The 60,948-nt window shown below is 42.0% G+C and overlaps 1 protein-coding gene across 1 annotated transcript; it reads left to right on the forward strand.

Annotated features, from left to right (window-relative positions):
- Positions 1 to 32,151: 32,151 nt before the first annotated feature.
- GPR26 (G protein-coupled receptor 26) lies at positions 32,152 to 53,270 on the forward strand. Its single transcript, XM_049811220.1, has 3 exons — positions 32,152 to 33,239; positions 38,818 to 38,931; positions 46,418 to 53,270. Exons 1-3 carry the CDS (start codon positions 32,572 to 32,574, stop codon positions 46,647 to 46,649), a joined length of 1,014 nt encoding a protein of 337 aa, XP_049667177.1. The 5' UTR covers positions 32,152 to 32,571; the 3' UTR covers positions 46,650 to 53,270.
- Positions 53,271 to 60,948: the final 7,678 nt, after the last annotated feature.

Here is a 60,948-nt window from a genome sequence, read left to right on the forward strand (position 1 = left end):
AAAGGCTGTTGGGCCGAAGCTATAAGGAATGGTATATCCAGCAGTATTGCTGTTTTCATGAGTCTGTTGATGACAACGTTTTGCTCTAATGAGAAACAAAAATGACTTGATTGCAGCCACCGTGTCTACCAGCACATGTACCCCAGGGCTGTGCGACTTGTCACAGGCGTATGGAGAAAATCTGGGGGAAAGTGTTAGTAACACCTTCTGGAAGAGCCCATGGGAGCCCCCTCTGAAACATCCCGCTGGTAGTAGGTATCTCCTGGACTCCCACACACATGTCAAAAGCCACATGGGATGGCCTGGAGGACCTCCAGCTTCCTGGGACCCCAGTCGGTATTTAGCACTTCACAGGGATATTAATAAGGGAGGCATTTTAGCCCAGAACTACACATGAAATAAAGATACTTGGTAAAAATATCTTACAGCAGCAATGAAAAAATACATATGATAAAAATCCATTCCAAATCCAAATCATTCTCCCAAACTGAAGACCAACCACAGACAAAACTAATAACGAGAAGTGATTTATAAGGAACTGAAAACATCAGGAGAACAGGGGAATAAAATATATTTTGAATAGAACAATATAATGTTATTGGCAACACAATGGCATACAAGCCTCTGGAGGTGTCATGCTGTCTTCTTTGATTAAAAGCTTGCACAGAAACATGAGTATTAATTTAGAAAGACTGTTTATATCTTCTGTCTCTCTAGAATATTATTAATTGGAGTATGCAAAATTAGGTCTTCAGAGCTCTTGCAAAATATTGTAAGCAGCAAGTCTTTATGCGGAAGGATAAAGCAAGGATTTCAGAGGGTTTGGGAGAAGTAATTAAGTTTTATTACTTGCAAGTGCATTCATTTACAGGAATAACTTCCCCACAGAAGTGGACATAGTTCTCTTTCTTTGTTTTTCTTACAAATATTTCCTGAGGGGACGTTAGCAAGATACTCCAATTAATCCTAAGGAAGAAACTCTCTCATAACTGTAAGCGACCTGAAAATCTGAACCGGCTGTCTTGGATCCTTAGGCTATATGTCTTTAGCATCAATAGTGAGACAAGCAACTTCAGAGAGGGTGTCACCCCATCTGAAGGCAGGGGATAGTTGAAAAAATGTCATCTACAATAATTTCCTTCCTTCAGCTGGCTATGGAGGTAACTTCTGCTTTTAAGTGACTGCAAGAAGGACAGACGCATACCTCTCCGACCATCTTTCCTTTAGTTACAGCATGGGATCCATGATGAGTTTTATTTCTAGATCACTGGTGCTATGGGGATGGAGAGACTCTTTTACATCTATCCCTCCTTTTAAAGGTCTGACATCAACATCCACCATTGCTTCTCTACCTTTTAAAATTTTAATCCAAAACCATCCTGCACATATATCTTGATACTTTTAAGAGATACAAATGTGGGGCTCAAGGACAGAAAGGAAAAAAACCAACCCAAAACATTGCATGGTTTATACTGTGGAGCTGATGAACTTCTACTCTTTGTTTCTGACCAGGCATCAAAACCTGGCCTGCAAGTTGTTAAAGGAGGGAGAGCTTGTTCGTCAGGGTCATTAGGCAAATTAGTGGAGCTAATAAGTGTATCGCCTCTGCCATGTAGCAGGTGAACACAGTTGGCATCTGGTTAGATCTATGGCTACCCAAATTATGTGATTTCCCCCAAACAACTACGAAAGCAGGGAGCAAGGGAGCGTGATTGCCAGTGATAGACCAGGCCTAGAGAAGAGGAAAGAGGGAACTCGGGGAGCTGCAGTTTCTAACTCAATTTACCTGGTGTTTACACCGGAGAGAAAATAACCCCAGGCAGACAAGAATTTCCACCGTTCAGAGGAACTTAATTGGCAATAAAACCAGATTTCACATAGCAAAACTACAAGACTTGATGAAAAAGAGGGATCTCTTCCCCCCCCCCCCCCCCCCCCCCCCACTTTCTTTTTCCTGTTTGGATAAGCAGTAACAATATTTTAGTGCTATTTTTAAAAAAAGTCTGTTTATTTCTTAAATCAATGGCCTCATATTTAAACTTGCAGAGAGGGACATTTGGATATCATCTAATATTTTGATTTTTAATATCAAACTTTCAATCCTTCTTCTCGAGAAGAGAGTCACTTTTTCAGTACAAGAGAATAGAGAGATCTTCTTTGATCCTGATGTCCAGCATCCACAACGTCAGCCACGAGAGCTGATACAGGGACTGCAATCCTTCTTCCTCCTCCGTCTTCATAAGTGCTACTTCAGGTCTTAACAAGAGCCACTTAAATGTTAATATGATTAAAATACCAGTCTAGAAATCAAAGAAGCATGCCACTGAAATCAGGATGCTTTAAAAAGAAATTGGGGTCACCTTGTGGTCTAAGCACAATTAAATTATGCCCTAATTTTCACAGGACTCTCTTAACAGAGGCTTAAACTGTCAAGCTCTACAAGTCACTCGAAGTGATAGTATTTTTCCTATTATCAGTGTGAATAAGGGTTAAAGATTGAGACCCCAAATGTGTAGCTGATCCTGAGCAGAGAAGCAATGGATGGAAGCATGATGTATGCTCAACTTCTAGCTAAAGTCATTACACTGAAAGTAAAGTAGCTCAGGGAGTGCCCATTGCCCAAATCCAATTTTCATACCAATGTGTTGCTGAGAGTACAAATTACTGAAAATTTGCCAATCCAAAGCTAATATTCAGAAAAGCCTTTCCAGTAAAAGTAAAAACTGCCTTTCAGTTAGCAGTGCTGCTCTTCCAATAAAGCATATGTGAAATAAAACCCACATAATTGCAATAAATAAAACAAAACACAAAGAAAACATAGTTGTAGGAATACTGGTAAGAGGAATTGTATTCTAAAGCTGAGCGCATGGAAACAAACCCTTTTCGAATGCTTACTCCCCAGCTGCATAAGAAGCAAAATAAATCTTCATGCATGGTCAAGGACCGACGGATTTCTTGGTGGGAAGAAAGCCAACTGGTTGAGTTTTACCAGTGGAAAGGTGGGAACGCTGTGGCACCATAAATCCGAGCAAAGCCTAAAGTTTGTCTGGTGAAGTTAGTTTCCCTCACCTAATAATTTCACTTCCCAGCATATGTGACATGTTTACCTGCTTCCTTTTCTGCCAGATTCACTCCCACATTTCTTCCTATCTATTCCCATATGAGTTGATTTGACCGCTCAGTTTTCAGGCATCTCACACGTCCCGCGTGGAAAGGCTGTGCTGGTGGTTTGCCCTTCCACTCCGCGTGTGCGTCTGCCTCACCAGCCTTTGGTGGAGATCTCTCCTGAGGTCGTAAACTTATTGCCTTTGATATTAATTAGGGATTAGCGTTCTAAATGTGGTATCCCAATGCATAACTATGTCTAACCTCCCTCGGATGTGCGTGTGTGAATCCCCCCCAGGAGAAAGAAGTTTGCTGGCACCATCTGGAAGCTGAGCGTGTCCCTCAGCCCCAACCAGACTTTTTGCTGCAATCAATAAATAATGCTATGAAAACAGCGTTTAGTGTCTTTTTGCATTAATCCTTATAAGTGAGGTCAACTGTAATCAGGTGGCTAGCACAATGAATTCCAGTAACAAAAGAGCAAGACGTCAGTGAATAAGAAAAAACAGGTTAGATAAAATTTGGATAAGCTACATGTTTTCCAATCATCAGGTCTTGATGATTTACCTGCTGGAGATGTTACTTAAAGAAGAAACCAAATATTGCTAAGGGGAAGACTGATGATGCACCGGGGCAGATTGGTCAGAAGAGCAATGGGTGCTGCAGGGCAGAGACATGAACTGTGTAGTCCCTTGAGATACTTTCTAGAGCTATAACTTTATGTTGTATGATGAATCATTGTTTGAGGATATTTTAGGCTATATTTGAGATTTCATTTGTAGATCAAGAGTGGAGGGATTGATCTAGGAATAGGGCTTGACCAGGAACATGGTTAGAAAATGGGCATTATCCAATGCTTGAAAAAAGGCAAATATCTTGAAAGACAAATTCATTAAAATTCTGATTAAACCCAGTGGGTGCATATGCAAAAAAATGGCTTTGATGTGATTTAAACCTATGAATGTGAGTGAATGTTTCTACTTTTGCATATGCTTATTTCTTTGGCTAATTCAGGTGGGAATTCCAGAAAAGAGGATTTGGTTCCATGCAGATGCTCCAGTACTGACACAGCCTGGCATTACCCAGCATGGAATTTGACTGGGTTGTTGTTAGGCATGCTATCTGTTCAAAAGGAGAGTTTGTTTGGAAAACTGTATTTGGAAACCAAGGAGTTCAATGTAAAAGGAAGTCTTGTTTCTGCCGGTGCAGGTTGATTGCTGAGAGTGAATTTGGTGCTTTATGAAACAGGAAAAATAATTTCTGCTTCAAGAAATATGCATGTTAACTCTATACTACTTTGAATATTTTACTTTTCTGGCTGGCACATTTGATCCAAATAACTACAAACTTCTCTTTAATATGGTGGTTGATAATCTGGTTATTGGTAATTTGCAGCTAATGGAGGAAGACTGAAGAAGATTGTTTCAGAGGAAGACTGTTTCAATACGTGAATTAAATAGTAGCCTGGAATTTATAATCCCCAAATAGTCTCAGTTTAAGTGCTTTTGTTTCCCAGCAGACAGAAAGTGTTGACGAATGGCCAGCCATGTGTACTGGCCCTGGGCTTGGGGTGGGGGGCACTGGATGTTTTTCGTCCCGTGTTATCAGGAAAAATAAAATCTCTGCAGGCCACTGCAGTGCACATGTGCTGCCACCAGATTTACACAGATGTGATTGTCTGCAATTCGGTAAACATTTCTTTTGATGATGCCCCAGAAAGAGAATCTAGTTCACTCCCTCCAGGCTATGCAGAGCTAACTGGGATGGAAAAGAGTAAGCAAATAAGTGGAAAACAGCCAGCAGAGGCGAAAGAGCGGATGGCATCCCCAGCCTGCTAGGAAAGCAGAATGCAATGCAGGAGAGGTTTTCCTGAAACTGCCGGAGCAGAGGGCAGCCAGTTGAGCTTGTTAAATGCACATTTTCTGATGAATAAATATTGTGCCTGTCCTTTGAAGAGGTAGTTTTTCCAAGGGAGTGCTCTCTTCCCCAAACAGAGCCTGGCAAAGAGGAACTGAAATATCGTTCAACCCCTGCTGCTTGGACAGGGTGTAGCAGGGCTATGCAGCATTTGCTTACTTCCCCACGCTAATTTGAAAAGACGTGATTTCAGTGTCTATATGGCCGGGTATTCCTCTGCAGTGTGCACTCAAGCATTCCACCTTTCTGTTACAGTTTGAGTCACTTTACGATACCTCTATCATTAGCAATACCTGAGCAGAGCAAACAGAGTACATCCTTTCAGGGGAACTGGTTTTGCACTTAACCTATTGGTTTGTTTATTTGTGAACACTCTGGTTGAAGGAACTTATTAAATAATAATGCTGGGATACAAGCCTGAAACAGCTGGCATAGCCTATTTTTAAAAATCTGACAGCACTGCCATAGATTCAACTTCAACATTGTAATGGATTTAAAAAACATCTGTGCTTTTATATGGGTTGTATTCCCAGTTTGGTGGGTTTCAGTTTCTTCATAATTTTGCTTACGGTCTTGCTCAGCATGGTAGACCTGACTCATTTGATAGCTGCGCAAAGAAATTAAAATAACGCTGGATTTCTAAACAGGCAGACAGCGTGGGAGGAGAGCAAGGCAGGGCACGTGTATGCCAGGGCTGGTGAAGGACTTTCTGAGCGATTTTCTTTCCTGTGCATTGGCAGATCTGCACATGGCAGCAGCCGCGGGTGTCTGGAAGAAAGAAGTGCTGCAAACCCATGCCCGGCGTTCGTGTGCCAGGGCCACGGTTGGGGAAGGTGCAAGGGGCTTTAACCGATCCTGTGTCCGGGGGGGGGAAGCCAGGTTGTGTGCAAGAGGAGAAGCGTTCAAGACAAGAGATCTGTCCCTTCCCCAGCTAAGGGACTTGGGCAGCTTCACCCTGCACCAACTCGCTGCTGCTGGGTGCCGCAGTGATTTCCAGGGGGGTTGGCATTGCCTTGGTAACTCGGCAAGAGGCTTCTCCTTGCAAAAAAAATGACCATGTTTTTTTTTTGTTTTTTTTTTTTTTTTTTTTTTTTTTTTTTTGCTGGCACAATTTCAAATTATGGGAACGATTTGGGTGCCCACACTAAGTTCTTGTGCTATTTCAGTCCTTCTAGGTTGTCTGTGCTGGCCCCTGAGCTGCCCCCCCCCCCCCCCCCCCCCCCCCGCCCAGTCCCAAAGAAGGTCTCAGACACACCGAGGTGTGAGAACAGCATGAGATACCTATGTTTAAGGTCACCGAATATTCTCTGGCAGCCTCATTTGCATGCAAGAACCACTGGAATTCAGTAAAAGTATGAGAGAAAAATAAGCTGAGCACCATGGAGCCTTTCCTAGGATAGGCATGAAAGTCAATAGCTTTCACCAGTCTGGGGTACGGGCCAATTTACTGAGATGTCCCCTGCAATTAGCAGGCTTTTCTCCTCGCTCTGAAGCTCTGGCAGGCAGCTGAGATGAGAGCTCCTCTGGTCTGGGTGATTTCCTGATGCTTACGGCTTTTTTCCTGCACCGTCTTTGTAAGAGAGCTCAGCCCTCTGAGTACTTCTCCTTAATAATCTTAGTGATATTAATTTCCCCAATTTAAAGAGAGATAAGGGGCTGGGAGAATCAAGGCAAGAAGATGCTCTTAAAGCTCTTTGCTTTCTCAGCCAGCTTTCTCTAAACCGCAGCTTTTGCTGCCTCTTTCAAGGGCTGCCTTAGAATACCTGTGCTCAGATAAACGCCTCGTACCTTTCTATCCCAAAGTGGTCTCTCTGCATGAAATGCAACCGTTGATTGCCCGCGGCATTTTCCCAGTGGCACTGCCCGCTTCTCCGTCGGAGCTGCGGGAGCAGAACCTGCACACCTCGCTGCCGCGGCATTTCTCGCTGCACCTGCAATGGGACCGACCTTAAATCACAAGCGTCTTTCAAGTGTAAAAAAACCCCCAAAATCTATCATCGCTCTCTTTGCTTAGGTTGGGATTTTTAACGGAGCTTCAGACACCCCACATCTGCTGCATTTGAGTGGGATTTGTGTGTCTGATTCCCTTCAGCTCCTTTGACAGTCCTCTCCTCCGTTCCTCTTGCAGCCAGCTCTCAGCAGCTGTAAGCCTTTCATTTCACTCAGCAATTACCTCCCTATTAGCAAGATTTCCCATAAGATCTCATCCTGCATCAAGCTCCTGACAAAAACCCCCTGTATTATAATACTTCATAACTTTGTATATACTTTATAACACTTACTGCCAAGATAAAATGATTCACAGCATCTTTGGGCAATCTCACCATTCTGCAGCACATATAATAAAGTTATTACAGAAGTCTTTAAAATAGGAGTGTGTCTGTGCAAAATACGCTTGCAAATAAGCAGAACTTCCGAACAAAATAAGCCTTGTGCATAAATTTCTAGCCTTGCAGATTTAAAGCAACGTCGCTTAGAGCTTACTAATATACCTCTCCAAAATCTCTCCCGCATCGCCTCAGCTGGCTGGCTGCAGGGTGAGTTTGCCAGAGCTCTCTCCACAGAGGATGACCAAGTTTTGAGTGCTTTGCTGCGGGGTGGAGAAGGCAGAGCTGAAAAATCCAGTGAGAAGCAACAGTAATGAAACCTGCTGTTATCGAACCGATCCGCACGGAGCAGTGAGACCTGCTGCCGCCGGCTCCTACCCACGGCCCCGCTTGCTGGTGTGCAGTCCTGAGTTCTGCAGAGTGCTCCCAAAGAGAAAAAATTCAGGCAGGGAAGAGCCAAGCCATCCTCTCTCATGCTTTATTACATCCTCCCTTTGACACTATGCATATTTAGCACTACTGCATTTTATGTGAGAGATTATTCAGGTAGTAGCTAGGCCTGGGTTTGAAAAGCAGATCCCTTCCCTGCTGTTTCATTGCCTGTACATAGGGGTTGTTTTCTCCCTGATGAGCGTTGCTTTAGTATTACCTGTGGGTCTTTTCATCACAGACAACAAAAGGAATGGCACGGTTTGCTGAGCTGGATCAGCAGTGAAACCCACCAGCTCACGCTCTGCTCTCCAACTCTACTTCTACAATCAGCGTGTTGGGTCTTTGCTCCCGAGCTCCTCATCAAAGAAAAAGACAACCCTTCCCTCTCCCTTCCAGTATTCAGACCTCATAGGTCTTTATTGACTTTTCTTTATTGACTGTCACCTGGCCCAAAGGCTTAGAGGATGGTCGCCTCTCTCGGCTGGAGCTGGGCAAGCCGCTTGCCTGCATTACCTGCACCGGCCCTGCAGGTCACCCCGGGGTGCCGGTGTTACAGGGATGGTACACAGTGAGGCAGGAATAGTGAGGATAGTGCCAACAGAGAAGCCCTGGTTGGGATTTTGTTGTCATTAAAGCACCCAGCTCAGGCTGTGGATCCACCTGACGCATTGAGTGAAAACCAACCATTCTCGCGTAGTTACCATAGGAGAGGAATTACCCGCTGAAATCACGTCGCAGTAAGAGTGGCTTTCATGGCTGTTGCTGGGATATTATCTGGATTTCCTAATCAAACAAGCCTGACATAGTTGATCTTGCTCACTGAAGTCTGTGGCTCACCACAAAGATGAGCAGCAAATCATGGCTTCGTTCTCCATTGTTTCCGTACGTATTCTTGAAGGACTGAGGACAACAAGCTAGGGCTTTGTAAGCCGCCTCTGTGGTCTGAGGCCAAAAAGGTCTTTTCCATCCCTGGTGTGCATTGGAGCAGCCTCACAGAACGGTTTTCCTTCAATTTTGTGCTTTCTCTGTGTCACTGAGGCTGTAGCACAAGAATAGGGAGCTAATAAAGAGCAAGCGGGATGAGTTTGGAAGGGGACAAATGCCTACGCTTGGCTAAAGCCAACAGCACCCATCCAAAATTTCTGTGGGCATCTCATTTCAGCTGGTGGTATCTCACTGTACTGACATGTGTCTCCCCTTGGTTTCCCGTCCAAAATGCAGAGCTTGCATCTCTGTGGCAGGGCTGGAGGCTGGATTTACCCCGGGGAGGGTGCTGGGGATGGGGCTTGCCCTTGCCCAGCACCAGACGGGGTCTCATCCAGCACCGCTTCCCACACATCACCGGGAGAAGGTTCCCGGTTTGCAGAGGTGGCAGAAGAACCTTTAGCAAATCTTCAAAAGTTGGTGACAGCAAAATGGACTGTTAGCTAAGAGGTTTTCTCACAGCTATTCCTGCCCTGTCCTCCATTAGCAATTAACACTCCTCCCTCCCAGAGAAGGGTTAACAATTCCTTCGTATGGGTTGACATTTTCCAATCTTCATAAGTCACTCCCTGTAGGCGGAATGCCACGAACAGTTAGATTTCCTTCCTAAAGTGACTTGTCACCGAAAGAGCAACTAGGGCAAAGGGAGTCAAGAGCTTTACCACCTACAATTACCACGTCTTGCCTCCTGTTTCTGTATCTAAAGCTGTCTGGATCAATCTAGATCTCTCTGACTTGCTCTCTCCCTAGGTTTCCCAAGATAGCCATCCCTATGGCACCGCAAGTGTTTTCTCAGCCACAGGTAGCAACTAATAACTAAAAAAGGTATTTCTATCCAGTACGTCTTACGTTTATACTACATACACAGGACGTATTTTGCTGGTATCGAGTCGTCTTATTTGATGACACATAATACGTGCTCTTTGCTGTGCTAAACTGTTGCTTTTGAGTATTACAGAAGAGCCTGAAATGCTGAGTGCAGCGCAGTGTTTTTCTAACACTTTCGCACTTCTTGGAAATAACCTGCAGGCAGTTACAAAGATGCTGACCTCAAGGCTGTTCCATACGCATACTTTAAAGTGACTTCATCAGAGTTTTTTTGTGTTCGACGCTGCAGTAACTGAGGTCAAAAATAGGCCTTTGCTATTCTGAGAGTGGAAGGATGCTCTTGCATCCTTCCACGTGGGAAAGAAGAGCACGAGGAGGAGCTGACACGCAGCAACTCTCCTTTCCCATCAGCAGCAAGCCCGGTGCCTCCACGGAGCAGCAGGTTCAGCAACCCAATGTCTTTACAAGGCTTGCCGCACAAGCTAGGTATCACCTGAAAATCCCAGCACATCTCCAGGAGCCTGAAGAAGAGCCGAACGGCACTGATTTCTGCAGTTTGGGCAAGCTAACATCTACCTTCGGGGGCATTCCCGCCTGGGCATCAAGTGGGTTCGGCTCCACTTCGCTTTTTGCAGCAATATCTCCCCGAGTCTGTGATTAATCGGTGACGTCCGTGCCTGGTGGCTGGTGCACTTTTCCAGGGAGAACGGTTTTAGAATTCTGCTGCACTCGTATTCTGAGACAATTCTGGGTTTACTGGGTAATGCTGCATTCCTGGAGTCTTTGAGAAGTATCACATTTGTGGGTCATTTAATCTGCATATTTGTATTTGTAGTAATATTATATTAGGTTGGCTGTTATCGTCATTCCAGATATACACTGTATTTTTATGTCTGTACCCAATTGCTACATCCCATCTAATGTTATACCAGGAAATTTACCCTCCTTACCTTTAAGCTTTCAATTTATTCCTCAGCACATTTTAGGGGACTGTAGAAAAAAAAAAAAAAAAAAAAAAAGAAAAAGAAAAAAAAGGTAGTTTTCAAGTGTAGCAGACCACAGGAAGCAAATTCAATCTTTCACTGATTTTTATATTTTATAACCAGGGAGCGAGAGGTTACTGCTATTTAGAACATGATGCTGAGGTTGTTCAGATTTCTTGGTATAGACATTCATCCAGTTAAATTTCTTTAATGTGCTAAATGACCTTTTAAAAGTGCTCTCTGATGTCATGTAGAATATCAGCAACACATTTTAGAACAGCAACAATGCAATAAATCACAAAACCAAACATGCTTGAAATATTTATTCTAATAGTACTTCAGATCAGCTACAACAGCTGTTTTTAAACAAAAAGAAGAGATAACAAGCTTCAGTCCCTCCAGCCCATCTCAAGTGTTAGAAGGAATAAGGGACTAGCTGAAATTGATCTGTAATTTCACTTATTTGCCTAAAATTTTCATGTACTTAGCTGAAGTGACCTAGATATTAGTCCTAAATTCTTCTACAATTTGCATCTAGAGCTGAAAAATACCTGGGGAGTATACACAGAACACCAAACCCTACGGGTGTTTAAGATGAGTTTCACTGGATGGAAAAGCTTTAACATAATAGTCTTTCAGAATATGGAAGCCAAGCTAGACGTAGCAGACAGGAAATAGATAGGCAAAATAAAGAAAAAAAAATAAATTACACCAGGCAGTGCCCCAGGGTGCTGGTTGAGTGTTTTTGCATTCCTTTTAATTTTTTTTTTTTTTTCCTTTTTAAGTAAAAAGCTTTTTTTTTTTCCTAAATCCAAACAGGACAGTATTCTTTATAGGAGCTCGTTTCAGGGGGAAGGAAAAAGCTGAGAAGAATGGAAAATCTTCAGTGACAGAAGAGACATAAAAACACGCAAGGACTGTGAAATCTGATCATGCCTCACAGCTCCACAAAATCAGCTTCGCTTGCAGCTACTCACGCCATTGCGGATTCCTGCTGTGGTTTTTACAGCACGTAACGGTGGAGCAAGTACACCCAATTTGTGACTCTGCTTAGTGGTGAGCTCTGTGACAAATACGATATTGCCAGGATTTGCTAGTTCTGCTTTACAAGTTGAACGCTCAAACATGAATAAAAATATGTATGGGGATGAGGGATGTGCAAAGGTGTTACGGGAGACCCAAGCGATGGAAAGGGAGGAAGGGGTATGAAAGGACTGAGAAGCTCCTGAGGGATGGGGAAACCGGGAGGCTGGTGTTCGTGTGAGTGCAAAGACATCCACCAGCTGTTGGAAAACATTGTTTCCAAATCTGGGAAAATTCCAAATATTGAGCATCATGTTTAAACTAAGCGTACAGATCAAGGGCTCAAAGCAATCAGTGGGATGTTCTCCATAGGCTCGAGAGGCAGCTGGACCAGGCTCGTCATCCTAATAAGTTCACGGTGCTGTACAGTAAGGTGCATCATGCCTTACAGTGCCCTGAAAGTGTCTTTTTTAATTCCATCCACTATTTTATTGCAGTGAAAAACGACTGTGATACTTCAGATACAATTGTACATTTCAACAGATATTTAGTGGATGGGACAGATTCTAGTACTATGTAATGGAGTATCCACAGAAGGGGGAAGCACGCACAAATATTATTCCTCAGTATCTACAAAAGCCTAGAATATTTTAAGCTCACATACTCTTCTGTACTGATTAATCCTTCAATACAAATCGGTGGGTAATGCTGACAATTAGTTACTTCAACTCTGTTTTATTTCCTTCAATTTAGACAGTTAAATATAGATACAAAGTTAGATAATTACACTCCAGTTGGGAGATGTACTATAAACAAATGAAATATAGTGTCTAAATTGATTAGTAAATCTGCATAAAGCTTTCTTTAAATGCAAAATATTTTTTTCATTACTGTGTAATTATTCATTAAACGCCATCTGTTAAGAGTCAAGTTAATAAAATGTGAAAAAGTGTAGGATAAAAACCAAAGTACACTCATTTTGAAATAATTTTCTTGAAAGAGTTCTCTGGAAATAAATATATTTTTTCTGAGCCAGTGAAACTTGTCACACAAAACTGAGGGGGAGAGAGGATAAGGTTTGCTGAGGGTTTCGTTGTGAAAACAAAACCATTTCCATTTCCAAATACCATTTTCATGTTGGCTTTTGAGAATCAAACATAACATTTTACCCAAACTCTCCTAGAGCACAGTGATATTTAAGCTTTTAGCAAGTTTATGGGACAGCAAAGCTCACCACTTCTTTACTGTATGAAAAATTTCCCAGACTTTCACTGTTAATTATTTCTCATTCTAATTTTAAGCGTGAACTTAATTGGATTCAATATGTTTGACTGCTTTTTCCATATGGAGTAGGACCACAGTGAGGTTTGACAGACCCCAGAGATGATGCCATTAGAAATCCTCTCATTAATTGAAGAGGTAGAAAAATGCAGCGTTGCGTTGCTCACACAGAAGAATTAATATTTGTACATTTGAACACTCTTCCACTAGCAGAATTCTTTACGTAAGGGGCACGTGTGCTCACCGTTTGCCATGGGGCAAGCTGCAGCTGGGGGGACCGAGAGCTTCTTGCTCTGGTTATTCAGCAGAAACGTCACAGAACTGGGAATGATTTGGATCCCCTGCTCCTTCTCGAGACTCCACAGTCACCTCCCCACTACTGATCTGGCATCCCTGTCAACCGGTGCCACTTTCTTCAGGAAAGCCAGGAGTTTGGGACACGATTAATCCAGCTGCATTTTTCAGCCCGCCTGCCAGTTAAACAGCAAGGATTGCCATGCATAAACATTTTTTCAGAAAACTGATATTATTCCCTACTGCCAGTTAGGTTTAGCATAAGCATTTTTTTCCCAGCTCTTTTTCCACTCTGTGGAAAACCTGATGTTTTTCTTCCTAAGCCCAGCTGAAAAGTCAGCAAGCTGAGTGATTTGTAGAATGGAAAGTTAAAAAAAGCATGGTTATGGCAAAACATTTGGTTTAAACTTTTTAAATGGAAGCAAAACGTTTGGATGTGCCCAAGCCAAAGCATTTAATTTGGATTCATTAAACTAAATCAAAACTCTGCACTGCAGTCTGCTTTGACACAAGATGCCCACAACATCTGAATCTTGTTTCCCCAGACTCATGATGGTTCACAGACACCAGGCTGATTTTACTGTGGTTACTCCCCTTCAGGTCCAGGAAATGAATCATATTAAAACTCAGTTTTGTAATGTTGCTCTCCCAGGCAAGCTACGGCAGCCGCAAGGAAAGCGTGAGTCGCAGGAAGGTGAGTTGCTTTGCATTGCTGATAAGAAAAGAACTAGTGGTTTTTAAACCGGTCTGTTCACTAAGCCAATATGATACTGGAGATGCTACTGAGGACTTCTACCCCATTTTGAACCATTTGCCATGCCTTCCTAAGCCTGTTTTATTCTACAGAACTGGAAAACTTTCCTTGCATGTCTGTATTGCACAAACCACTTGGGTGTGTATCAGCCCTTATCCAAAATGCTCTTTGAAATACCACTCCCATTGAATTCTAATGGCAGTCTATGCCTACACAGTTTATTAAATATTGAATGATTACCTCGGCAACAGAGTATCTTGAGGCTGATAAATTTCAGATAAGAAGCTGAATAAAATACGTATTTATAATTAAGCTAACTAAAGTAACTCTAAAGCTTGTAACGTATCTTATCTAGTACAGTCGTCTTATTGCACTTTAAAACATGACTAGAACAAGGGCCACACAAATATAAAACTTTTTCTGTTAAATAAATAATTGCTGTTTAGGAAGCTTGTTCATGTTTATGAACAGATTAAGAATTAGAGTACTACAGAAATCCATGATTCTATATAATTCAGGCTGTTGGAGCAATAAAAGAACTAGAAGCACGAGAACACAACTACTGCCTTTCTGAAACGTAAACCATATTTCACAGAAGATAGGGACAATGTGCTTTTCTTTGGGCGTTTCTTCAGAATAAGAGGTCAAACTCTTAAAAGGGGTCTCAGCCTAGCCTTCATAATTGGATGGGTCCTTACTTTCATATCCCTGAATGCATTTATTCAGCTAAGATGTAAAGCATCTTATCGAGTTCCACTTTTGCTCTCTTTTTGAGGGACATGGTTGATCGCTGGTTGGTTGCCCAGCTCCAGAGGCATGAATTTCCAGACTGAAAACAAAGATCGCCCCAGCTGAACAACCACGTAGTGATGATTGTTTATTTGGGTAGCAAAGTTATGCCAGAAAGAAACCATCATGTCCTACTACGTGAGCTCATTGGGACTTCTGCAATGAGGCTAGCCTTGGCTTATTGTAGCCTAATGTGGTTTAAAATAGGCAGGAAAGGTTAAGATTAATCTCAGGTGGTCAGGGTGCTTTAATTACGCTTTGTACAGGGTAGAGCATTATAATGGGACACAGTTTATTTTGGGCAGGTACGACATACGCTGTGGATTACAAGGACCCGAGAGATGTGAGCTGAGACATGTACTCCTAATTTTCCTTGGAAAAGGAAAAGATGGAGGGATCTTCACAGACACCTGTTGAAGATTTTCAATTATCAACGAGTAAAGTAAAAATTGATTGAAGAAAACCCTTTAGGCTGGCAGACACTTTGCTGAGAAAGATGTGTTGGAAGTTGGTGAAGGCTTTAAATCAGGCACTTACCGGGACTGGCTCTCGCTCATCTTTCCTTTCAATGCCATTGAGAGACACTAGTGGTGAAGGAGTCCAATGCAGAGAAGTATCTCCACAGATCTGGAAAGCATGACGACCTGTTCGTGTTTTGGGCTTTTACAACTCAGTGGAGACCCAGCTCTACACGTGAGCAGATCTTTTGTGTGGCTTCTACCTCATTTCCCTTTAAAGCAGATTAGTTTTATCTGCTATAGTTAGCTAGTTCCTGGTCAATCACATCATAGACTACTCAATAACAAAACATCTTTGCGGTTCCATGCAGAACTGATTACTCCATGTGCTGGTTTATCTACTTTAGGATGGCTGGGATCATATATATCTTGGTGCCCTGTGATACTTATACCAATAAAGGTTATGGGACACTCATCCTTGAGATCAGTGGTACTCTATTGGACTCTCAGCTCTACCCAGACCTCCTATACTTGGTCTTTTGCAAGAAACATAAATACAGTGATTGTGGTGATCAGACAGACCATATACTATATACTGTCAGTGTATAAAAGACAACATCACAGAATGACGTAAATCTGAAATGCAAACATCTTTTTTGTGGTTAGCATCAATCATAGCTTTTCAGCCTTTTTTTCATGAATGATTGACTGGTTGTGAACTATTTTATTTGGTACAAATGTACCTAATGGCTATGGTTATAGTTTCATGACTTGATGCATGAATGTCTGTCAGTAGCCTTTCCCAAGTAATACAGGAACCAGTTATTTTTACCTATTTGGGCAGCTTTTCCCTGTTTGTTGAAAAGCTTAACAAGGGTTAATTAAAAGCCCTCAGAGTCTTTCCACTAGTCTTTCCATAATTCTTTCTACTAACTTCAGCAAGCTTAGGATCAGCCTTAAATACTGTATGCCATAGTCTAAAGCGAATAATGAAAAGAGGATAGAAGTGGCATTAATGAGAAATAATGCTAACTGTGGAAGAAAGAATGACCTAAAATATTGAAACCCCAATAGACTTGTGTCTTGACACCTTCTATCCATGCTGCAAATACCAGCAAGACACATAAGTAATAGTCTTTTCTATCTAATCTTGCCAGAATTGCTCAAGAAATCTTTTGGGGGGATTAACTGTTCCTGAACAGTTTCTTCAGTGTATTAGCTGAGAATGTCTTTTTTCTTGTCATGTCTTTCTCACCTATGAGATTTTTCTTTGGAAAAACCCCAACCTTAATTGTAGTTTTTCAGATCCTATTAGAAAACACCACTTCTGCTTGTCCCTTTTCTCTTGCTGTATTGAGGAAACAAGTAATGCTGCCACACTCATCTGGAAACTAAATGCTCGGGGCTAACAGACTCAGCAAACTTGGAAGGAGTAGCTTTAGAGAAAATGGAACGAGGATACTGTTCTTGTTGAAAAAACCCCAGCCAAACGCTTTCAACATACATCCAGTAAATCACAGAAGGAGAACTTAATAAAGAGGGCTATCTTTTAAAGCGTCTTCCTCTGGTAGAGACAGCAGCAGATAAATAGGGTAATTTCTGCAGCTGCAGAGCCTGGTTGCAGTCAGGAGAGATCCCAAGTGATCCAAGTATGTAGCTAGAAAATATTTTGCTAGCATGGCTGGAAGTCTGAGCAAATCATTGCTTTTGTAAGGTACGTCACAATTCCCAGCTCCCGCTTTTCAAAGCCCATACCCACCTATATCTACAAGTGCTCACATAAACCCAGTCCTTCTTAGAATTCGTGCTCCTTTAATACACATATAGACAAAATCCTTCTCTTAATTTGTCTTGGAGCTAATATGATACATCTGATCCAGGAGTTACTGAAACGATATATTGTATGTTATTCTGAAAATCAGATTATCAGAAAATGCCTCCTTGGCTTTCTATATGCAAAGTATAGCATCTTGCAATGGGGCAATAAAAAAACCTGAGGAGATGAGACGTGGCACTTTGTTACCAGAATCTCTTAGAAGATTTAAAGTTCAGTTTGGATAATGTATTGCCTCTTAGAATTTTTATTGCAGGTCCTGCGCTTTTTTCACCCACGTGAAGATACAGCTTTCTATGGTGAAAGTCATCTAACATAGCGCTTAATAAAGTTGCACAGCAAGTAATCCTATCCTTCGGTGGATAAAGGTAATATCCTGGAATATTTGTGGATATTATCCGAATCTCTGTCTGTAACTCTGTATATTTATCTATCTACACTATTTTACTAAGAAAGATTACAGAAGCAAGGGTTATTATCATGCTCAGGGAAGAAATAGCTATATTTCCATTAAGAAAGAGAGAAGTATAAGAAGAATGAACAAGATTAAAAATCCAGTTTTCCTGTTATCGGCTCAGGAATGGAGGACAGAGGCTATTTTTCTGCCTTCCTCATTGTGGGCTCTCTGTAGATAACCTGAGAGCAAGCTGAGGCTGTCATGATCCTCCAGTCCTTTCGGGGATGGTAGCAGGACAGGGCTGCACCGACCGCAGCCCCTACACCTATATGATCTGACCGAGAAAGGGGTAGTAAATGCTGAACTGCTCCAGCCAGGGGCACCATCCACACCAGAGCACCTTCAGGGGGATGGTTTACACCCTGCGGCATCCCCTTTGCCACCACAGATTAGACCATTTTATTTAATGCTGGAAAACCACAGAAACCCTTTGCTCAAATTTGTTGTGGGTTAAACCCTTATGGGATCTCACCAAGGCAAAACGACTTCTGAAGAACGTACACCTAAAAATCAGAGCATTACTCTGAGATACTGTCGTTGCGTGTTTGTGTTTGCAGCGCTATAAACTTGTGCCATCACTTTCATTACAGGCCCGTATTTTCAGTGATGCATGTCTTGTCAGAAAAAATTATTTTAAAGCTGCGATTTAGTAGTGCAGCCCTCATCCTGTGAGCCTTATAAAGAAAAAAATTCCCAAACCATACTTTAAAATGAAAATATTGATTTTGGCTGATTCGTGACTCAGTGGATAAATACCAGCTTTTATCCTGCATTGGGAACCCTGGGAATACACGGCTTGGATGTCCCTGCTGCTAAGAGAGATGGGCTGCCTCTAGAATTACACTTTCAGTTTATTAGACCAAGCAAGCTGTTTGTTGGTAATGCCCCCCAGTTTGCTTCAACATTGCTTTATCATCTCCTCCCGTTGCAATAGCCCATCAAGTCTTTTTAAGGCAGTTTTTACTTGCCCCTAAGACAGGCAAATTCTGAGATTTCCTTCTGGAAATCATGCCAGGGACCACTTACAATTCATGACTGGCAATTTTCCAGCCTTTTGGAATCAAAGATTCAGATTTTCTGCCCTTTCAATCACCTTGCCATCTCCGAGTAATGGATAGGGAAATCACGCAGCTGCGGACAGAGATTGGTACCACGCTCTCCAACTGATTTATCTTAGATGCAACCAAGGAGGCAGGCTGAGTGCCTGGAACGTGGCAGCAGACTGCAAACTGTGACAACATCTAGGATGGCTTCAGGCACGTTCTTTGCTCTCAGACTGCCCCACCAGTTCCACTCAGAGCATCGACGAGGTGCCCTTAGCCATGGCAAGACCTCCCAGGCCAAAGGCAACTGTTCAGCAGTTATAAACGACCTGGGGATGGAGAAAAATGATCTGAAATATCACCCTCGCAAGAAAGACATGCATGAGAAGGCTACCCTGCGGCTTTTTCTTTAAGTAGCTGTAGGCAAAGAGAAATAATAGCATTCATTGTATGGATTCCAATACAGAGGTTTGCATACATGACACACACACAAACACACTCATTTTTCATCTCATAATTCTTAAATTATTAAACAGAATTTAAACCAGTAGCTTAATCCCCTATCTGCTAAGTAGACAGGTGTTACTAAACGTGATCTTCTGGCCTGACAGGGGGATTAAGAGAACTAAAATGCATGTTGTATATAAAAAAAACAGGCCTTCCTGAAGCTCATGCTGTATCCTGCTCCTGGGATGGGTCCTTGTCTCTTTTGGCAGCCCAAAAGTCTGCTGTGGCAGGCAGCTGTTGACCTCCACCAAGCTAAGAGGACGTGTTAGGGTTGTGAACAGAAGAAAAGGACACGGCTGGAACAATAATATTTCAGGGATTTTGGAGTGTTATGATGGTCTCCTTGAAACCATAAATGAGGTCTTTAGCTGGTTTGATAGTAGGTCCTTCAGTGCCAGGAGCCAGAGGACAGGCTTACTCATATGTCCTAAAGCACGTGTTTCTCTTTCACCTCGTTCCACACCGGTTCCGCTTCTGGCCAAAGCTGCCTCAAAATCCAGCCAGCGTGTGGATGCTCCGGAACTCTCTTGACTGACTCCTTCCAAGGTGTTTCCAAACATCACCGTGCATTGATCACCGCTGCCGAGTTCCTCCAGAGCATGAGCACGGCCAGCAAGGCGGCTGTTCCTCCAGGCCTTTCCGAAAAAATACCTTGCCGAGAAAGTGCCAGCAAGACTCCGTGCAGACGTCCTCTTGCCTCAGAGACTTAGCGCGCAGTTTGGTAGCTAGGTCTGGAATGGTGTTTTGAAAGGTGTTTTATCTGAAGGAGGTCACTGACACTTGAATCTCCGCCCTGCCAACGTATGTTAGAGGTTTTCCTGAGGAGCAGACATGCAGTTTATACTAATTGGATTGAATTTTTTATTCTCTCTGTGTGCTCTCTGATATAACTCATTGTTAGGCTCTTTCCTTCCTTTAAGATAACACTGAAGAAAAGACAGACTGTCAGATATTAAAAAGGTCTACTGAGAAAAAAATAAGGAAAGTAACAGAGTTTCAAGTTTTGGTTGCTTCCCTCCACTAACTTGCAAGAAAGTTTAGAAGAAAATAAATTCAAAATCCACCGTGACCTTACATAGCTGGTATCAAAAAGTGGGAGAAACCTACATAGAGAGGGAAGACATGATAGCTGGAAATCCAAAATGGCAACACTGCTTGCAAACGAGGAAATATCGCAGAGGATATATATTAAGACAACCTCAATTTTTCTGCATTTAGAGCCATTTTTGAAGACAGTGTTTCAGTTTAAAGAAAATATACCTGGAAGAGAAAAGAAGTTTCGGCATCATCTATCTGTAAGGCTGCAGGGACACTGCCTGTGTCTCCAGGCGTGAAGATGCTCCTTCTGGCTGCAGAGCTTCCTCGCATCCCGGGGTCCCGAGGTAGAGGATGAACAACTCCTCGGAGCTAATTGAATTATACTGACTTAAAATGAAAAGAGAATAAACCTTTTGCTAGCAATAATTATATATTTTTTTCTTTTATATAAGAGGAAACATCAGCATTTTTACAGGAAAGTAAATACACATTTGGACCTTTCTGTCCAAATCCTTAGGGGGCTCAGCTTTCCCACTAATAACGAAAGTGGGGACTTTCTGTGATAATGTATTCCACCTAAAACTTGTGATGAAGAGTGGAAGATCCTCAACACTCTGAAAAGAAATCAGTCAGCAACTCCTTTAATTTTTCTTCTTTTATAGCTACCAGATCAATGAGATACTCATGAATGCAGAGGAAATACTTACATGAATACTGCCAAAGCATTATCATTTCCAGAGCTTGCCAAGAAAATGCAGGTGTGCCTCGAGCCCCAAGTAATAACAACCCAGGGCTCCTGGGTCTGGATGACAGGTATTTATGACAAAAGGAAGTAATCTTTCTGCGTGGGAGATAATTGCAGGCGATGTTTATTATGCCTAGGGTTGATAAAAATCAAATAGTGATTAAGGACATAGACAAAGCTTCATCACTTTCTTCTTTTCTGCCTTATAATTAGATTTTGTAGCTAGACTCTCAACTACCAGGTGAAATCTAATATGAGAAAAGTCAAAGATGTTCTAGAATATTACGATATAAAGGACATAATAGATGACTTCAGGGTCTCTGTCCTCACTTGCTCCTTCCACAAATCTTAAATCTTCTTGTGTGGTTGCTTTTCTCTTTTCTCATGGTTGCTCTGAACCTTTACCAGAAGAGTGTTTTAAAAAGACGAATGGATTAGCTAGTAGACATGGAAATGATCTATATGAATGTGGTTTAAATTAACTTTTTCCACTGTAGGAAGGAACTTACTTAAGACCAGTCATAAGAAGTCCTTGGTAAAACTGAAGTTGTCCCCATTTGTTTACAGCTAGTAATTGCGCAGTACTACTGTGAACTGGGTAGTTTTCCAAAACTGTTCCATCGGGCGATTGCTGACGTGGGACACCAGTTTGGCTCTGTCTCTCTGTATGAGCTTTACTGAAGATTTCTTTCATTATCAGTAATGCACATGGAGTACGCTGACTGATAAAAACACAGGAGAAAGGAGACAATACTTACTATTTCATTGTTTGGGTTTAGTTTAAACATTTACTGCACTGAAAAAAATTGAAGGAGATGACAAGGCAGAGTTATAGTTGACTGGAAGGCTATGACTTTTTTAGAGGAGTTTTATCCACGTGCTCTATGGTAGTGGATAGGTAAGGTTTGTTGTTAACATATTGAACACAGGCTGCGGTGGCAGCTAAGTATCTTGGAAAAATACGAGACTCTGCATCAAAACCAGACCTCAGTACTCTTTTGGTTGAGCTACTTACTGAATGGAAGACGAATCCTGGTGGATTTTTCCCGTGTTTATAGGAGAAGAGCGGTAATATGGTGTTTTGGCCGTGCATGCTCTGTTGCAGAACTGATTCTTTTTTAAGGTGAGACTTGCACTAGTAAAAGGTCCAGGTAGGTGGGTAGAACACCCTGTGTTTTGGTGGGAGCTTTCAAAATGGTGGTTGTTTTGAAATCAGTCACTTACTGAGCTCTCTTTTGGAAATTTAACTCCTGTTTCATCTTGTCTGATAATGTTAATCCAAACAAAAGTTAACTAGTTTTTGTATTTGCCTTGTTGCTTTGCTCCTGTTCCTCCTTTCTGTAAGCCTACTTCACTTCAAGACTAGCAGGAAAACAAGATCTTATTGAATATATGAACGCTTTGCCACTGATGCTGCCAACAGAGGATTCAGAACATTTTTCGTTTTCGTGGCTGAGACCTAACCTATAAAGGCACTGTGGATGGCTCAGTCCTCTGGCTTTGGGTCATGATGAGAACTGGATCAAAAGGAAAAAGGGTTTAAATCTCTTCATCAAGCAATTCATTTTTTCCTGAGGAACAGAGTACCCCTTCCAAAAAATGCTAATACATTAAAAGCTTCCTTCATCATTAGGCAATTTTGAAGAGGTCCTTTAAAGTCTAAGATATTAATCAATAACAGTATCTTTTATTGACTATGCACATAAATGATATCTAAGGTAAATGAAATTAAGATGAAATTAAAGAAATCAGTTTGATACAGTTACCCTGTTTCTTAGTAGACACTAATCTCCAGGCAATTTAAACTAATGCTCGATCCATGGCTTTCCGATTCGTGCATCCACACACATTGCAGCGTTTGCCCAACAGAAATGCAAAAGGGTTTTGCTCCATTCTTCAGCGATATTCCTGTCCAACTTGGTATGCTATCAGCACGTTTATTGCCTTGCATTTTCATTTTGCTTAAAATCGTTTACAGTCCTGCAGAGCATTCTGACTTGTTGGCTCCGGTGTCTCTGTGAGCTCTTGTAGGTCAGAGACACCTCCTGCTGCTCCAGGCAGGCTGCAGCACCTGCATATATCAGCTACAGCAACTCACTCACCCACCAGTTAGTTTTGCATCTGTATTTTTCCAGAACATGCTCTGCTCTAGGCCCAAGGAGAGCCATTGCACATGATTTGCAAGAAAATGAATGTCGTGTTTGCTCCCAGCTGTAGAAAGCAACCGGTGGAACTACGAACGGGATATCTCAGAGATAAAGTCCTATTTGGTATCAATAGAGGAATGCAGAATCAGCTCTTCCAGTTTATCATGATCTTCAAAATTTGATACAAGCAGGCAAGGATTTTTTTCAAACAGAAGCCGGTGATCCATCTTTCTTGATTACAAAGAAAGTGCCAGTACAGCTGCATTTGTGGTAATTTCACATGACAATCTGTCTAAGAACCTGCTGCTTGTAGTCGATGGTCAAATGATTGTTCTGAATTAACACAGAAACCAAGTATGGCTAGTATTCACTTCCTTTTTGCCCTCCATTTTGCTTGTAAAATGTTGACAAAGATTTATAGGTTCTAACTGAAAACCTTTACATTAATAACATTTTAAAACAAAAAGGCTGAACTGATAGCAAGGGCATGCCATACCTCATTAACAGTGCTTCCCAAACCACGGGCCTGGAAATAATATATCTATTTAAAAAGGCTGCCTGGGCTTATCGAAGGGATTGCATAATTCCTTCATTACCATGGTAAGCCAGTTAAAGCAATAATTAAAATTAGACTTTCAAAGTCCTTGAAGTTAGTGGACCTGTAGAAAAGCTTCCAGTGAAAAGAAGCCTTATAAAACCTTATCAATATATCACAAATCCAAAGGAATCACAAACCCAGAAGAGCGGTTACAGGGAAATAACTTAAGCCTTTAATAGACTGCTTCGCAATGAATCTTTTAGTCTCTTAAAGACCTACGAATTGAATGTTACCTTCCCTGAGCTGGAACGGCATTAATAAGCTTTCCAGTATATTTAAAATAGTTAAGCAATCAGGTGGAGAATTTGGAGGTGGTACACAATTAGTTGAGCTCTGAAGTCCACAAATCCAGCACAGTAAGGGGGGCAAAGCAAAAGCAAGCTGTGTAAAAAATACATATGATCATGTAAATTAAAAATTTTTTTGAACCCAAACTCTTCCGCCCAGCCTGAGGCAAAGATCCAAATATCCTTCGTTAATAAAGCAGAGGTATCTGGTCAGATCATCCCCATACGTATAATAACCTCCTCCCCTGCAGACCTTATTAGAAAGGGCAGAAATGGTACTCTGCTCAATAGAAAAACAAGATGCAAAAATCATTTATTTCAATCAACAGATACCACTTTTAATAATGGACATGTCACCCAAAGAAGTGAATAGGTAAGAATATCCAAGTAAAATTGCTATACTAGAAGCATTTTTAAAAAATAATATACCTAACTAATTGCTAAATGGAAGTTTATGAGAGTGTTTGCTTATGCATGACTTTTTATATAGAAATAGGCACCGATATCTACGTATCGTTTTAAAAGCCTTCTGTTGCAAGCCTCTATTTTCGTCTTTGCTGAGCGAGAAGAAGCCGGCCCAGTTTAAGGCAAGAGGAAATTCAAATCCTGCACATCTAAAAAGAGCAAGTGTGACAAAAGTGACTTCTGCTCTGACATGTTGAAGAACTACAGGGTAAAGAGAACAAATTCTGCCTAGAAGAGTGTGGATGTGACGGATATCACTTGGTTATCAGAACACGGGACCAATATAAAATGTAGTAACTAGCAAATTCAGTCCTGCCTTTCCTCCACAAAAATTGGGAATGAATTTGTTTTACCTGTCTTCAGACACCCTAGAATATTTTGGGTCTTTTAATTAGTGACTGTCTTTCTTCTTCCCCTGCATTTTCAAATATCCAACGCTTTTCCCATGACAGTTTAAACCCCAGAGTGACTGTCACATCTTAGGTGGCTTTATGAGCAGTGTACCAGAGGTCACTCCTGAGTTTAATTACTTTCCCTGAATGAGTGCCTTTCCAGTTTCATTGCCTTCTCATGTGGACATGGGTCTCTAAATCTTTCCAGGCACATTTGAAATCACCTGCGCAAGCTTCCCAGGGCAAAGCTTTCCTCCCACGTATACGTAGCCATAGCTAAAATGAAGCGCCTTTGGCTTTGTCGGAGACCTCTAGCACTCCTACTGCAAATTAACCACACAGCAAGATGACAAAGTTAACGAACAAAGACAGAGAAAGGCATGGCTTGTGCCTTAAACTGTCCTGATGAGAAAACCATCCCTGTTAGCCATAAACCCGTGCTGGACCTCTGTCAGCGATGAGCCTGAAATGCAGCCCTACCCGAGCTCACGTTGCTACCATCAACTCACAAGGCAGCTCCGATTTTCTGAGGGACCCTGCCACATCCTTAGAGCAAACCTGAAAAAGAAAAGGTCATCGCCATCAGCTGGGACAGCTGAGCTCTTGTCGAGACAGTCTCAAGGTTTGATAAAGTCCTCGTTGTGTCTCCTTGTGGGAGAAACACTCGTGGGTACTCACGGAGCCCCTTTAACGGGCACAGCAGTTTGCTCTCATGACAACATTGACAGGAAAACATAAGAGTAACTCAGAGCAATAATAACAGTCTTTTAAATTCAGGTGATCGTTGATTGGCATGTTTGCATCTGAATAACACCAGAATAGCTATGCAGCTTGCAAATAATGACGGCATCATCTAAGCAGACTTCAAATGCATGAATTCCTTTTTCCCAATTTTCCAAAGGCAATTCTCATTAAGCTGGTGCAAGTAGCATACTAGATAAGGTCTCAACAGTTCCTGGAGGCTGGAAATCAGCCTTTCTAGAAATACCTTCCAGGTTTGGAGTTAGAAAGTGTGTTGGAGCGTGCTGAATAATTCTAACCTCTGCAGATGTGTATGCAAGAAGTTGAACGGGGAAAGAGCTGGTGGAAAAATTTACTTCCCCTCTCTGAAAGTAGTGATATTATTCTAAAGGCTGCAATATTATGGAAATCAAATTAATCATTTAATTCTAATTTAAATAGGGGGTTTTTTGCTTGTTTGATTTGAGTTTTTCAACACCTCTCAAAAACTATGTTAATTTTCAGATTAGTTATTCTTTTATTCATTTGCATGTAAGAAAGAGGTGAGGACAGGTTGAGAACGAAAAAAATCAGAAAACAAAATGAAAAGTCTCTTACATCTTCTAAAAAATTAAAATGTAACTAATTATTCTTTGCTAATAAATATTTTTTTTTTTTTGGTGAGAAATAGTAGCGCACTTAAAATCTATCTACCCACCTTTCATTTGAGCCCTCCTTGTTGTCTTTACAGGTAAACCAAATAAAGCAGGTACATCCACACACTCTCTCCTTTAAATGAATACCATTCTAATATAGCTCAACATGAAGTGTAACTCAATATCTGCATCACTGATATGCAGCGATTCCAAAATATAAATTGTGACCCAAATCCCATGCTAGAATATGTCATTTAACATCCTGCATTTGCAGGAAAACCACAGACCAACCAAGTTACTCTCCTACTTGCACCAAGTGACTGAGCTTGCTCATCCACTAATTGGTCCCCAGGAATAAAGCTCTCACCTGGTTCGGAAGCAGCCCAGGGAAAGGGAGAGCTGTGCCTTCCACCTACACACACGTCCACCCACAAAAGTCCCCGACTCGAAGGTTCTCATGGCTTGCCGCTGCTGGCTTGATTTGATTTCCTTAGCTACCCTAAGAGCCCTTAAAAAAATCCATCCGGCAGGCAGAAGTGCCAGGAGCATCAGCCACGTGCCTCAGGACCTGATGTTTCTTTAATTGCATGAAGCAAACTAACAGCGACAGCCTGAGCATGAACAATTCTCCAGGAGGGCTCTGGTGAGCAGCGTTGCTGTAGCTGTGGTGGCACTTGCATGGGTTGCAGGGAGAGGCAGCGGAGGGGTTCTCTCCCCAGTTCCCCAAAGCAGCGGCCCATGAGAAACCATCTGGCTGGCCAGTAACCTCCAGTTAGTCCCAGCATACCATGCAGCATTCTCCAGGCGCAACACATGGCAGCTGCTGGAGAGCAAGGAACCAAGCAAGAAGCCACGGCGTGATGCTAGTAATTTGGGGCTAGGAAGAGTGGGGGCTGAAATAAAATAAATTTTGGTCAGTGAAGGTGACAGAGAAGATGTAGCAGCTACCTCTGCACCATGACACCCTGCCAGCCAGGGCCCGAGAGGGACAGAGCCGCGGCTTCTCTCTCCACCAAGCGACCTTGCCAAGGTTTTGCACGGTAGCGGGCTGACGACAGACCGAAGTCAACTCTCCCGAGTGCTTAAAGAGCTTCCTTGTGCCTTTTCTTCTCAAGCTTCTGTCTTGGCACGGTGACCAAAGGCTTGGATCACTTGCCATGCAGTGAATCAAAAGTTATGATTTTGCAGCTGCAGAGGAGAAAGTGTTCTCTGCTGCTTCTCACATTGTTAATGGAGCAATGAACTACCAGGGCCAGCTGCCCCGTTAAGTCTGTCTATCATCCTGACACAGCATGTAGACATTACGCAAGTCATTACTCACGTTATCTGTACTATACGTACATGGTGAAATTCCAATGGTTGGAGTCAGTGAGACTTTACCACCCATCCAGCAGAATGATGATTTTATGAGCCATTATCTTACTCGCATAAAAGAGGATAACACTTTGGTTTTTTCCAATGTGACACTTGACCTTCAAATAATCAGACTAAAGGTACCGTTGTTACTCAAATTTAGTTTAATTGTCAATAAAGTGAAATAACCCAGTTCTACAGTTTATGAATGTATTACAAACTCTCCAAACAGCCATGAAGCAAAAAGTAAAGGCTGATGGAGGCAAGAAGAATACCCACGGGCTGTCTGCAGGCACACTGGCTTTCTGGGGAAAATTGGTTGTCTTTGAACTGGTTAAGACACAGATAAAGGAGAAACAATCTCTTCCATGTGTCAATACTGCTGTTATTAAAGTCCTGTAAAGTTTGTACACTGCTGATCAAAGGAGGAAGCGGAGACAACAGGAGAAGGAAAGTGCAGTGAAAGCATGAAACTGAAATTCCCCAGTTTTGATAGAGGAAAATTGGAAAGTGGCAAACTTCAGTACAAAGGAAATGCATCAGATCTCAAATGCATTTTCAGGTTAGATTTTCAAGTAGTTTTCTCAGTGGTGTAAAGTCTTAAACATTAGTTTCCCGTGAAATGAGTGTCTTGGATGTTTTATTTAGGTCATCAGAATAGCCTCCTCTCTAGGATATTTAGGACATAACTTTGAAGATATCATTTATCCAAAGTAGCTATTTCATTGTCTCAGTGGGACAACATGCCAAGAAAGTTTTTCCCTTCATGAACACCCCAGCAAAGACAAATCTTCCATCCACGTGTCAAAGAATTTTTGAAACTGAAAGGTCAACCTGAAATATTGAAGATTTAATGAGCTTCATGCATTTGCCCATTGCCAAATATAGACAAAAATGTAATAAAAATTACTGCGTGGAAAGTAATAAATTAATGTCTTATCTAGAGGAGTTTCATATTGTTGCAATATCCCTCCGGTTTGGTACAATATTAGTACAAATCATATCTCCATGAGGGTAAACTGGTATGTATGTGGTATGTAGGCCACAAATCCATTAGCTGTAGGCTGTCGTAAAAGAATGGCAAGAGATTTGTGTGATCCTTCTAAACCTGGTCATTTGTGGATAAAAGTCATCATTTGATTAAGATAAGGCCTTTAAACTCAGGATCAGGGCCTCACTGTGTACAAACACCTTGCCCTTGTCCCTGTGAGTTTATGAGATAAAGCAAAGATGGGAGATTTTTGGTGAACCGATGTCCCCGTGGTCACATAGGACTCAGGTCTCTTGGTTACCAACCTGTTGCTCTATCTGCTGCTTCACAGAGTCACCTCTGCAGTTAACATATAGAAAGTACAATAGATGTGCTTGATACTGGAGCAAATGCCAAAGCACTACTGATCTTCTGAACGCAGACCTACTACTGTCAGAGTTCACTGGTGAGAACTGATATTTATTAGTAGTGCTTATTGCTAATTCATAATGCAGTCTGTCATTGAAATATTACGACCCAAACTTGCAGTCCCTGCCATTAGGGACTCGCAGGCAACACAGTCGTTTCCTCTACAGCGATAAAATATGCACAGCATATTCTTTCCTCCTGATTTGCACAAAATGAAGCTATTTGATGGGTCCATCATGCTCTTTTAGGTATGCATAATAAATAAATCCAGAAGCATTCAGTAAATATCCTCAGCTGCAGGCATTACCAACGGGGGAATCAGTTATGTAAATTACTTGGGCCTTTAGACTTTCATACTGAGACTCAAATCAGTCATCAAGAGAAAACTTCAGCTTTCTCCTGAAATCTAGAAAGCTTTTCACTTGATTGTAGATTTAAGCCCTTTTTAGCTGCTACAATTTTCCCGTGAACGTTGGGAGTTTAGTCTTACCGATAACAATGTTTTCTTTACCCGAGAAACTTGTACAACACAAAATAGCTTGACAGGAGAACAGAACAGAAAAAGGCAAAGCAGCCAGTAAGCTGTGAAGCACAGGACTAGGAACGCTTCATACATTTAGGCCAACAATTACGGAAATACATGCCAAACTTGGTGCTTTAATTTAGCTTTCCCACACCGATATGAATGGTCGTAGCACCCTACCAAACTCTGGGGGAAAAGGGCTGGGTGGAGGGAGGGGAGATTGCAGGTCTTGGAGGAAGGAGCTTGGACACCACAGAGGAGACAGCAGGTCTCTTGACCATCCTGCAGCTATCCACTCCTGTGTGCTTCTCCACTCCCAGTAAAGAGATCCAGTAGAACCAGTCCCTAGTCCTGCTGGACTCTCCTGCCCTTCAAGGCATTTCCACCATTACCCTTTGTCCACTGTTTCCTCCATAACATCAGCTCCACGTTGGCCCCCTCCCCACAGGTCCACTGCGGCGTCTATCCCATGCCGTCCCCAAATCTGACCTTTTGTATTCCATCACTGAACAAACTCTTTCTACTTCCCATTATCTCACACTGATCCATCACTTTGGGAGAATCCTCCTTTCCTGACTGTAATCCCAAATCCTTTATCTCCAGATGCAAATTCCCTCCTGCCCTGTCCACCCAGGCTCAACAGCGATGCCAGACCCCCCATCACACCAGGGACTTACTCACAAGCAAAGCTTTTCTTACTCACAAGCAGAACTTTTGAATCCAGGAGGCACGACAGCTCCCTAGAGGGGAAAACAACACACTGCTTCAGGAAACCAGCCTGAGAAACCCATAGCCTTATAGCTGGCAAGGCAAGATAAATGACTAAATTTAAAGCACCTGTGCTGCTGGCCCTTGAGTGATTTGTGCAGCTGGGGGCCTTCCAGCGTTTCTTTGAGCCAGGGAGGAGGCTGAGCATGGGAAGGAGTTGTCAGGTATCACCTCGGCACGAAGTGAGTGTGAGATTCCCCTCTGCCACCATCACAGAGTACCTGCTTCCCTTATGTCACCAGCTTTTCCCTTCCTTTTTCCCTGTCCTTCCTAGTCTCACAGCAAGTCTTGCCCTGGTTTTCTTCTCAGTGCCTCCCAACTCACGTGGCTTTTTCCTTCGGGCCCTCTGGCTGTCTTGGCTTGTTGAGCTTTTAAGCTGGTGTCGTGCTGGGTACCATAACGTGGACTCCCTGCTCAGGCTGTTGATGCTCGGACACCTTTCTGAGCCAGGGCTGTTGCTTCCTACCCCAGAAGGAAACTTGCTGAGGTTCTGGTCCCACACAGCAGCAGCAAGATCTGCACCTTCTTTCTCATCTCCCCTGCCTACTTCTCCTCAGAGGGTAAAGAACCTTCTTATTTAAAGGAGGAGTCACCTTTAGGCTTTTCTCACGTAGCTTTGGATCCCTGCCTCAGGAAAAGACCAGACACTGAAGTCCTGCTCCTCATCCACCCAGAAGGAGGACAAGTACCTGTATTCTGGAGCCAGGGAGCTCGCAGGAATCACGGACAGACCTGAGCTCTGCACCCCGAGCTGCTCCTCCGCTGCTGCGCACCCAGCTAAACCACCCTGGAGAATCCCAGCTGTCTTTGACGACCGTCTTCTGTCTCTATTAGCCCTTGAAAGCCTGATTTAAGGAAACAAAACAAAATTGGAAGAGGAAGGGCCTTCCTACAGCATGTAAAGCTCTGACACCGTGCAGCCTGACAGCTCTGCTACCGAGCGGATGAGCCGGAGTGTCTGCGACGAGTAACTGCTGTCAACCCAGCACGCACGGCTCTGGCAAGGGCTGCGAGCGGAGGAAAAAATCCGCCTGAGCATCTAGCTCTCGCACACGTGCAGAGGCACTTACTAAGCCACAATAACTGTGCTGCAGGGTATCCTTCGCCTCCTTATTGTGCAGGGATTAAGGCTTGGCTGCCTTGATGAGAAAGCTGTCCGGCTTGCTCGCAAACTCTCAGCCTTCCCAGTTAAAACTGTTTTAAAGAGACAGGAAAGGTAATCAGAAAACAGTTCCCACTCCGCCTTTTAAAACAAACTTAATTTTAACACCTAATTATTTGCAATACAGACTCGCTCCTCTTTCCTTTCTAAGCCGCTTCCCGGTGTTGATCTCACAGGGTGCTCACCCTCACAGGGAGGGAGGCTTTGATTAGGAAGAAGCAAAGGCTGTTGAAAGGGACAAAGCCTGACCGAATAGCGAGATCGGCAGCACGTTGCTGTCTCTGCCGCTCACCTGCTCCATGACCTTGGGCATGTGACGGTGGCATTTGGGGTTTTGGTTTCCCTGCTTTTAAAGGAGGAGGGGAGGCAATCGTTTTCCTCCTACGCGTCGTGCTTGGAGACACAGGACTGCAAAGTGCTAAACGAGAGCAGTAAAACCATGCCGGTAGCCTAATGACAGCTCCAGAGAAGTGGCAGAATACATCCATTTTCCCCCACCTTTCTGAGCGCAGCTAATGAAGAGAAAAGAAAACCCCTGCCCTGGCTGAGAGCGGGCAGGAGCTGTGGAAGTGATGCACCGAACTGTAGGAAACACAGTGGAGCGCAGGAATTTGGTTACATGGCTGTTTGCAAATGAATGGCTAAATCAATTAAATGAAAGCATGGGATTTCTCTTGAGGAAAGTCTAGTCACAATCGCAAGGAGAAGGGGAGGGGTTGTGGAGTGGGGATGACATAATCACGTTTGCGAATCACCAGCAGTGTGCATGCTTTAATCCATTAATGGGGTTTTTATCTGTGATCATAAAAAGCAGGTTACATTCAGCCTGGAAGGGAGTGAGGGTTGGAGGAGAGGGGAGGGGAGAGAAAGAGCAAGAGAGAGAGAGAGAGACAGAAAGCAAGAGAGAAAGAGAGCACAATTCACTCGGTGAATCGCTTGCAAGCTTTGGGCTGATAATTAGGGATCTCGGGAGAGCAGTTTCTCAGAATCACCTGCTCTCCTCCAAACGGACCGAATGAAGACGGTGGTTCAGTCCTGCTGATATTTTTTAAGCCCTCCTCGCAGTTTGATGGGCATTCCCAGTGCTTTTGTGCACGTCTCGGAAAGCGTTGACGTGGAAAGGAGCAGCGAGGAGGGGGAGGTTGGAGAAAAAAAACCCCGCAGCTCCTCTAAAAACACGGAGGGCATGCAAGAGTGCGAGCAGGCTGGGGAGGAGGGCGAGGTGAACGCGCCTCGCACCATGTTGCCCGGGTGCCGGCGCGGCGCAGTTTCGGAGATGTCCCTCCTGTGACTGGACGCACCATGAGCATCTGGGAGGTGATCCTGGCTTTCGTGGTGGTGGTGCTGATGCTCGTGGCCCTGCTGGCCAACGTGCTGGTGCTGATGTGCTTCTTGTACAGCGCCGACATCCGCAAGCAGGTCCCGGGATTGTTCATCCTCAACCTCACCTTCTGCAACCTGTTGATGACTGTTTCGAACATGCCCTTGACCTTGGCTGGGATCATTTACAAGAGTCAACCGGGAGGAGATCAGATCTGCCACGTTGTGGGCTTCCTGGAGACTTTTCTCACCACGAACTCCATGTTGAGCATGGCGGCTTTGAGCATTGACAGGTGGATTGCTGTGGTCTTCCCTCTAAGTTATCACTCCAAAATGAGGTACAGAGATGCTGCTCTCATACTGAGCTACACGTGGTTACACTCGGTGTCGTTCCCGATAGTGGCAGCTTCTCTCTCCTGGGTGGGTTTCCATCACCTCTATGCCTCCTGCACCCTGTACAACAAGAGACCAGAGGATAGGACACAGTTTGTGATTTTCACAGGGGTCTTTCACACCCTCAGCTTCCTCCTCTCCCTTATAGTCCTGTGTTTCACATATCTAAAAGTGCTGAAGGTGGCACGGTTTCACTGTAAGCGGATTGACGTGATCACTATGCAGACCCTGGTGCTGCTTGTGGACATCCATCCCAGGTAAGGTGCCTGTGTGTTCAGCAAGCGCAGAGGAAGCGAGGATGGGGTTCGGTCTTATGTTAAATACAGCCTGAGCTGTATCACAGCAGGGGATGGGGAGGGCGAGAAAACGAGCATCCTTCTTGCCAGTCTCTATTCTGCATGTTTCTTTTTACTTGTGTTTATTTCTCTGCTTGCAGAAGCAACTCTTTTTATTATTATGCTTAAGGGCTTGTTTTGGCAGGGTGAGCAAAGAAACAGGCAGTTTTGGCTGAGCATGCACTTCCCTTTGAGACAGCGATCGGATCACTGCTCTTTGTCTTCGAAGGTGGCTTTAGTGGTCGATAGATTTGCATTTTTTTTTTTTGGCACTGTCAGCCCAAAACGTTGCTGGATCCCTGAGCGGGAGCAGGCTGAGGCTGCACATGTCCCTTCAGTCGGAGTTAGAAGGGAAGCTGGGCGCTGCGTGCCGCTCCTTCGCCCCCCGGTTTCCCTGTTGCTTTGCTCTCTGTAACTTTATCTCTCCTGAAGGCAGAATTCTAAGGGAATAACGTTGCAAAACGCATACGTTTGAGTGCCTGTACTGAAATCTAAGTGAGAGAGGCTTCAGCAGCAATGTTAATATTGACAAGCAAGGGATGTAGAAAGTTCATTTCAAATTACAGTCTTTAAGCAAGCCCCTTGTGCCTAGACACAGGAGGAGAAAAGTGGCCAGGGGCTGGGAGGATAAAGGGCTTGAAGGCAAGCACCAGACTGGTTTAAATTGGTGCTGGGATGCTGTGCAAAAGAGTCAAGTCGGGGATTATGCACAAACTATAAATCTTGCTTGAATAGGGTACGTCTGGATCTGGAAGGGATGCAGATTTGGCTGGAGGAGGGAGAGTGGGAGAGACAGCTTTCCCTGGGTCAGTGGTAAAGCTGAAGGAGGGGAAGCCTTGCTGGATGAAGCCCAAGGGTGGTGCTGAGCAGGCAGCAATCCTGGCGAGGAGCTGGGGAAGGTGCCCGGTGTACAGGGGACGAGGAAGGCAGCGTGTGCTGCGAGTACGGGACGGCTCTGCCCTACGAGAAGCGGAGAGAGGAGGAATGGGAGAGGACCAAACCAGGCACGGCTGGAAGGACACGGGACCAGGCTGGTGAGAAGGGAGCAGCGGGACGAGCCAGAGCGATCTGCTCGGCAAACGGGGATTTGGGAAATGAACCTGCCCAGCTGAGGCAGGACGGAGTGGGTCAGGGTGGCTGATGGATCAAGCATGTCCTGGCTGAGAGGCTCTGATGAGCTGGGGTGGATGGGGCTAAGACCCAGCTATGACTGGGAGGGGGTGGCAAAGTCAACGGGTGAGCTCTGCAAAGGGGAACCGGGGGGCACCGGTCACACCGTGGAAAGAAATCAGCCTTGTTTGCTCAGAGGAGCTAGTTTGTCATAGGGCTTAGCGTGGCTGGAGCAGGTGATTGGAAAGGGAAGGGTCTGATGTCTTTGCCTGGAAAAAAAGGGAGAAAATGGTTTGGCTAGGTAGGGTGGCAGAGCAGCTGGGAGGCGTGCTTGGGAGACGGTCAGAGACGGGATCTTCAGGTTTAGACTGTCTGTCAGAGACTGAAGGGAAGGGAAACATCTTTCAGAAAAATGCTGGCTGCTGGCAGCGCAGGGAGCTGTCTGATACGGGGGAAGAAGTCTGCCTGGAAGAGAGGAAAGCGGAGAGCGGTGGAAGAGGGCAGCCCCACGCCAGACATCCCACCTGGCCCCCTTGCTGTCATTTGCTCTGCGAGCTGGAGGCAAACACCAGCTCTCTCCTTTTGCAGCCAGCCAGGAGCAGAGCTACAGGACTGAAAGCACATGTGGCTGTCCTCAAAAAAAGGTCAGATTTTGGGGATTCCTAAGCCTAAGGCAAACAAGGCTGAAAGGATCAGGGCAGGACAGCAGACTGTTAAAGGAACAGAAACGTTTGCTCAAAATTCTCCAGTTAAGCTGTTTGATCTGCCTCTCGACCAAGAATGCAGAGCAGAACTTCGGGCAAGTCCTGTTACTGTTCTTGAGAAACACATGCATAAATCTCCCCTTACTTACCAAGTCACATAGAGGGAAAAACACCCTTCTGTCCTACGTGCTGTCTGGTTGCTAAACCGTACCTCGACCGGTCTTAGTTCCTGCACGCACTACGAGATGTGGTGGTTACTCCCAGGACAGTGTCATAACCCCACTGGGACTATTTGAAATAGCAATCGTTATGCCTAATGCTTAAAGTATGCCTGGACTGCACAGCAAAGTTTAGGAAAAGGGCAAAAATCTCAACGGTATTTCTCCTCCTCTGCATTTTTTCTGGTCTAGGTTAATTTCAGGGTGCTCGTGCCTTTTGCAGTCATCTCACTGAGGGGTGGGTTCAGTGGATTCAGTGGGAATGATACCTCCTTTCTTCAGAGGAGACAGGGTTGTACAGGCACTTTGCTGCGAGCGTATTACTCACTGCTATTTACCTCTCGCGTCAGGTTATTCTAATGCCTTTCTCTAAGAAAGGAGAGTTTTAGCTTTTTTTCTAGACTACAGAAACAGTGGCTGGTTTGACCTACGGTGGTGCTGCCTTAACTGGTGACAGCTACCGCCGCTGAAAGGGTCAGACCTCGGATTGCCTTCCCTGCTGTGAGAGCTACACAAAGGCTGCAGGTCTCCTGGAGCAGTCAGCGACATTCATAGAGCTCTGACTTACCAAAGGCATCATTTGAATTATATAAGTGGTATACGTACAGGCGCTTTCAATGTTTACTATAGTACCTCGCAGCACAGACATGGATGCTGGGAGAATGCACGTGAGAGAACAAAGTTTGTGATCCCACCTTGGACTACCTTGACTTCTCTGGCTCTTTGCACGGTCTAGTTTCAATGCTGAGAAATGTGTACAGACAATTTTCTGTTTCCTGTGACTCGGAATCCACCCGCAAGGGGGTCTAGCGACAGGCATTATGACAGATGGCTTTATTACCTGTGACTTGGAAAGACACGAGTGATCTTCTGAAGATCATTCAAGATGAGTACAAAGGAAACCTCTAAATACCACACAAATTCGTGTGAATGTTTAGGGCACATGTCCTTTCAAGTTATCTTAGGCGTTTTTACTGGATACTGTTCTTTCTTGACTTTGTTCTTAAAACCAAGATATCTTGGGTATTGTGAGAGGTTTGGGCAAGACTTCGCTTAAGTGCTTAAGCCATGTATTTTCTTCACTCAAATTACCTATACTATCTTTTTTGGTGTATCCAGCTCTACACATCTTAAGGCCCAGTATCTCATAAACTTTCTTTAAAATATCAGACCTTCAAAGGGATATATCCAAGATTTTCCAGGATATTAGAATATTTAAATGAAAGCTTAGGCAATAATCCAGTTCTATTACTAGTGTCACTACAAGAACTTGCATGTGCGTTCTTATCTTAGTGCGTGAAAGTGTGTGCAAAAGCAAAATACTCACCTGTGTACATTGTCTATATGAAGCAGTGAGATAAAAAGCCTTCCTCTGTGGTGTGGTATTTATTAGCTGCATCTGGAAAGGCTGAACAAAAGAAATTGGTTGAAGTCTATCAGGACTTCCCAAGTCATGTGTGAGCTCCCAGAGTCAAAGACAGCTTTGTATATTCCAGTAAGGAAAAGTTGTAGCTGGGGAAACTGTTAGAGACAAAAAAAATACCACCCACTACACCCTAATAACACCCTAACTGAACCTACTTTGGAGATTTCGTTTCCTATATTGCCGTGTGCCTGGGATACTATGAATTTAATAACACAGATCTTAAGCGAAGCTCTTGAACCTCTAAGATCATCTGTCTGCACCTAAAAATAGTCCAAGTTTTCCAGCTCTTACAGAATTGAAAACACATAGGTTCCCTTGAAAAGGTGGATTTTTTTTTTTTTCCTTCTCAGCTGTCATTTCTAGCTGCAAATAACTCAGACACAGAACATGTAACACTTCTAGATGTGTTTTCATTCTACTTAGGCATATTCTTTAAGAGCAAGACGATTTGTTATTGCAGGGAGAACAAACTTTTCCTCCAGTATTTATTTCATTTTGCGCATCATGATAGCTGCTCTGGGGACTGGCAATGTAAGACCACGTATAAAATGGATCAAAGGAAACACACTTTCTTTAACAAAAGCAAAAGGTAGCATAAGAACTCACTGCCATAGAGATCACTGAAGCACGCCGAGATCCTCAGGATATAAGATGCATTTAGATGATGACCAAACATTTGCAGGTACAGCAAATAACGTAAGGGTATGGCCATAAACCTCACAGCTATTAACAGACGTGAGCGTGGAAGCTGACAGTGAGTCATCAATTACGAATTTACAATAAAAAATGGCAAGACCAATGCCAAGCAGTCACAAAATACAGCGCATGCGCCAGACCGTTCAGTTTGCCCGAGACGCGATTGCGTTACCACGAGACCTGTGCAACGAGTCAACACGTGCGTAGAGAGGGGTTTCAGGACTGTAGTCGGGCTTTGGTTTTGCCCTTTCCCAAAGCGATTGATTCAGGTACAGACGGTCCTGGAGCTCTGGGAGATACAACCAGTGCTGCCCATCCAACCTACCCACCTGGAGAAGACAGTAACTCATCCATTTCCCTCTAAATGCACAGCCAGCACAGGAGCCACGCAAGCAGGTCGAGGAGGAGATGGGCTTTCCTGTTATCGCTCTTTTGGCAAGAAAACGTGCCGATTTCAAAGATTTCCTCCAGTGGAAGCATGGTCTCAGCCCCATGCTCCCATGACCTTGCTGGCACACCGAGGGTCTTAGCAGCTCTGTGGTGGCCTGGTGAGACCACCAGCGAGAAACTCAAAGGAGAAACTCTTGTCCTAAAATGCCACAAGTAGGATAAAACCCAGGGTGTGACTAATTTGTATCTGTTTAGTTGGGAACAAGGCTGGTTTGAGGCGAGGAGTCAGGATATCACAGTGCTGTGGATTTATTGTACAATTCTGGGCTTTGCAGAGCGTTCAGCACGGCAGCCCTGCAGAGCTGCACAGGCTGCTGAAAGATTTACGGCCACACGGTTCAAAGCTATGGGATATAGTGATTGCTCCAACATCGGGCTGAATGGTCAGAGCATGTTTTTTCCCGTTATGATTATATTGTGCTTTCTTGCTTATCATGCTGGGAAGTTTCTCCTATCTAAGGTAGTGGTGTTGGAATTGCTGTTTCTGGGGAAGTAGCATGCTGCCTACCCCAGTCTGGATATTTTACAAAGCTCTGAATATCATGAGGCAAACTCTGGCCTGCAAATACAGCTTACAGTAATTCAAAAAGCATCCGCAACTGAATTCAAGGCTGAATTCCACCAATTTGACTATATATAAATCGATATAATGGGGGGGTGTGTATATCAATATATAATCACGTATTTCTCAGTAATTGTTTTTGGAGGTTAAGACAATCATACAATGCACTAATACTTGGGTATTGTCCCATATAAATGCAGTGAACTTGGTTTTGGCTTATGCGAATACAACAGTTACTGGAAAGATTGATTTCCATCATTCCATATGTAAAGCCATTAAAATCTGCTACCTGATATTATGATTCATGTTCTTGTTTGTGTTGAATGTCACACAGCGTAAGAGAGCGTTGCCTAGAAGAACAAAAGAGACGGAGGCAGCGAGCGACAAAGAAAATAAGTACCTTTATTGGTACTTTTATACTTTGTTTTGCACCTTATGTAATTACAAGGTAAGTGTGATCCTGCGTACTGGCAAAGGCTACTGAGTTGCACTCTTAACTCAGAAGTAAGGGACTCTTAACCAGAAAATGATTCAAGTCTCCTGTGAAAATTTTGTGCAATGTTTCCACTCCTATACAGAGATTGCATTTACTGAGCGAACAAAACTACGTAAAATGTCATAGCACTTCTCTGATACAATCCTGATGCAGTCTGTGAGCCAACCTCTGTTCAGTCAGCCCAGTCAAGACGCTGGCCACATGGGAATGATTTAGGAAGTCAGTACACAGGATTTTGCAGACTTTTTTCAGGTCAAGCAGTCACCTACTCCTCAGATTGCCTCCCCGGTTCAGGGGCTGATCTGCAGGGGAAGACACTTGTCTGAATAGGTCAGACTGTAATAAAATCTGGTCAACAAGATCCAGCTGAGGCGAGAACATGTCCACAGACTTAAACGATAGTTTTGTTCGACTGGATAGAGTTTATTAGTCATAAACATCAAATATCAAAGCTGTTCTGGCTCATAGCTAAAAAAAAAATTCTTGTGATTTATGGTCAGATGTCTATCTATCTACTAGCTTATCTTTGGAAATGGCTCCTTTGGGAAACACAAAATTATTCCTATGAAACAAAAAGTATTTAAAAGTGAGTATATCCAGCAAAGTGTTATCTAGTTGTTGAAGGAAATTTACAACTTGCATTCCTTATTAAAAGACTCTGGAAAAACTGAACTGTTGCTATGCAGAACAGAGAAAGAAGAAAAATATTTTTGAAGTATCTCCTCTTCCAATAGTATCAAATAGAAATTATTGGGGCTGACTCAGTCAAACTCAGCTCTATCATAAAAAAAAAAAAAAAAAAAAAAAATCATTGAGAAAGCTGAAATAAGACTCAATATAAGTGGGCACATAGCCAACCCCAACTTTTTCCAATTCAGTATAATATCCTGAATTTCTAATTCTAACAAAACAATTCTCAAGGAGGTCTTGTAGTCTCTTGGTAAAAATGGAAACCTGCATGTCACATCGATTTTTTTTTGTTCGTGACTAACAGCTAATTGATTCATGCTGTTTATTTGTAACACTGTTGCAAATACATTTGTATCAGTGTTACTAGATTTACCTTCTAGATTTACCGACTAGATTTACTTTCACTTAGTAGTCACGAGAAGACGCTCCATGCCACACACTCTAAAAGGGTATGAAAGGATTTATAGTTACAGGCATTCAGTCTTAGTTCTCAGGCTATAAGATATTAGAGTATTTGTCTCATTACAAATGGTTAAATTTCATTTTATGTTGGGTCTCAGAACTTAATGAAAATCATCGCAGCCACAGAATAGCTCGTGGCTCCATCCCAAGTGACGCCAAGTGCTCTAACCAGGACTGTCAGAAATATTTTTGTGCTTGTCAGAAGTATTTTTGTGCTTCTCCATAGGCATCTCAGCCCAGGATTCAGGCACCACCTCCCCACCTCCTCTCAACTCTGTGGCATCCTAATTTGTGTCCCAGTAGCCCTAAGATACAGAAGAGGGTTTAGAAAAATCCCGATCCTCCTCCCTTTAGTCCATACAAGGATCACTTAGATGTTCCCCTGAGCCTTCGGTCTGTTGAGGACTAATAGCTTTGTGGCAGAGAGCGATTCCGAGAAGACTCAAGACACGGGGTCTTGAATGCATGAAGAATTCTTGAAGGGTTCTCTTCAGCTCCTCGGATCCCCCTCGAGACCTGACTGGACCCTACAGCGCGCGGACGGGTATTCCAGGACGTGCGTTATGAGCTTCCCGATGCCTCGCGCGTACGTCTGAAGGTGTTGAAGTCAAGGGGATTAGGAGGCTTTTGAGCAAGTATTATTTTCTGGACTGTGTTCAGAGCTTTGCATTCACAAGATAGGGGCAATCAATCACAGTTCAAGGCAGCGAACAGAAGATAGCCGATGAAGTGTATTGCTCAGCCTCTCATTTGGACAGCCAGCTCTAATCAGCAATATGCTTAAATTAAACATGCTTTTAAGTATTTCATGAATTGAGGCCTGAAAGCAGCAAATCACAAGGCTTTACTATAACATCTTTCTGCTTCCACACTAAAACCCAATACATGTCTCTAGCAATTCCATGAACCAGTGAAGGAGTTGTGCTCATAACTCCCGCCAGATAAATTCTTCTCTGGGTAAACCAGAGTTTTTCAGATTACATTGAAGTAAAAAAACAGATCAGGCACCTCTTTTATCGAGAAAACACCCTTCTAATTAGTTCAGTGGCTGACCTTAAGTAGTATATCAATAGAATCTGATTCTTCTTGATTCATTTCCACTGTACCAGTATGACAGATGTATTACCTGTATTATTTATTTCTAGGCATAGCTTGTTTCTTGGTTTGTAAAAATTCTATTAGTACACATCTCTTCTTTTGCTATATTTATCATTACGTGATTAAATAACTTTGTTCAAAACCTATTTTCTCCAAGGAGCTTTTTCATTAGAACAATTAAAATAAGTCATACCGATTTCTAATATTAATTTCCAACTCCAGGCATTTCATACTGAAATACAGACCTTTGTTCATGTAACTTAATAAGTGCTGTCAATGTATGAGGAAATTGTCTTTAAATTAAAAATCCTGAAGTAATATCAGAAAGAAGTTCATAGCCCTAAGCCCTCAGGTTACAGAGGAGGATGGTGGAACAGGCAGAAGAATACTAAAATTCCCTTGTAGCATCTCTGGGGGACAAGGGGTAAACAACCTCTGTTTTTAAAGTGGTTGCCTGCCCTCTGCATGCAAATCCTGCTCAGGTAGACAAGCAAGTTCAGAATTCCTCTGCAAGTTATGTTCTTGCCTGTCTGTGCATATAAACGAATGATTTTTCCTATGCAATCTTAGACTGACACACTCGAAGAAAGTGGCCTTCTAGTCTTCGTCAAATGTCTCAGCTGATGTGAGGTAGAGATATTTTCCTCCTGGATAGAAAACCCTTTTGGTACAAGCTGGACAGTGCTGCTTTCTCTCATCATATCTCCACGATGCCTCGCTGTCTTCTTATCTCTGGACTGGCAGGTGGTTCCTGCAGCTCTGGGGAACAGCAAGGGCTAAAAGCAATGGTTTGCAAGATTTGTTACAAGAGATTTGCAAGATTAGCTATAAGAGTCCAGAGGTCTGCTTCCGTACAGAAGCTGGCCAGTTGTAATATACGTACCACTTAAGAGGCAAAACTGGCTAAGGGTAAATCAGCTAGCAACCCCTGCGATGTCATTTTTGTATCAAGAAGCAATCATTAAAATAGGGCTTTTTTTTCACTAGCAAGACAGCGTACAAAAGATTCAGTGTACCAAGCAATAAAGTGAAAATAAAGCAAAATCAACATCAAGATAAAACTCATGGTCAGCCTATTCATATCATTAGCACAAAAGAAACAACTAAGGTCTAATTCTGATGCTATGGGACTTGTGTGGGAAAAAAAAATATCAGAATTAGACACAAACAGAAATGTTAGGAATGCAAGCTTAAAGAGCTGATCCAAATTCCTGGGGAAAGGACTGAATTTCTTCTTGTGAGAACTTCATCATCTACCAGCTCCACAATGTAGTGCCAGCTTTGTTTCACTCCTGAAAAACAAGGTATTTTAGCTTGTTTGAGAATCTGATCTATACAGAATTTTCCCCATAACTCAGTTAAGTTCTCAAGTTTAAGCAATTCATAACAGATATGTTGCCATCATAGTAGACTCCAGCTGGTCATATACATGTTCAGTAATATACTTTATGAAAGTGATAAACTGCACATGTACGTAAAGGGTTTTCAGTGTGTATTAATTATCTGCATAAAAGATCAAGGCCTTAATCTTCAATGTAACATTCTCATTTGTTTACTGAAAGTGAAATAAAATAATTGGCTAGCCATTTGACATGATACATGCTCTGGAATTATAAGTTTCTAAAATATTAACAAAGTATCACAGCAAAACAGCTTATAGCTTTGAAATAAAGAGGTATTGAAGGCCAGACAGTAGAAGAGTGGGTTATGAAAGCAAGATAGGGAATTAGGTAGTTGATATTGTGGAATTTAATTTACAGGTAGCACTGAAATATTAATGCTCCTTCACTGAAAGTGTCATCTTTTGGGCTGAAACTTTTTATGAAAATTGAAACTCTGCATATAATTTCCCTCATAAATGAGAAACAAAACCCTCTTTCAAAGGCAATAAAGTTTGTGATATGCCTTGAAAGACTGGCATTTAATTGTTTGTAGACGAAATGGAATAGCATAGCTGAGGATTTATCTGCATTTCTGTGTTTGATGCTTGATATCTGCAAATGTAATTTCCTATAAAAAATAATACACAAGAATTGCAAAATGTGTAAATATCAAGGACAGTTAGGGAACATAATCAAAGAAAATATTTAAAACTCTGTCAATAAAACTGTAGGCTTCTCAGTTGATCAGTCAATGAAGGTATAATTAGCAAGTCTAGGCTTGCAACCCTGAAGTATCTATTTGATATGCTTTACATGGAGATTGTTAACATCTCGTAGAACTGATTGACAGAGACTCAGACACAAATTTGTCATATTTTGGTCATTCAAGGCATCCACTGAATTCAATTAAACTTGATCATATGCACATCCATAAAGCATTCGGCAAAAGTATATCAACCAGATTAAATTCAACATGATGAAATTCGAAATGCAAAGAAGGCATCAAATATGTGAAGTAGAGAATGACAAGAAGAAGGATGGCTCATGGTAGATTACAAAGTAAATATGACTCGGTAGATTATTAATTTCCAAACAGTCAATTCTCATTTTAGAGCATATTAATGTGGGTGTCATAAGCTACATTTTATTAAACAAGAGGGAATACACCAGATGTGACCCCTCGACAGCTTGAGTACATAATTATGTCTGAGTTTGGATCCTACCTTGTAAGAAAGATATCAACCATGAGTTACAAGGAGAGGTTGAAAGAACAGCATGTGTTTAGTTGAGATGAGAGAGAAATGGGACAGACGGCGGTTCTTTGGTATCTTGAAGTTGCTTAACAGTGATCAGCTGAGCCAAGAGGCACCAGTGGGTCAAGAGGCAAGAGCCATGCCCAAGTATTCTCCTGTAACCTAGCCTGCTCACCTCAAACGTCTCACGCAGCTGTGAGCCCAAAGAGTATTTTCGCTAACGTCACCACCCCTAAAACCATCATTGTACAGGTGTGCCTCACTCCTGATGGAAGTGATACACAAAATGGTACAATTACTGGCACAAAGCACACAAAACTATTCTTGGACCTCGGTATTAGAATCACCAATTCCGTGACAGTGGCTGAAGCCCCAGCACTGGCAGCAGACCCGTGGGTGCGAAGCCCAGCTCACACATCCAGGGAGAAACAGTCCTTTGCCATGGAGTTTGCTGTCTGGGCAAACCAGAACGGAGAGAGAAGACAGAAGCTGGCAGTCAGTGGTGTAACAAATTAAGGCTCCTTAGTCCCACTTTTGTGCTCAAATGACTGGACCGTGCCATCTGCCAGCGCTATTTTAAACAGGATGATGTAGTGAAAGTTTATGGAATGAGAATAAAATGACTGAGGAAAATAATCGTCTCTAAACTGCTTGAAGTGCCACCACTATTGTCATTGCTGCTGCAGAGCCCACACTTCAGAATGCTCCTTGGAAATGGTGCTTTTTCTGAAGAAATATCAGCAACCGAAGTATTTTCCAGGCAGGTGTAAGAGCACCTGCAGCTGAAGACAGTTTCAGCAAAGAACTTATTTGCCATTGCGTAGGGGTGCTCTCTAGTAGGACACACGGCTGTTCGTCCTCTAGAAAAATCAATAGTTTCTCAACAGCTGTAGAGACATATTGAACAGAACTGCCCTTCAGTGTTGCTCAAAGACACAGGGAAAGAAAACCTTGCGGAGTTACCAATATTTCACTGTCAAAAATACCCTGTCTCAGTACAAAGTGAACTGTCTGTGCTAATGTAGGTATAAGGAGTATATAAAGCTCTTGCCTCCCTCCCTCCCCTAATGAGTCAAAAGGTTTGCCTTGCTAAATTTGTTGCAAATGTAGAAGTTTAGCCTTTAACTGACTGTCTTTTAAATTCAAGATATATTATGACACCTCTCAATGATGAATTTTCCTTCCTTGTGTGCTTCTCCTGTGACCCAGACAAACTGTTCGAAAGCATCAGACTCTCTCTCTAGGAGCTGGACTGGCTAAGAAAGCTAGCTGGCACTGGTGAGGTGGTTTCTCACATACTCTAGAGGGGACCTAGAACCACAAGTTCAGACTAGATGCTGGATTTTTAGATAGCTAATAAGGCAATATGACTCCTATGAGACCAAGCAATGGCAGTTTGTGTCCCAACCTCAAACTTTAGTGCTTAAAGTATGGGTTTGTATCAATAATTAGAAAATTATGTTAGGCTATGCAGAAATTATTTTTTACAATTATTGCGGTTAAATTTGCTGTGCAGGATGGATTCAATAGTGATAATGAGTGTGAAAGTCACGAGGAAATATACCTGGGGAGATCATACTCCTTTCATTCCCTTTAGAGCTGTATTAAGCCTGTGATGAACTTCAGCTGCCGGAAACATAATCTTATGACACACAGAACTAGAAAAATGCAAAAGCACTAAATGAAGAAAAAAAAAAAAAGTGAAATGTTACTGTCTAACAAGAGATCTTATTAGGACTGAGAACCCTAGAGTCATCAGAGAGAGTAACACACATTGCCCATATGGAAAAGTTTTGGTACAGAGACTAAAAGTATAATGGTTGAGGACATGTTATGCAGGAAATGATTTTGAGTAGATGCTGCATGATATTTTTCATCAGCAGTAAACTTTCCGTGAAGTGTTTACCTGCTTACCACACAGTATTTATGATCCCAAACACGGTGTTCACTAGACAGTAAAATTAGGGCTAGGTTACAGTACTTTGGAGAGAGGGGTACCCCTTTATAAAGTATCTTGATGGCCTGACTGAGCCAGAGGAGTTGAAAAACCAGCTGTACATCAAAGATTTGGACTCAGTTTTCAGTCTCTAAAAGGTGTATTCTGATAACAAATAAAAGGCTCTTTTGAAGACTGCCTCATATCCTCATGGAGCTTTTCCATTTTGCACTAAACTCTTCAACATTTGTTGGGCCAAATGATCAAGAGAGCCTTTTAGGAGGCAACACATCCAAGGTCCACTTCCAGCCTTAGTGAATGTACAGCTAAATCTACAGAGTCAAAGATGCCTTGAAGTTTGGAGGTCAAGGCGCTCTGATAGGAGCTGTGTAGTCCCATCCTTGGGAAACGGACCTCAAGTTTACATTTGCAGTCTTAGAAATGTATAAGGGGCAGACTACATTCACATATTCACGAGTATGGCTTGCTTTATTTTGTTTTCTTGCAATTGCCCAGGAATAATTGCGGTTTGGGGGGGGGTCATTGCCTTATAGTTGTGCTGTTTCTCCATGTTTTTAATCTGAATATTCACTTTTTCAACCTTCCTCTTTCCACAGACTTGTTGAATTATCCTCTGTGGTCCACATCAATTCCCACTGGGGAATCATTTCCAAGTGCTTAGCTTACAGCAAAGTTGTTTCAGACCCTTTTGTGTACTCTCTGCTACGGCATCAGTACAAGAAGACATGGAAAGACATCATAAACAAGATCCTCAAACGAAGCTCCATCAATTCCTCAGCCCTCACGAGCGAATCGCACAATCAGAATATATTGCAGCTGAACGAATGAGGAGCCTGGTATGGGACCTACAAGACACGTAGAAAGATAGATGGGAAACAAAAGTAACTGGCCTATCCCTAGTAGCTCTCCTCAGCTGTCAAGGCTTCGGGAGGCAGTCATGGAGAGGTTGAAGCCCAGCCCGTGTCCCTCCGGTAGCCCACGTAACCCCTAAGGGAAGCAGGCTACTTTGCATCTCCTGCCTCCGACTAAAAAAGTGCTATTGATCGCGGTCCCGCAGGCTTCGCAAATACAAATCTCCCATTGATCTCCATCAGCAGTGACACACACGTATAGGGTAAAAAAGCTAGTCTTCAGCAGAAGGACTCATGAAAGTGATGGGAGCAAACTGGTGCCATCGTAAGATTATTCTAAAGAGCTGCACAGGGTTATTTGTGCTGTATTTTTTCACTGGCTGCAGGTAAAGCTCCCTCTGATGGAGCTGCCAACCTGGCTTTACAAAAACTCTTAATAGGAAAAACTTAATAGAAAAATCTTTACCTAGATACTCATACAATACCCAGCATAGCTTTCAACCTCTTCTGATACACATTTTTTGAACAATCCTGTAGAATTGAAAGAAGAGAAAAATCAGGTTTGAAGCATGCTAAAGGCTGGATTCAGCCATGTCTTCTCTAAGTTTTTTAAGTAACTTCCACAGAATCTCATTAGTTTTCTTCCCATTAAATTTCAGAAAAATAAAAACGGTAGACAGGATGGAAAGGTCAGGATGCCTACCTTCCAGTATATCTGAGCTGTAAAGAGACGGATTTTGCCCAAAGCTGCAGAACTGGGCCCTGTGCCCAGGGAAAAAAAAATAAAAATCTTTTCCTGAGGTGTTATTAATCATGTTCTTTTTTTCCCTACAGATATGTTACTTAAAGGAAATACAAGCCTAAAGCTGAGTTTAAAAATATCATTTCCAAAGCAAGTGGACCAAAAATAATAGACCCCTTCCCCACCATGAAAGTGCAGCCAATAATCTGAATCCACATCCGAATGTGCAAATCTCAGGAGGTTTCATTATAGATCTTTATAGCTCTAGATTGCACCTATGCATAGTAATGTTATTAACATTTACCATGCGTTCAGTTCAGCCTGCAGCTAACATAGGTCTAAATACCAGTAACATTTGCAAAACCAGAACAATCCTACATGTCACACTTCCTCAGACGCCGCCACAGTATCTTAATTTTTGTAAACTTTATTTGTAAGTACATTATAAGTACAACTACAGCTGGTAGATGGTTTCACAACTGCCACATAGACACATGATGCTGAAACCACTCTCCAATGACTCATGAAGAATTACTTTCCTGGGTAATTTTCAGTGAATTCTCTCTCAATTCAGTGAAAACACTATGAAATGAGACAGTTTTTCAAGTGTTTTCTTATTAATTAAGCTGTAGAATATCAAAAGCAATAATAAATCAGTTGTCATTTCTGCTGTTAAAATCTTTAGGAATTATCAATTTCTAAAACAACTTGCATGAACAAAGTGTGTTGTCCTCATAATCTCTTTAAAATTAATTTCAGTTAAAGAACAATTGGCTTCAAAAGCTTCACATTTATACTTTGATTGGCAAAAGACTTCCTACCAATTCTGACCTTAATTCTGCACACATTTTTCTCCAGAAAGTGACTTAAAGTCCATAAGACAACAGCAAGTTAACTTCAGAAATTAAATTAATTTTTGCTGGGTAGGTCAAGAAAGCTTCTGTCCAGTGGCCATAAAGTATGCATTTTCCTTTGTGAGGGTAAATAGCAAATACGTACCCAGATTTTGAATAGTCTTGATTAATTAGGCTTCACGCACGCGATAGCAGCTTAAATAACAGCTGACACGCCTGGCTACGTTACCACCTATCCTTGCTCGTATTCTTACTGTCAATACCATATTGAGAAAATAAGGCCCTGAGTACTAAAAATGTGGGATTATTTTTTAGTTACCACCTCCTGTGTCCCCCCCAAGCAAAGGCCACTCTTTGGTGCCTATAGCTCTGCAGAATCCCTGACAGCAAAGGTTAATGAGCTAAATTAGTATATTCCCTACCCCTTTTGCTAACCGATCAATGTCAGTCATTTTGCAAATATTAGCATGCTCCATTTTGCAAACTCTATCATGAACATAAGTCATTGATAGAACAGACATTATGGCAACTACAATTTCCTTCATACCTTGCAAAAGGTGTCCACTGCTGAAGTTTTTGGCCGGTGATTCAAAGCCCAAACAGGTAAATCAGTGAGGGGCTTCACCCCAAAATCAGTGAACGTGGGGTAATACCTCAGTCGTCGGTCTGGAGAGCCTTGCCTTAGCCCTCGCTCTGGCATGGTACTACAGCTGCAAGGAACCATGTTAATCTATAAATTTATATTGTCACCTGCTTTATAAATGCAAGCATTAATATAATGAAGATCGTCAACTGCCACATAAATAAAAATTTTCAGCTTAACTATTAATCTTAGTTACAAAAAATTAACATAATTCCAATAAAACATAAACACAAAGATAGTCACAGAGTTTAAGTAAGTTTTTACAACACTGCGTTCAAAATTAGCCCTTAGCCAGATTAAATAGACTACCTCATCTGAATCATTTTACTTCTTGAGCTTAACATAATTTTCTCAGGTGCAATAGATAAAACCACCCAGTTCAATACCTGTTTCTTAAGAAATTCAAGTCATTTTGATGGCTTGATTGTATCAGAATACAGGATATTAGAAAGTTGATTATTAGTGAGTTTGAAAAGATAAAAAGCTCTATATCAGATTGTTATATGTTTTACTAAGACCACTTTTACTTAAATAAATTGCAACAGGATGATTGCTAAAGTCCACAGCTGTTGTCAACTTATACGTGGGGCTGCTGCCAAAGTCAATGGGAGGTCTGTATGTCAATAAACCTAGCCCCAGAAGGATTTCAAATTTTAAATCAATTATTCAAATAGAGTAAAAAAATTTTGCAGAAAAAACCATTGTACATTTAGGATGGCTAGTAAAAGATGGAGAAGAATACAGCATTGGACTTGTCTCATTATTATTGTGTATCACAGTCAGTCACCGGTTGATTTATGTGTCACCATGAGCAATAAATCTCTCCCCTTGTATGTGTTTAAAAATTTGTCTTTCTTTCATGGTGCCTTTCTTCTAGAATTAATCTTAAAACAGAGAATAAATATAATTTCCCCTTACTTACATCAGCTCTCTGACACATTGTCATATTTCTACCATCTGAAGCAAGCGAGAGTTGTAAATGCTGGTGCTTGACAAACTCAGTATACAAAATAAAAGTAATACCCTAACACTCCCTGATGACATTTTATAAGATACTAGAAATATGATACTGTGGCTCGTTAAGTGCTAGATATTCAGCTGAATTCTTATAGGCAACTGGCAAAATTTTCTAAGATGTATGTCTAAGTGATGAATGTAGATATGAGTAACTATCTGTCTGCTGAGTATTATATGTACTATACAACACTTTGACTTGAGTGAGTTAGAATAATGATGGTAAATGTAATGCACAATACTTTATTATCTCTGATCATGAAGCGGAACTGTTCTCTTGTCAAACACAAATGCGCGTGTGTGCGTTGTGGGGGATTTTCCGTGTGTTTATTTAAATATTTTTGAAAAAGTTTGCAAAGTATGGCTACAATGTGTGCCCAAAATATGGAACTGCATGTGCAAAAATTGTGCAGCTGCTTAGGCAATACGCAGTTTTCTGCAGTTTGTTGGTATCTGCGATCCATATGCAATATCTATTTCTCACACGCATGTTCAATTAACATTGTCTTCGTATCTTGTAAATTTGGCAGGCAGAAGATTGGCAAACGATTAAGGGAATTTAGTCCACTGTGTCATTTTGTGGATTCTGAGCTTTTTCCTCCCTTCATTTTACAGTTATTTATATAATCTCAGAGCCCTAACTGTGAACTAGGATCCTGTTTTATGTTATGGTTTTGAGCCAGTTTGAATGTGAAGATCTGGGTAATTGCATTTGGCAAAAACTATGAGAGACCGATAAGAGTTTATTGAATAACGAATAAGTACCAGGTCCTCTCCTGACATAAATCAACATAATAGTTGGTTGCTTCACCTGAGGATAGGGTCCCACTAGATAACTATATCCAGGTTTTATAGATATGTCTTCTAAATATGTAGGGCCCAGTTTTCATGGTATTTACAAATGGAAAGATATGAACAGGATTTAGCGAGTTCCTCATGTGCGTACGTGCCTGCTTGCAATGTCAGGCAACCGCATGACTCTTCTCTAAATAGGTTCTATCCCTGGTTTTACCCTTTGAGTAAAAGACCCCAACAGCATCTTTTCAGCAGCCCTCAGACTTTTTACAACCTCCCTTATTTCTGAAAAAAAAAATAATCAAATCTAGACATTAAAAATGTTCCAGACAAATCCTTATGAAGCCTGACGACCGTTGCAGCAGTAGCCACGCGTATCGTGGCATCACAGACCAGCTGAGGTTGGAAGGGACCTCTGGAGGTCGTCTTGTCCAAACCCCAAGAGACTCATCACTGCCTTTTGCTGTAGTTTACCATCTCAATTTTGCCAATGCATCTGTTTGCTTTGCAATGGTGCTGGGAAATGATCTTAGTTTGCTTCAGGTCAACAATAAAGTCTCCCTGGAAAGAATTTTTTTTTTTTTTTTTTTTTAAATAATTTTGGGAAGACATCTTAGACTTAACTTCAAAACCAGCTGCATCAGAACAGCTTTAGAGGTTACAGAACTGGGGCAGAAATAGCTGTGAATGGGAAGCTGAGGGTCAGGAAGGTTGGGAACGGCTTTGCTGCCGTTGCAATGATTTGTGTTGTCCCGGCTGCAGCGGGCTTTTCCTAGGGACCTATTTTCACACTGAGAGCGTTCTAGGACTCTCAGCTGTCCACTTACCCCAAAGAGAAATATAAAATTCCCATCAAAGACCAGTAGCTGCCACAGAGTCGGGCCGAGGCTGCAAGAGCAGCACAGGCTCCATAGGAGGATCCTTGTTGGGTTGGGAAGACTCTAACGGTTTTCAGATGGGCTATATGGAAACTACTCACATTGTTTGAATGACCAGAAACCACCTACACCTGCATGAGCCTTACCTTTGGAGACAGGCTAATTCTTAAAGCCCAGGAGGTTTAGGTAGCTTGCAGAAAGTGGTTTTTTTTCTGGACCTCCATGCCTAAGGTTTCACAGTTCCCTTACGCCTCTTAATCCTAAATGAAGAAAGCTCTGAGGGCTCTGAATATTTTGTCCCATACGTTTTCACATGTGCAGTGAATACTTTTGAAACAACCCTTTGGAAACTGCTTGCTTTTCACTAGTAGTAGAGCTGTCTTCATTAAATGTTGTGATTAAACGAAGCCTAAAAGCAAAGCCAGAGGCTTCACACCTATGTCAGCTCATTGTTACTTGACCCTAAAAATCACTAAATAATTCAGCACATCACATTCAGCACAGAAAGCTCAGTTAGATCCTGATCCTGTGGTCACTATGTGTTTGCTTCAGTGGGTAGCCCGTGACAGTTAGGGCTTAGCGTAGGCTTATGTGTTTGCAGAATCAGGGTTTATGTCTTTGCAACCCACCTGAGCCTGAATAAGTGAGAACGATAACATTTTAGCCTTAAATCTAATTGTTTTTTTTTTTAAATTTGCTTTTTATGCTTTCAGCGCTCATTCAGTATATCAAAAATTTTTGATGGGTAAAGTTTCTTTATGAAAACCATCCTGCTCAAAAAGGCAGCTGTCCCTGTTGGGGGGGTATAAAAGTTTACATGGAGAAAAGAGCTGCTGCAGTCTTTGTAAAGTGTCTACTTACCTGTAGTCCTGGTGTGTACCATGTAAATATGTATGTAGGTTTGTTCGTTTTTAAGCAAATAATGCTGATCTAATGAACTAGAGAGGTTGCTATAGTTTAACATATATGTCTATATTTATAAAAAAGATGATTAGCCCTATAGACTGTAAGTGCACTTCAGAAATGTGTGTATTGAGAAGCAAATGCATCAGGTGTATGGCAGCATGCACGTGTGGTAATTGTGTAGTAAAATATGATTTTTTTGCTGAAGAAATCCTATTGCACATGGTTTCAATGTACCCAAAGGCACGAGTCCACATGGTTGATTAATAACCTACAAAGATATATAAGGAAAAGGATCTCCATCTGGAGTTATTACTGAATACTAGGAAACTGTTTTGTAGTCACTGTAGTTACACAATTAGACCTTTAAAGCAAACCCTTTTTAAAAATCATACAAATAGCAAAAAATTGAAAGCCTCCATTCTCCTTGGATTTGGGTCCAGCAAGAGTTCCTGAGGAAAAAGAAAAGCAGCGCTTTTGAGAGAAATGCCAGCGCATCCTAGTGCGGTATTTGTGGGAATGAAATATGGCCCAGGGTGCAAAGCTGGCTGTAGCCTTCCTCTTGCTGACCATCACAGGTAGTCCTGTTTAGTCATATTGCACTGAACACTGCCTTGAGTTCTTGAACAAAAATTTTTAAAAGCCCTTCTGGAGATCAAAGTGTTTTACATTACCTTCTGACCATGAAATCTTCATGCAAAGACAGGTAATTTCTACTCCTCCTGCTTTGCTCACGTGATCAAAGAGCTACAGAGAGAGAGAAAAAAAGAAGAAATCTCATTAATTGAATGACTTTTGTTAGGAAAAAAATGTCAGTAAAGTACTCGGTGTCCTTAGGGTCACACAGCAAACGTGACAAAGCTGGGGACAAGTTCTCCATGCTCTGCCATACAGCCCAGCTTCATTTAAGTAAAATAAAGCTACCTGCATCAACCAGAGTAAAGAATGGGTCTTTTTATAACAGAAACCATAGGGCTTCCCAGATAAGATGTTTGAAAAATCATTATCACATATTGCCTTGGAAAATAGAAATAGATAACTACAAGGTGCCTTGATTTACCTTTATTTATACACAGGGCATTTTTCTAAACCTTGGATTTTTTCATGGTGTTTTTATTTTCTTAAGATCATTTTAGGATAAAAAAAATCCCATATATTTGGCAACCACTAATCATTCCCTTCTGAATTCTTGCAGGAATGTAACGTATTACCAGTCTTTCCAGATATAGTTAGATATAAACATTTTCCCCTAGATTAGATTATTAGATGATTATTTACTTAAAAAAAAAAAAAATGTTAGGCCCTGGTTTTACAAATCCTTGCTGTAAGGACAGCGGGGTTGCTTGGATGAGTAAGAACCATTCATATAACGAGAGGTATAAAAGATCCGGCCTGTGTATTTAAACTTTTATGTTTTGTTTTGCAAATAATGGAAATAGATGGTTTCCTATTTCTAAAAGCGCCTAGCCAGTCTGAAGAAAGGTAGGTCTGAAATAACATTAATAATAGCTGCTGTAGATAGGGCATGTTTTGCTTATATTATTATAAATATACCATTATAATTTATCGCATTTTACTTTTTTGTATTACAATGGGATGTAAGTGCAGGGGCTATTTATTTAGGAAAAAATGGCAATATAAATAAAACCTTTCTAAATTGCATGGATAGAGAGATGCACAGACCAATTTGTAATGACAACATGCTCAAGAGTGCCATAGGTTAACATGGACTTTAGGGTCCCAGGTAAACTAAACTGCAATAGTCTCCCAATAGATAATTCAGAGCTACAAATTCATTCATGTAAAGGCAGATACATAAAATTCTGCTATATTAGTACCTACAGTTTAAAGGAATACGATAAAATAAATTTCAGTCCTGACTTTAAATTCTTGAATAATGGGGCCTGTGCTGTCTATTCTGTTTACAATGGCTTATGCTTTGTGAATACATATCAGATGTTGTAATATATTTTTATTACATAGAGTTAATGGTTAATACAAAGTGACATATATAAATAAATACACACTATATATGTATATTGTGATTTTGTTAAATTTACTGTTAATGAAATGTGATTATGATAAATGACTTGGTGTGAGCTATTTTTTCATATAAAAGTTAACGTTTTAAAAACTCTGTTTCACCTCTTTGTTGCAAAAGTCGAGCCCGTAATGTCATCACGATGCTATCACCTGATCAGTCCCGCTCATTTTTGGAAAACAACCACAAAGTCAATTGCAACAGAGTATTACTTCACTGCACTATGAGCAACACAAGTGAAATAATTGGAGAACCTTAATACGTAATGCGTATGTCTAGTCTTAACTCATACGTCTATTCTTAAGACACATGGTCCTACTTCAATTTAGCTGTTCCTTGACATCTTGAGGAGGTTTCATGGTTGCTGTGAAACTGGGGGGGGGACGGGACGACACACACACACTGATAATGTGGGGTTCCCTATTCCAGCTCCTGGAGCATCCTTGCCCACCCGGAGCTCCCACAGAAAGGTCTCCGGAGTTTTCCGACTCATCCTGAACACCAACCCGGGCGGCATACCCTGCAGAGGGAATAGCTGGTAGTCCTCACAGAGCCGAAGTCTTTTATGGTCTACGTAAAGTCCAAAATCTTTGTCCCCAGATGTGTTCTGCTGCTGACTCACAGGGTTTAATCATTAACTGTGCTTTAATAACAACATCGCAACTTCAATACTCAGATGTAGGTAAGCTCTCTTTGAAATCAACAACAGTATCTCCAGTCTTCTCCCTGTGATCTCTAGACAGAGATTTGAGCTGAAGCTTAAATTCCACTCCAGTGCACAGATGAGGCCTCTTAAGGGCTCTTTTGCTTCCCTTACAGGTGTTAAATCTCCTCTGTAGAAAAGCAGAAGAGACCCCAGAAGAGATCAAAATTCTCAGACATCGAATAATTTCTGATTCAACCAACACGATTACTTCGTGCTATACCTTTGGTTCCCATTCCCCCCCCCCTTTATTTTAAACAGCTCAGCAAATAAGTTTCTCGTTTCCATCTTTCCCTGTGCATGCCCTCCCTTCTTCTCACACACGGAGACGGTCTCAGGAAGGCTGGCAGGGCTGGACGAGGGAAATAATTTATTCATGTTCAGCTCGCAGCCACTTTCAATTTGCACCGAGGGCAACGGCACAAATCAAGCTCCAAACGCAAAGCTTCCGCTGTTGTCTTTGGAAGGAGAAGCTGGAGACGTGCTGGGTCTGCAAACCTCAATGCCACAATAATGTCCTCTCGCAGGGGGAAGACATTTCACGGCATCACGGGTCCGTCCTGGGCTCCAGGCTCAAACAAACGCTCATAGGAAACCTGCTAACACAATGTAAGAGATTCTGGGAGGCTGTTCCCTCTGAATCTGTGGGAGGTTTTATTTTGCTCTGGTCTCCATTACAACTGCTTCTTTTCATCCCTTAGGAAGGACCTAAATATTGCCTTTCACGTTACAAAGGCTGATGCAAAGGAATATTAATTCCTGGAAAGTTTTGCGTGGAGATTTAGCAGACACAGAATAATTATCCTGGAAAATGCATCTCATTTCAAAGGACTTGCCATCCACACGGTTATAAAAGATATTTCTTTTGCCAGCATGATGCTAGGACCCAGTTAAAAGCTTCATGCCAAATTCTGCTACCCAGACTTTTGAAGGAAACAAGCTGTAATGCCAGCAACACAGTGGACACGCATCCAGCGTGGCAAGACACCTCAAACAATAAAACTACTTACATATTCTTTTGTATTTAGTGGCACATAGGATGTAGAAAAGGGGCCCAGCCAGAGCTGTAGGAGTCCTAACACAAAATAAAGAGATGTACGTTGGCTCTTAGAGGTGTCGTCCACCCCTTGAGTCAGTTTGGTCCTCGCACGCTGGAGCAGTACACGAGAAGGTAAATCTCAGGTGGCCAAGAGGTCTCTGAAGGGGAAAGGCAGTGAGCTACTTGGTGGTTTATGGTCCATTAGATAACAACAAGCTGACCTAAAGTGATACGATATCCCTGTGTGTGACTGTAAGGCCCGTTTTCCAATGGGTGTGTGCAAATAAGCCATGTAAATGATGCAGGAATACCCCTATCAGTGCCCTTTACTCCAATTATTTGTGTTAGCATCCCTCCCAGAGCATTCCCAAAGTATTGGACAGAAAGACTCTAATGAAAGGTAAAATTAAAGAAAGCAAACCAAACACAGTTCTCTGGCAGTAAATAAGCAGCTGTTCACGTTTAGCATTGTGTCAACAGAAAGAAAAAGCATTCCAGAGGAAGAGAAGACTAAACGACCACTCTTCAACATAAGAAAAGTGCTTTTGGAGGGAGATATAGCTCAGGAGAAGCTTTTCCAGTTAAGCAAGAGAAAAGAGCAAGCAGCAGCTCCAGCCATTCCTGCTCTGCTCTGGCCAGCAAAAGTGCAGCCCTGGAGCCCCTCGCTGTGAGCTCTCCTTGACACCAAAATAAGGAAGCACTTGGGTTTGCTTTGGGGTTTTTTTGGTTTTTTTTTTTTTTTGGTTGGTTGGTTGGTTGTTTTTGTTTTTTTGTTTTTTGTTTAATTAAACTCTATATAATTCAGATCATTGCAGCACAGCATTTTCCAGGTAATTTCTTTATTACTCTTTAAGCCCCATATTTGATTATGCATGTGTCAAACCATTCTATTTAATAATTAGGATCAATTAACTTTGATGGTAATTTTGAACATGCAGAGGCTTCAGCTGAAGGAAACACTAGGAGGAAACACTGCATATCATTCTAAATTTAAGCAGTCTAAATGATTCAGCTTTCCAGATGAGGTTGGACATAGCTAATGCCATTTGCCTTTGGGTTTTGGTAAGGAGTTTTATCACTTTAAATTGCCAATATTTCTTTTCAGATTTCTTTTTCTTTTCTGCACTTCCTGAAAGTGCTTTAGAGAACCTATTTCCAAGATGACAAGTGATGTTCTGACATCTTTCCTAATGGTTTCATCATTACATCCGACTTAGTAATTTAAAAATTAATACTGCACCTTTGCTGCCCAGGTATCACATTTAATTCCCATTTTACTAACTGCAGCTACGTAGCATTTTCCTATATCTGCCTATATGTGATGTCACTTTTGCTTTCATTAGTTCTGTAAGCTTCTTAAACAGTAAAATAATGATTATATACTTTTTCAACAGAGCAGTAATTCCTGTTGCTATGTATTAAATATCCTGACTTTCATGACATATGGGAAGAAATAATGTTGGCTGGATTTATTCTGTTCTAACTGTTTCTGAAGTTGTGTGCTTGAACCTAATACTCCCAAAATCTTAAATCTACCATCACAAGATTTCACTAACATCTTGGGGTAAACCTCTCATTCTGGTAGTGTTTGAGGAAAAGACCCACTGGGGCAGGATCCAGCCAAAAAATGTTTGTATTATTATCTTATCGCTCCTACTTCTTTCTGTTGTAAACCCTCCGCTCCTCACAGGCAAACTGTCAAAATCAAATTGTTCGTTTTAAAAGCAGGTTGCTCTGGAACCCATACAACTTCATAGTGCTCGTAAAAATAAATGTGATATGAACAGCCAGCCCAGCAAAGAGATAGCATCCGAACTCACTCTAGTCTGATTAGTTATCACCTTTTAGAGAAACCATATTTCAGTCTTGCATTTTCTCCCTGAAGGGCTGTCAGTCATCCTCTCTGCTCCTGCATTTGCCCCAGGACCACCCGTTGTGTCCCAGGGTCTGCGCAGGGCACAGCACCTATGCAAGGATCCGACATTCGGGATGCCCACGCACCCCTGGGTGCCAGGTCAGGCTTCCCTTGGCTCCTCTGTTTTGCAGGGAAAGTTTCTCCACCTTCTCATCTACGTCACCAAGTCCTTGAGTCACCACTCTGAAGTCATCATCGTTAAGACGGACGTGAGAAAGGACAAAGTACGTTAAATGCATTTTCATCTTCTCATTCAGTGTAAGAGCTGCCAATAACCGTAAACATATCCGATACCTTTAGGATGTCCAGTGCCTTGATAATTTAAGAAGTCGATTTTCCTTCTAACTTTAGGAAATTCCATACTTCTCAATAAATTAATGTAATCTGGTCTACTGAGCATGCACTTGCACGAGACCCTTCACCACTATTTAGAAGAGTCTAGGTCGCAGGCTGGTTTTCAGCAGCAGCAAACCTGGCAGTTCTCTGCGGCTCAGGCTCGATCCGAGTTGAGTCTTTTCTGAACTTGGGCAGAATGCAAAAGCCAGGGTGGCACTTTGCTTCACTGATTATTTACTAAGGTCTACACTTTCTCAGGATTGCAGATTCTTGTTTTACCACTGTGAGAAAAAAAATAGTTCATTTAAAGTTTTTAATACATACAAAGTCATGATACGATAATTTTTACAAGGCTGCTTTTTCCTTCCATGTTTTCCAGTGTAAAGATTGCTTTCAGTGCTTTGTCGTCTGTCCTCGTTTAATCCATTTCAAAAATATATGCGCAGCACGAAACATTGCCCTTGATCTCATTAAGTGTCTTCTAATAATTGCAGGTTTTAGGAAAGCTAAAGACAAAAACTGACTGAAATTAAGCTTGTAACAAAAAAGAACAAGAAAAAAAGGAGTAGGAGTATGGTAATTACATGCTTATGACTGTGACAGCAGGCAAAAGAAAACAGAGCAGCAGATGGTATCCAAATCTAAAGGAAAATGTAAGTGATGCTGAACTCAGTCAGTTCTCTAAATAATGGTGTATTTAGCAGCAGGTAGACGTTTCACCTAAAGAAGTGCTGCCTGATAATTCAAGGACATACAACCGATGTAGAAGGGACATAGGAGCCTTCTTTATTTGGACGAGAAATCGCTTTATCTATTTCAACACAGCCTGAGTCAGTAGTAGCTAGCCTCTAGTTCAGTGGGGAAAACAAACATGACACTAAAAGACAACAAAAATTACCATCAGCATTTTAGCACATGCTTCCAGGAAGGCTGGTCAACATTCTAATAAAGGTGTCATGTGAATAAGCGTAATGGAAAAATCAGGGCTTCCCAATTTCCCATGTCTGTGCCTGCAAGAGAACATGAAAGGCCAAAAGAAGCCGGGCAGGAGGTCTAGCCAGCAAAGTGCTGACTTACAAAAGAGGTTTTTTAAAGAAGGGCAGAAAGCAGGGCATGCGTGCAGTCCAAATGTTTCATCAGCAGAAACTTGTGTGTCAGGTCTGATAAAACCAGCCAGCTGCCTAAAAGCCTCTTTCCAGCTATGAATTATTGGGTATGTATAAACACAGTTAATAAGGTTCTTGGGCTTTGTTTTGCTCGCGTTGTTATAATTTTGGAACCAGCAATGTATGACCACTCTGTAGAGCCAGGCACTATTTGTCTAAAGATATTTTTACTCATACTTTGTTTCTCCTTTGCAATGCAAAAGAAAGAAGAGGAAGGGAATATATATCTATGTATTTTTCATATTTACATACGTATATATTTATATCGCATATAAATATGTATGTGTTCTACAAATCTATTCTTCCAAAGAAATACCAGGAAGGCAATAAAATCTATTATCTGCTAAAAATTAGTCAATTATTTCTGTAAAAAATATTAGTATTTTGAAATTATAATTATTTTCACTTCTCCTATGTCAAGAGGACCCAAAGAATATTGCTGCCTAGCAGCAATCAATCAATATACATAAGCAGTGAGATCATCATCTCAGAAGAACTGATTACTTTAGATTGTTTTCTCCTCTATTTTTTGGCCAACTTGCACAGTCGTCTTCCAGGAACCGAGGCATATTCTTGTCTGTGGTAAAAATAAGTAGATTAGATTGAGTTGATTAGGTGGTGAAGATACAACCTGTGCCTTTCTAATTTTACTTTTTCTTCCTCCGTAACCCAAATTCTATGTACGTTGCAAACTCTTCATTGAATTTAAAGAGTTTCCTGAGGGAAGTAAGCAGCCGTTGTGGCCCACGTGGATTTCCAGTCTCGTGCTGCTTGCTCGGCTCATCCACAGCACCCACGAGCTTCCACACCATGGCCCGAACCAGCCACGTCCTTTTATGTTTTGCATTATGCTCAGGACCTTCCTTACATCGTCCCAGGCTGCCTGACAATGTATTTTCGCCTTCCCCTTTCCATCTCAGTTCCTACCAACCCAGCACCATGACCCGCAGATAGGCTGACGAGTTACTGCTTGTTATTCTGTATATTTTGCTTCTTTTAATAGATGCAGGTGCACACGCTGCTGAAGTGTTTTCCCCAGGAGCCTGCAGTTCTTAATCATCCTATTAAAGTGACTGTCTCTTTGCCATAATTTTCACATTAAAATTATCTGCTTTAACTGCACACAGAGAGCTGTTCAAATTATTTGTTGTGAACAGCTGATTGAATTTAGCTCTGTTTGTTGTTTATAAATTGTCCCCTGCCTGTTCACGGTTTTAGGGAGCTGCTGAGTCACTGAGGTTGTTTAA

The sequence above is a fragment of the Accipiter gentilis genome, chromosome 9, assembly GCF_929443795.1.
Source record: "Accipiter gentilis chromosome 9, bAccGen1.1, whole genome shotgun sequence".
NCBI lineage: Eukaryota > Metazoa > Chordata > Aves > Accipitriformes > Accipitridae > Astur > Astur gentilis.

Bases quoted from the DNA above. Each gene is read 5' to 3' on its own strand.
- GPR26 (XM_049811220.1), top strand. From the start codon at position 32,572: ATGAGCATCTGGGAGGTGATCCTGGCTTTCGTGGTGGTGGTGCTGATG. The intron at 33,240-38,817 runs GTAAGGTGCCTG...AATGTCACACAG, and splicing joins CTTGTGGACATCCATCCCAG to CGTAAGAGAGCGTTGCCTAG. The intron at 38,932-46,417 runs GTAAGTGTGATC...CTCTTTCCACAG, and splicing joins GCACCTTATGTAATTACAAG to ACTTGTTGAATTATCCTCTG.